This window comes from Acomys russatus, chromosome 27 (assembly GCF_903995435.1).
Source record: "Acomys russatus chromosome 27, mAcoRus1.1, whole genome shotgun sequence".
In the NCBI taxonomy this organism is placed as follows: domain Eukaryota; kingdom Metazoa; phylum Chordata; class Mammalia; order Rodentia; family Muridae; genus Acomys; species Acomys russatus.
Window position 1 is genome coordinate 14,387,944 of NC_067163.1, and position 70,840 is coordinate 14,458,783.

The 70,840-nt window shown below is 48.4% G+C and overlaps 1 protein-coding gene across 1 annotated transcript; it reads left to right on the plus strand.

Moving 5' to 3' along the window:
* The first annotated feature begins 19,504 nt into the window (after positions 1 to 19,504).
* On the plus strand, positions 19,505 to 57,584 carry Sfrp1 (secreted frizzled related protein 1). The gene is made up of 3 exons (XM_051169435.1): positions 19,505 to 20,186; positions 24,978 to 25,055; positions 56,927 to 57,584. Exons 1-3 carry the CDS (start codon positions 19,643 to 19,645, stop codon positions 57,247 to 57,249), a joined length of 945 nt encoding a protein of 314 aa, XP_051025392.1. The 5' UTR covers positions 19,505 to 19,642; the 3' UTR covers positions 57,250 to 57,584.
* Positions 57,585 to 70,840: the final 13,256 nt, after the last annotated feature.

Below are 70,840 nucleotides of genomic sequence, written 5' to 3' on the forward strand. Positions count from 1 at the left end.
GAAAGCAAATGCTAAGAGGGCCAGACAAGCCCAGGGCAGGGTGTGGAGGCATGGTAGCTTCCTACTGGAGGGTCGTGTCTCCAGTACCCTGGCCTTCTTACAGGGCATGAGCTTGGCCCACTATGCACTTAGTAGATGCCTACTGAATTCATTTTTGCTTTCTCATCAGTACATTTTGAGATAAGGACCCAAAGAAGAAATTGCGGAGACTCAGTACATTTGTGGGAATAGCTCTATTAGCTTGAACTTAGGTCTCCCCCTTCTGCTGGCAGCTCCCCAATATAGCAGACGATAAACCTAATTCTTTTACTTAGATGCTATGATAAGTTTTAATGTAGTTATAAAACCGGGTTGAGAATAGAAGCCTCCCTTTGGCGGGTTCTGGGAAGGGGTGTGTGTGTGTGTGTGTGTGTGTGTGTGTGTGTGTGTGTGTATGGTGTACATGCTTCTACTCCACCCAGCTCTCTTGCTCTCATGCAAGCAAACATAGAACATTTTCCTTAGAAGGTCAGTGGTGGCCCAGCCTCCTATTCACAGACTGGAGGAAGGGCATTAATCTTCTTGACAGGGCAGTGGTGGGGGAGGGAAATTTGGGCTGGAATCCCTTAAACTGGGAGCAGAAAGGGTCTTGTCTGATTTGGCTGTGCAAATAAGCCTTGGTTTATAAGTCCAGAGCATTAAAAAACAAGTCACCTGGGCTTAAAGAAAAGCAAGTAGCATAATAGCAAACAAATTTCGTATTTTATTCCTTTAGTGGGTGGACAGGGCACAGGTTGAAGGGATTCTGTGCCCACAAAGGAACTCTGAAGTTTTTTAAAAGACATCTATTTTCCTAGCAGGAAGCAGTGAGGAAGGATGAGTGGGGGGTGAAGGCAGCCTATGCTACGGCAAAGGCAGAGCAGTCCTGGCAAGCCCAAACTTGAGGACAGGAGCATGGATGTAGTGCATCCAAAGGCATTTGCAAACATAGGCTCTCTCTCTCTCTCTCTCTCTCTCTCTCTCTCTCTCTCTCTCTCTCTCTCTCTCTCTCTCTCTCTCTCTCTCTCTCCCTCTCTCCCTGCCATCTTCCCCCTCCCCCCATCTCACCCCCTCCCCCCTTCTCTCTCTCACACACACACACTTTACAAATTACAGACAGTCTGCCAGGGCTGCTGGTGGCTTGATGGCTAGTTTATTTGGGTGCTCCCAGCTATGCTAGCTTCTCTGTTCAGCTGGCTTTTGCAGTTCCACACTTAACCCAAAAGCCAGAGAGCCCCAAGGGTCCAGTCCTTTGAGACTCTCCCTGGCCCCTGGCTTGATAGCAGCAGGATGGAGAGTGAAAGCACAAAGGTGCAGCAGGTAGAAAATCAGCACAGAGTCAAGGAGTTGTCACACACAGTGCTGGGATCCCTCACTGTCCCCATGGGCTGCCATGCGTGCCTCAATTGCTCTCACTGGGGCACAGGGTGACCTTTTTATTATTTTTCCTCTCCTGGAATCTCTAATTAGTTCTCCTCTGGGGGTCAACCCCACAAACATAACACCTGTTTGTCTCTGGTTGTTCAAGGGCAGGCTACCCAGGCCCTTGAAAACTTAGGCTCTCCCTGGGGAATTGATAGGTCCTCACTGCCCACTCAGGTCTCAAGCTAAGTATCACCTTTTGGGGAAGACCTTTTCCCATCAAAGCCCTCCAGATGTAACCAGCCTAGTGCACTGCCTACTTTCTTACACATGTCTGCGTCTGTGTATCATGAGACATAGCAAATTGGTCTGCCTTGCTCAATGTATGTGGTGAATGAAGCAGCAAAGTGAACACTTGCCCCATGTTCTGACAGCCCTGGACGAAGAGCTGGGCACCTTGTCCTCCAGCGTGAGCTCCAGTGCATGCTTGCTAAGTGGTGTTGGCTAAGCAGCTCTCTGGGAGACGCTGCAGGCAGAGTGGTAGAGAGCAAGCCTGGACCAGCACAGAGAGGAATGGCAGATCCTGGACTGGGCTTTGCACTTATCACTTGTCTGGTACTCCAGTCCTTTTCTGTTGGCATAATGCAACCTCCTGCTCACTTGCAGCCTTTCCTAGTGTGTCACCCAGAAGTAGAGGTGAGAAGGTAAGTATTCCTCCGGGCAGTAAACTCTGGCTCAAGGAAGGCCGTTTTTAGAGGTCCCTGGTAGCTGGACACCATGAGGCTGTCCATGGATCCCTTAGAGCGGCATGGCTAATGAAGGACTGAGGATGGAACAAAGGGAAACTTTCCCAATTATTAATAAGGCCACAGCCCCATCCATCTTAATGAGACAGGGTGAAAAACCCCAGTGGCCAGGCCGCCAGGACACAATAGGATACAATGGAGACCTTGCTTTCCTTTTAAAAGCAAGGAATGAAAGACAGACAGAAGGGGGAAAAACCATGCAGATTGGGAAACAGTTCCAAGAGTCCACCTCTGTTGCCCCCTATAAAGAGTCGCCCCACTGTGTAGCCACAGCTGTATGCAAAGGGCAGAGGGCACTGTGGACCTCTGCTGGCGAGGACATGGAGGAGGGTCAGATGGCTAACAGCCCCCACAAGTAGCGAGGACTTTGGCATCCAGGCAAAGCCTGTTTCCCAGGCATGACTCAGCTCAGCATGCACGAAGGCTGATGTTCACAGCACCTGATACACTAAGTGGGTCACAAAAAGATGTGTCCATTTTTGGATGTTTGAGCTCCTCTACCCGGCTGCCACTACTATTATCATGTCTGTCAATGATTTTCTGATAAAGCTGGCCATTGTGGCATATAATTATAATTCCAGCACTTGGGAGTTCTAAGCCTTCCTTGGCTATACAGAAAGACAAAAAAAAAAAAAAAAAAAAAAAAAAAAAAAAAAAAAAAAAAAAAAAAAAAGAAGAAGAAGAAGAAGAAGAAGAAGAAGAAGGAAGGGAGATGGGAGGGAGAGAGGAAGGAAAGAAAAAAAGAAAGAGTTTTCTCTGCTTGTTAGATAGAGGGCTTTGGGCAAATTGCTTGATGTATATGTCCCGGCAATTTCTTCTAACTCACTGACCTTGACTTGCTGAGAACTCAGATTGGGCATAAACAGTTATGGAGGTATTTGACACAAGGAAGGCTCTAGAAAAATCTTGAGATAGAATCTGAAGCTCACTCAGGCTTGGGAACAGGTGGACTCTGACTTCCAGGCTCTGCACATCCTGGCTGAATCAACACCCAGCACCAGCAGAGTTAGATCCAGACACGATACTGAATATCCTTCTCAGAGAATACACGCCAGCCGGGAAGCTCCAGCCGGGGTTCCTTCATGCTTCAAGAACCAGCTGGAGTCTCTGCTTGCTATTCTGCTTTGAGGATTTTCTCCTCCTTATAGGAGAGGTGGAGGTGGAGGAAGGAGCTACCGTCTGTGGTCTGAGGTCTCTTAGTGAGCCTCAAGGAAGGCTACACAGCCATTGTGTCCGGCCCGCAGTCCACAGCCAGACTGCATGGGGAAAAGGAAGCTGGTCTCAGTCAGCCTGCAGAGTCCTTGAGGGTGCTCTGCCTGGAAGATGTTAGCAGCGTTTGCTGGGGGTGGGGCTAAGAAGCGGGAGGAACAGTTGGTGTAGGGAGCTAACACAGGAGATCTCAGATGTTCCTGGGGTGCCAGGGGCCGGGCAAATGTGCTTGCATAGAGAGCAAGGCTGGATGCTCACGTACGTGCGTGTGTGTGTGCGTGCAGGATACTGTCCAGAGAGGCCAATCTGGATCCCAGGGCCTATTGTGCTTCTTTCTGTTCAGGCTTTGGTAGCTTCGTGGGAAATCCTCATAAGCCTTTCTGGGTTCTGCCTCCTAGCTAGACGTGCCTCAAATATCTTAGTCACCAAACCCTCTTCTCAGTTCAAGTGACACCTAGATCTGTAGACTTCCCCAGAGGGAATGCCTTTTGACTCTGCAGAAAACCCAACTATTCTTTGCAACCCCCAAGGCAGGCTTTCCCCATCCTTTCCCTCCTGGGACAGAATCCAGGCCAAATGGGAAAGGTGTTTGGGTATGGCAAGTTCTTACAAGATGAATTCCTGTAGTATGGAAAAACACATCTGCCAGCGCACTCCTGGCATGGCAGGTATATGACCCCACCCACCCAGGGTCTCCCTCTTGGCATGGCCTCCCTATGGCTGGATACCTTTGGTAGGTAGCACATGTGTCATGCAAAGGAAGGACAGAAGAGCGGAAGGGCCTGAGGTAAGCATGAACTCTCCAGGGGGCAGTTCAGGTGCCTGCTTCCCTGGGCAGCTTACTCTGTGACCTCAAGCAAGCTGTACATGTGAGCCAGCTCTGGCACATCAGTGCGCCCTTGTCGGTATGTGGAGCGGGTGGAAGACATTCAGGAGCTCCTTATTTTTGAGATGGCATTAGATGGTTCGATGACTAGATGCCCACGGGGACTGCAGAAAGTCCAGGAGAACAGCCTGAGGTGGTGAAAGGCAAGCAAGAAGAGCGGATGTGCGAGCGGGAAGGTGAGCCAGAGAGTGTGAGAGAACATGCAACTTGTACCAACCTTGCACATAGTAGGAACCCATTAAATGTTTGTTGATTGATTGTTGGCCTAAGAGTCCTCTCTCCCTTCCTTGCTTCTGTGTGGTCTGGAAGGAAGATAAAGCATATGATCCCACAGGCACCATGGAGCGGACAATGGGGGCACTTATCCAGAAAACATGAATCCTCCATCTTTTGCAATAACCACCCAATATTGAAAAGAAAGTAGGAATTTAAGGAAACTGTGTAATGGAGACTAGGGGCCTCACGTTATTCTCGATGCCTGGGCCGAGGCTGTCCTGTCAATCCAGCTTCCTTTTCGAAAATTACTATTTATTCTTTTGTCTTGTCTACCAAAGTAGTCTACAGTCATTGCAGAAACTGTAGAAAATGAAGAACAGGTCTCAGTGCCCAGAGGAGGCGAGGGCTCTGGGGACCCTTCCTCAGCATCTCAGGTGACAGTTTTTATTTCTTCTTTTTTTTTTTTTTTCAGTTACCCCTCTTTTTTTCTCTCATCTTTATTTCTGAGAAAGTTCAAATCACATTATATGTATGTATGTATGTATGTATGTATGTATGTATGTATGTATGTATATATATATATATATATATATATATATATATATAGCCTGCTTTCTCCAAATTCTTGAAGTCATCCACTGACTCCTTTATTTGTTCTACAGTGTTATTTATTGCATCTCCTATGTGTGCTGTGGGGTATAGAAGTGGCAAACTGTAGCCTCTGGCCTTGGGAAGTATTCATTTTGTGTTGGCGGTGTTGGAAGGTGGACTGTGAATAAAAGAACCAAAACTGTGGTACCTAAGGAAATCAGAAAATGGAAAAAGAAAGCAAAGAGGCAAGGTGCGATGGAGAGGGGGAAAGAAAGGCCTCGCTGAGTTGGGATGTCCTAGTTGAAGTTGCGAGTGTTTGTTTTCAAGGATGCCCTGCTTTCAATGCCAAATCTGTAAGTGCTTGGGATGACTTTCCCAAGGCCACTAAGACAATAGAGAGAAACTCTTAAAAGTAGCAATATTGATTTATGTAATGTCTGAGGAAAAAAAATGCAGGGCTGGAAGTGATGGGATACTTGCTTAGCACCTGTGAATGTGGGAGACCCTGGGTTCCCCAGTGCTGGGAGGTAGAAGAAAAGAGAAGGAGGAGGAGGAAGAAGAGAGGAGGAGGAGGAGGAGGGAGAGAGAGAGGAAGGGAAGTTAGGTACTAAAAGCCTAGGACTGTGAGTCTTGTTTTTTTTTTTTTTTTTTTTTTTGTTGTTGTTGTTGGTTTTTTTTTTTTTTTTTTTTAAATAAGGTGTTAACTATATCCATGGCCTAAGAGAAAGGCAAGGGGCAGTGAGCACTGCTGGGAAGACAGACACTTCCCCTCCTCACAGCCACGCCTACCTGGTATCTGCCTGTCTTCAGTTTTAACCTGCGAGCTATAGGAATTAATGTTTAAGGTTCTACCAGGAGAGCTCTGTTTCTGGCATTGGTTTTCCTCTGTCCCACGGTCATCTTTGCCAGTGATTAGAATGACCACTAACACTCTCTTTGCTCCATTCAGTTCTCGGTTAGGATGTTCAAGGGAACATCACATGTCAAGGGGAGAGGGTGGGGCCTACCAACGCAAGTTCCCTTTCTCATGAAGAACCTGAGACCCAAGAGGGATGAAGACATTGCCAAGGGCCATGCGGTTCCCTACAGCTGGAAGCTGAACTCTTTACCCAGCCCAGTGCCCTTCCATGAGGCAGAAGGCTTAATAAAGTCCAGCATAGCCCAGCCCCAGTGCCAGATAGCTTGTGTAAAATACATGCTCTATTTCTGCCCATTTTCTGAGTGCCAGCCCCTTCCTGCCTCCTGACTCCCTATGTCTCCACCAATGGGAAGCCTAATGGCTAGTGTCCACCTCAAAATGTAGGGTCCAGGACAGAGCATATGCCATGGTGCCCAGCAGCCAAGACCCATGGGAGCACCGAGTGTGGACTTTCTTTGGCCAGCTCCAGTCTGCTCAGAATGGAAGAAAGCCAGGCATTTGGCAAAAATTAGCTCAGTTGTCACCTTTGTGCTTAAAGAGGCAAAGCTGAATAGTGGGGCCTAATGTATTCTATTATGCATACAGCTCTCACTGGGTGTTGGGGTGAGGATTGCAAGCCTCCAGCTCCCTCCCCCCATCTCCTGCTCTGCACATACACCCCTTCCAGCACTGGAAAGGAGCACCCAAGAGGAGCCCTGAAAAATGACTACGGGGAAGATATATATATACACACACAGATGGACAGAATCTTGGAGTGGGGAGGAAAAGAGGGGCTGAGAGGGACTGAAAGCCTAGCAAGAGAGCCAGGGATGCACTGGAGTGTTGGAGGAATGGGATAATAAGACGATGCTGGAGGTAGCTGGTGGCTTTTATGAAGTAGAACATGCGGCTCCTGCCCATGCCCTGGCCCCCCTCCCCCCGCGCCTTTATACCTTATTTCTTCAGGGTACAGCTGAGCCTACAACCCTCTTCTCTTCACTTGCTACCCATCAGACACATTGCTTTTCCAGGAGAGATGGTGTCCAGGAACTTGGTTGCCCATCTTTTTTTCTATGGTCACTCATGCCTAGACCAGGAGAAACATGAAGGGTAGAAGAGAAGAGTGGGGGGCTTTGGGGTGGACGCCTGGCCTTTAAGTGTAATAAGTGATCCTAGGAGAGCCGGTTACCTCTGCTGTTCATCTTTGCAAGCCTAGCCCCCGCCCCATCCCCCTGTGCAGAGGGTTTGGCTGGCCTGTGGGCTCCCTAATCTGTCCTAACAGGACCCTGGCTTGGAAGTGTGGCTTCCCTGGCTCCAGGCTAGGTGAGCTCACTCCTCAGTTTGCTCTCCTTTCTTGGACATGAGGGCTACCTGGCTTTTTCCTATTTCCATCTCGCTCCAGGGAACTTGCCCTTAGAGGTACCTGACTCGGTGCTATAGAGAGGCAGAATGAAAGCCTGCTTCTCCTCCTCCTCCTTCTAGAACAGTTTGGTGAGGAATGAACAAAATGATGGAAGTGTGTTTATGTGTATGCAATGTGAGAGACGGAAGGGTGGGTATCTAACATCTCCATCGCCGATCACAGGCGCATGGCTAGTGACCCCTCTTCTTCTACTAGACCTTTCTTTGCTTCTTTTTTCTTTCTTTCTTTCTTTCTTTCTTTCTTTCTTTCTTTCTTTCTTTCTTTCCTCCCACTCCCTTTGTTTTCTTGAGACAGGGTTTTTCTTTAAGCATTGGCAACCTTGGACACACTGTATAGACCAGGCTGTCTATAGCTCACAGAGATCCATCTGCCTCTGTCTCCCTGACTGCTGGGGTTATAGGCATGCACCACCATGCTGAGCTTAGTAGTCCTATTTCTTAAAGGTTCTATTCTTTCTCAGTAGAGGCTGGTGATCAAGTATTTAGCACATAGCCTTTGGGACATTTAAGACCTATACCATAGTACCGACTGTGTTATCTCCCTCGGCTCAGCCTCCCATGTCTACCCTCGCCATGTTGTCGATCTCTCTGTCGGATCTGTTTTGCTAGTTATCTTTATCTCCTCCTCACCTGGAGGCATCCTGGACTTAGGAATCAGGCTGCCTATCTCCAGGTTCTCTCTTCCGCACAGGATCCAGCTCAAGCCCATGTATGGACGGCCCACACATTCTTGCTGGCCATGGACTTCTGGAATCAGGGGAACAGAGCTTAGAGGGCCACAGCCACAAGCTGAGCTGCATCTGGGGAGAAGGGCAGTTAGACTCCCATGTGAAATTCCCATTAATTGTGAAGAGAAAATTTCCATGGGGGAGGGATGGAAATAAAGCCCAAAGATGGGAATTCTGACCATGGAGGATGTGGAACAGAGAACATGTACTCTTTCTCCTTCACGATGACATGATAATAGCAGTAATTGCAGTACTGCAAGATGCACAGGAGGATTATGCAGGGACCTAAGGAACAGCTGGATATATGTGTGTGTGTGTGTGTTATCGTATGTATGTATGTATGTATGTATGTATGTATGTATGTATGTATGTATGTAGGAATGAACCAAACTGCTGTAAACCCCTTTCACTCTAGAGGAGTCAATGCAGAGCTTGGAAAGCACTTGCCAAAGCTGAGTGACTCTGTTTGGGAAACTTATTTACATAGCTTTAGACTGTGTATTAAGCAACTCGGTAGTCTGGCTACTATTAAAATTAAAGAACAAAAGGGCTTGATGGTCAAACTATAGCTTTCTGGTGGGACCCTGTGGCTCTTCCTGTAACACTGCAATTGTTAGAAGGATTTAATAAAAGGCTGTTCTTGTGTCAAGACAGATACTGTGCGTGATAGGGATGAAAGCGCCAGTCGGTCGTAGACACCTTCACTGCCCTGGCTCCTCTTCCCAGTGTGATTTCATGCTATTCTCTGAATTCTCTGGGCTCACAGGGGGCTGATGGGCCCCTCTGTGCTCAGACTCATCTTTGGAAAAGTCGAGTTCCCTGGAGGGCTGCAGGATAGAAGGATGCGGTGTAGTGTGTGCTCACAGGCTGGCACATCCAGCGACACAATTAAACGGTCACAGCATGGGGTGGAAGCAGGAATACTCCACCAGGTGCAGGGGAAGGCTCCCAAGGTGGTGCGTCTCTGTCTTAAACACACACACAATCTACACGACTCGCCACACTGCACGCTGGGGCTAAGCAGACGGATCTGCATGAAGCTGCTGCTGCTGCTGGTCTGCGGATGGTGTTCTGAGCAAATGAATGCTAGGAAATAATAAAAATGGATCTTTCAGGTCTCTATGTTTTCTAACTGCCTCGAAAAGTCCTGAATTAATGACCTGTGACATTTAGTTTGCTTTCTGTTGCCTGAAGTAGGAAAGCCACCGGGTTTGGGTTAAGTGTTTATGGGACAATGTAGATCTCACCAAAAAGAATTCGGGGCGGGCAGCTCTACGTTCCTTCTGCCTTTCTGTCCTACCTTGTATTCTGGGGTTCACAGTCATACCCTTTTTCCTTCCAAGACAGGGTTCCTCTGTGTAGCCTTGGCTTTCCTAGACTCACTCTGTAGACCAGGCTGGCCTCACAGTGATCTGCCTGCCTCTGCCTCCCAAATGCTGGGATTAAAGGTGTGTGCCACCATGCCCGGCTTCACAGTCATGCTTTACCTCTACTACTGTATCTGATTTACGGTCCATACCCTCTAAGGCTGTCTGCTTTATAATCTTTCTCATTCACCAACTTCTATTGACTGGTCACTGATCAGAGTTGAGTCATAAGATTGATCTCAAGAGGGTGGCTCATTCAGGGGTCCGGTGGGATCACACACACACACACACACACACACACACACACACACACACACACACGGCTTCTGTTCTCAGGAACCTTTCTGTAAGATCTCCAGACTGGTAATAGAAACCAGACTAAGTGCTAAGTTAGCATTTAGCTAAATGCTGTGGAGGTTCTGGTTTTTGGGAGGGTGCCAGAGTCTTGGACCTGGTTGGGAGCATATTCCCGCCTATGGTGTAGCCTGAGCTCAGCCATGAGCCTGAGACCTCTGTGGAGCTGCCCCAGGACTGCCGCAGGTGCAGGGCGCCTTTTCTCTGTGTGCAGTCCTCTCGTCTAGTGCAGCACTAGGCTTAGATTACACTCACTATGACCCTCAGAAGATTTGTACAGCGCTCACAACCCCATAAACAGTTGCCTTACACCCGTCTCCCTCTCATGGACGTATCCTGAGCCTCCTCTTCAGCCTTTTTTTATCCAGGAGACTTCTACTGGGCCATCTCATGTTAGCAGTTTGTCTACGCCAGCTTCTTGGCGGCTGCCTGCGCTCTAACACAATGCTGGCTCTGCTCTTTGCGGTGGCCACCATAGATCCACACAGTGTCCTGCAGCATTCACTGTTCGCCTACTCTCCTCCTGGTCCAGACCCAGTAGCAAGGCGCCTCCTCACACACTCCCTGGCCTAGGACCTCTCCTCTTTCAGAGTCACCTCTCCCACTTAGACTCTTAAAAGATTGTGGTATATGAATTCATAGTAAATGTCACTAACTACCAAAAATGCTACAGTTCTCTCTCTCTCTCTCTGTCTCTGTCTCTCTCTCTCTCCCCAGGAACTTAGCAAAGGCAGTTAGATCTAGCTTAAAGTCCAAAGGTGTATTTTCCTGATTCTACCCTGTTCTACTTGAGAGTGATCTGGGGACTGGGCTGCTGGAAAGGTTCCCACCACTCGGAATCTCTGAGTTTTCTTCTGTTAGATAGAAATACTAAGTTCTGAGCAACTCAGAGGTTTTTGAGGAGGCCCGCATATAACACACATCCAAGGACTGTCAATAAGCATAAAAAGGCAGCCTGTTAGGAAAAAGGCCTCTCCTTAGCCCAGGTGAGTGATGTCTTTCAAAGAGGGAAGACTGAAGCATTGATCAGCCAGGTGGAGCTGGGATGTGGATATGGTGGTGGTGGGGCTCTCCTGAGGGGAGCCACTACTCTCCTTCTCAAGCACCCCATCTATATTACAGTGGGCCTCTGTTCAAGCCCTTCACCAGGGTGGCAGACATCTGCCAGCCTACAAGTAAGGGTAAGGTAAGTTAGCACATGGCCTGGAGCATGTGTGCTGGAGTTGGGCTGGCTGTCCCTGTGGTGCAGTGTGGGCAGATTTATGGGCCTCCTGCCACTTCACTTTCAGTCCCTGACACGCTCAGAAGGATGGTCAGCCTGCTTTCCTAAGGCTAGTGTCTCCTGCGCTGCGCTGCCCCTGAGCTGTGGAGGCGTAACCGGGACTAGGTGTCATACTGAGGAGCCTTCTTCTTCTTCTCCTCCTCCTCCTCTTCTTCTTCCTCTTCCTCCTCCTCTGCCTCCTTCTTCTTTGCATACATAACTGACATTTTATTAAGTTACTTCTACAAGAGACTATAACATCACATTGTTTTTCAGAACTCTGTTCAATCAAGAGGCCAAATGGATCCAAAGAAGATGAAAATTAAATACTTACATTAATCAAAATGCACTATGACTAAAGCTTACACAGTGATAGTAGCTAAGAAAGATTGCACCACAGCAAGTTATTTAATGTGAATATTAGCAGTTACACAGCAAGAAGCAAGTCTGTCTTACAGTGATCACTGAGTCCAAGGTATTTGGCCAGGAAGGGGTCAAGAAAGCTGAAGGTAATAAAACCAAATGAAAAGGAACAGGTGTGGGGAATCCAAGCTATATAGAGTTAAATAGATGGCAACTGATCAGGCTTCTTCCTCTTAAAAATTAATTGCTGCATTGAGCTCTCTGCCTCTGCCTTAGAGGGTGCTCAACTACTGAAACTCTGTTGAAGGCTGCTCAGGATTCTTGCTGTAGTGTAGCACAGACCTCTGAAAAGGTATCGCATATGGGCTAGCTTTGTTGCTAGTTATTCCGAATGAAGAAAACCCCAAAGAGTTCACATGCAATGGGGCCTGAGCTTTGTCAATCATATTCTAAGGACCTTGTGGAATACAAAGTCTATAGCTCTTTCAGCACCTGAGCTCTAGTTAAAGCTGCAAGGCTAGGGAGCCCCCTTCTATTGGCTCCTGTTCCCCGTTCCCAGATGGTACTGCCAGAAGCTCCCAGGACACCCTCCCCCACTTTTCCACGCACCTTCTGTGTACTAGGCCCTGTTGTGTATGAAGCCGCCTTGTGGTATGTGTGCCAAGGGCTTAGGCAGGATTCCCCCCCCAGAAACAGCTGTTATACTCATGACCACCCACCTACCATCTTCTACTGAGCAACCTCCTCCTTTGGGAAGACAGTGACAATGGTGGTAAAACTGTTGCACACAGGACAAGCTCTGGGATGGGAAGAGAGCCTGTACAGACTCTACCAGAATGTCTTTATAAGGCACCAACAACAAGTTGCCAGAAGATTTGGACTTGGGGATATTTTTCTTACCTGAAAACAGAGGCAACTATTTGAGCTACTCATATTTATGGATTGCCTTGCTTCTTAGAAATCTTAGTGTAAAATCAGTGCTCAAGGCAGTGCTCCCCCAAGCCTGTGCCCTCTACCATGCTTGTGTGTACTCAATCAGGTGGCAGGGCCTGAACATTCAGGGGTATATACCTGGTGCCATGCTAGGGGCTGGGATGCAGTGATGGCTGCCAAGGTATACCAAGGTCCTGCCCTCCATAAGCTCACAGACATGCAGCAAATCCTCAGAAGCCAGCAGTTATGTAATGTAGGCATGACAGCTGATGTGTGATGTGACTGGTGCCCTGGGTGTCCAGGAGAGAGGAGAACAGAGCAGAGGGGAGCAGAGCAGAGGAGAGCAGAGCAGAGGAGAGGGGAGGAGAGCAGAGGAGAGGAGAGGAAAGGGGGAGCAGAGCAGAGGAGAGGGGAGGAGAGCAGAGGAGAGGAGAGAAGAGGAGAGCAGAGCAAAAGAGAGGGGAGCAGAGCAGAGGAGGGGAGAGCAGAGCAGGGAGAGCAGAGGAGAGGAGAGCAGAGCAGAGGAAAGCAGAGGAGAGGAGAGCAGAGCAGAGGAGAGCAGAGCAGAGGAGGGGAGAGCAGAGGAGAGGAGAACAGAGCAGAGGAGAGGGAGCAGAGGAGAGCAGAGCAGAGGAGAGCAGAGGAGAGGAGAGGAGAGCAGAGGAGAAGAGAGCAGAGGAGAGCAGAGCAGAGGAGAGGAGAGCAGAGGAGAGGGGAGCAGAGCAGAGCAGAAGAGAATAGAGCAGAGGAGAGGAGAGGAGAGCAGAGGAGAGGGGAGCAGAGGAGAGCAGAGCAGAGAAAAGCGGAGCAGAAGAGAGGGGAGCAGAGGAGATGGGAAGGAAGGGGAAGGGAGGGCATAGAAGGGAGGAGAGGGGGGATAGGAATGAGGATGGAGAGGGGGAGAAAGAGAGAAAGAGGTTGATTTGATGAGGAGGAGGGAGGTGACAGAGAAGATCTGGCATAGCAGATTATAGTAAGCATCACTAGAAAGAAGAATAATGAGGCTGCCAGGCAAGCGACAGGACACATAGTAAAATCTGATTTTTAGATCAACAACAAATGAGTCTTGTTCTATTTTTCCAACACAGGGTTTTTCTGTGTAGCCTTGGCTGTCCTGGATTCACTTTGAGGACCAGGCTGGCCTGGAACTCACAGAAATCCATCTACCTCTGCCTCCCAGAGTGCTGGGATTATAGGCATGCCCCACCACGCCTAGTTAACAAATACATCTTTTTTATTTAATTAATTTACTCAGATTACATTTAAATTGTTATCCCATCCCTTGTATCCTCCCATTCCTCCCTCCCTCCCACTTTCACCCAATTCCCCTCCCCTATATCTGTGACTGAGGGGGACCTCCTGCCCCACTATATGGTCATAGGCTATCAAGTCTCATCTTGGTAGCCTGTCTATCCTTTCTGTGAATGCCACTAGGCCTCCCCACCAAGGGGAAGTGGTCAAATATGGGGCACCAGAGTTTGTGTCTGAGTCAGTTCCCACTCTCCACTCAAGTGTGGAGGATGTCCTGTCCATTGGCTAGATCTGAGTAGGGGTTCGATGTTTACTGCATGTATTGTCCGTGGTTGGTGCAGTAGTTTGAGCAGAACCCCTGGGCCCAGTTCCACTCACCCTGATGTTCTTCCTGTACGTTTCTAGGGCCCCCTGGATCCTTCTATTTCTCCATTCTCCCATGCTTCTCTCACCTAGAGTCCCAATAGGATGTCCTCACATCTATCCCAATCTCCTGGTAAGTGAAGACTTTCATGGGACACTAGCCCTCTTGGATCGGATAGAAACGATCATACAGAATGAGTTAACCCAGAAGCATAAAGACTCACAAATGCATCTTTTTAAGGGTAAAAGTGTGCCCCGGATATTGTACAAGGCTTGCTTATACTACAGATTTCCCATCAGTTATCTAGCCTTCAATTTGACCAGGTATCCTGTTTTTATCTGTAAGTCTGTGGACCATGGAGACAATGACACATGCAGACAACAGGCAGGGGTGGTGAGGAGGGGCGGAGAGTGGCAGGAGGTGAAGGCAGGGCAGCCTGTCTCAGGGTACATGTTGGTGTCCTAATGCAGCTGGACTCCATCCTGCAGACAGCCCAGGGGTCTCTGAGGGTTTAAAATCATAGAAATAGCTCTCTTTCTACTTTCTCTCTCTCTCTCTCTCTCTCTCTCTCTCTCTCTCTCTCTCTCTCTCTCTCTCTGTCTCTCTCTCTGTCTGTCTCTCTCTCTGTCTCTCTCTCTCTGTCTCTCTCTCTCTCTCTCTCTCTCTGGGGTACCCCTTCCCCCTTTTCTTCTCCCCCCATGTTCATTTCATAAACTCTTCTACAACATAAAAATAAATCATAGAAACAGTTGAATGTTTTCACTTCTATTATTACAAATGTGTGTCTAAATTGTGCTAGTTCACTGTGGTTCTTCCTGAAAGTACTTGAGCTCACAATTCAGATACTTATAAATGAATTACAATCTCCAGGAATGAATAAAAGTGTCCAAGTTCAGTTTGACAAAGACTCTCCTGGAGAGAGGCAGGGAGAGTGACTGCAGCCCCTCCCTCCAGGGAATGGCTGATGTTGTCTTCCCAAGACCAGCTTCTGGGGTGAAGGTAGAAAACAGTGCTGTGCAGCCTAAGGAGTGAAAGTCCCCTACAGGGCAGGAAGAACATTCTAGTGGACTGCGCCAATGGGGTGGCTGTGTCCCAAAGACACAAGAAGGCCTGATAGTGGCAGCTGAGGTTTCCAGGCACTGCAGCTAAGAACAGTGGCAAGGCATGAATACACGGGGATTGCTCTTGGCCTTGACCTCCCCTTCCCCTCCTATCCCCTCTCACTCCTACTGAAACCCTTCTTTGCAATAAGTGCCCTTCCTACCTTCATATCTCCATCTGTGTGGGACCCGTGGCATTCCATCAGGATGTCTTGCATGCACATCTATGGCAAGTCACTTACTGGAACACTTGCAAGTGGCTACAACACTTAAGGAAATGATACCGCTACTTTAGCAACCGTTAGCCACCAACAGAGCCTCTGAAAGGAGTGGGACCTCTTGGGCCCCTCCACCATTGAGATGAAATGTTGAGGGACCCAGTCTCGTACAGTCAACCACAGCTGCAGTGAGCTCATGAGTGCAATGGGTACGCCATGTCCGGAAGACGTCTTTTTTTGCTGCATGGGGTCTCTCCTTCCTTTGGCCTTTTATGTTCTTTCTGCTCCCTCTTCTGAGATGCTCCCTGAGAGCTGGAGGGGGACATGCAGCTGTCCCGTTCAAGGCCAAGCACAGTCGTGTGCTCTCCATGGCTGTGAATCTCTGCATTAACTGCCACCCAACGCATGAGCTTCTCTGATTACGATTAGTGCTGCACTAATCTAACACTAGAAACACGAGTACTCTGGAGACATTTTGACATTATGACCATTTAGCAAAATAACACTAGTGGGTTCCCTTTTAGGGCCTCTGACCTCTCCATCATGGGCTGGCTCGACTCTGATGTTTGAAGATTATTTCTAGACTTTCCTAAACCCAGTGATGGACAGGTTGGTTGGTAAAGGAGTCAGGAGATTCAAAGTTACTCACTGGAGGGTGGACTGAAGAAGAAGGAGGAGGAGGAGGAGGAAGAGGAGGAGGAGGAGGAAGAGGAGAAGGAGGAGGAGGCTGCCTAAGCAAAAACAACCCCACGCTTCGTGATGTCTCACCCTGAATGTGACTGGAAGTGTGTGTACCTCGTATCATCCCGGATACTGATAATTTAACTAAAAAGCTTTTTTTTTTTTTTGACAAGGTTACACTGTGCAGTCCTTGGTGGCCTCAAAACTCACAGAGATCTGCCCACTTTAGCCTTCCAAGTGCTGGCAGTAAAAGCACATGCCACTAGGCCAGGCTGAGAGTACACATCCTGTACTTTGTAAGTAGCAGGGCAGGTCACAGGCGGCGGCTGAGTAAGCGTGTGCTGCTCTGCCTTTTGGGCAAGCAGGCTACCCCCAGAGGGATGGGGTGCATTTCCTGGGAGCTGAAAGCATGTTAGGAACTTAACTGAAGCCTCATACCATGTCCCCACCCCGACCCTCAGTAGTACTTTCTGTCTTACACTACAGCCTCCACTGCCCGGCCGTAGGCAGGAGCCCCTCTGTCCTCGGCAGTTCTGCCAGCTGCTGAGTACCATGTTCATCTTCTCCCTGGAGTGGACCAAAACTCACTGGTGAAATGATAAGGCAACAGAAGAGGAGCCACACCCTAGGGAGGCTCCTCCTTTTCCAGTTTAAAGTTCTCTGTGTGGAAAAAGGCTACCAGCTAGGTAGCCTAGGAGGTTACTCAGTGAGCCTGATTTCCTGTCAGCTCTGATGTGAAGCAACAGGGGAGGGCTCGTTCCAATTTTCAGGTAAGGGCACCGAGCTGTGTGACAAAACAGAGTTTTCCCAAAGTGCCAAAAGCAAGGGGGAAGCAGCATTTTGTCTCTTAAACTATTAGGACTGGAAGAAGCCATGGGATTCTCCGGGTTTACAGTACTCGAACTCAAAACCCAGGGTTTCTGGGAGCTGCATTAAGACAATAGCATTTTAAACATCCTTAGTTATAGATTTTTTTCCCTCTTGTATACACACTATCAGAGAAAGGGAGATCATATTTTAAGGTGTAAGATCTGGTGATGTGAGAACTAGGAAGTAGGCCCAGCCCACCTTGGCTGACACTGTCCTGCAGTGTGGCCAACAGGGACATTTTTCATCTCCAGTGGGATGGACATCTATCAGTGGGATCAAGACTCGGGGTCATAGCTGGGCATGAAGGTGCACACCTTTAATCCCAGCACTAGGCAGGCAGAGGCAGGCAGATCTCCTCTGTGAGTTCGAGGCCAGCCTGGTCTACAAGAGAGTTCCAGGACAGCCAAGGCTATTGCACAGAGAAACCCTGTCTTGAAAAACAAAAGACCAAAGACAAAACCAAAACCAAAAAGGCTCAGGCTCCTCCCTTCCCAGCTGGACAGAATTCAGAACTATATCACTAGTGACACTCATCAACCATTCAGACAGTTGTGCCCATAGCATGGCCCCAGAGGGCAAAGCAGAGTGGCCAGCACTGGGGCATCTAAGTCAAGAAGGCTGACCAGATGTAGGCTAGTTCCTCCTGTGAATGGATTTGTGAGGACTCACGACTGGAGACTTCTACAGTCAGCAGATGCGGGCTCACTTGGACGCATTCCCAGCATGGTAGCAGAGGGTAGACCCAAGTCTTCCTGCAAAGTGGGAGAATCATACAGAGGTGAGGGAAGGGTGGCTGGGCTAAATCTTGATTCAGAAGGCAAAGGCTGTTTATCTACCAGCACCAATCTTTCCAATGAATAAGCGAACAGACATGTTAGCCCGGGGAAGAGGGTCTAGCCTGGGGTGAGAAGAAGGACCCTCTAGCAAGCAGGTCCAGCACTGACTGCTACTGAACTGAGACTCAGTTGCCTGGTCTCCTCAGCTCCTCAGGCAGGCAGGCATTGCAAGCATTGCCGGCTGTTTCTTGGTTAACCCCTAGCCATCCACAGCCTGGCTTTTCCCTTTAACCAAACCTGCCTGTTTGTCTTTGGGCATCTTTCATCAGTCTGGGAAGGGCAGACATGTTGACCACCTGCTGCAGCTCTTCCCCGCATGTGCACTGGAGTCACAGCGTCAGCGTGTGTATGATTGCTTTAAGACATATTCCATCATCTTTGCAAGCTCCGGGGCTTTTACTTGGATACAAGAAATCAGAGCTTTATAAACAAGCTGCCTGGGCCAGCAGCATTTCCAACTGTGTTCTGCCTTGCGACTAAGAGTGGCAGCCCATTTGCTGCCTGGTGTGGCACCACACTGCCCCTCCACCCATCCCGAAGGACACAGCATGTGGAGACCCAGAGAACTTCACGAACCCCTTGTGCCTTCTATTCATTCTTGGTTACACCCCTAGCTCTCTGATTTTTAAGGGGGGGGGGGGATTTGAAACACTCAAGTAATTCCTAGGAAGTGAGTAGTGGGGGTTGGAGGGAGGCTAGAGGACAGCTCAGCTATTCCTCCTGCTCCTTGGCTTTTCTGCCTTACAGGGGAGGTGAGGGTGGGGAGGAACGCCACACCTTTGGTTTTGACCTGAACTGCCTCTGATGGAGTTGGCATTCACCTAGTCATGCCAATAAGTGCTCGCGTTTTTAATGCTTTGGCTTTCTAAACCACAAGCATGTCAGTGTGTATACGTTTGCGCACAGATGTGCTGTCTGCTGAGCTAGGACTTGAATGGAGTCTTAAAAAAAAAAAAAAAAAACAAAACCGGTTAAAAATGTAAACTGTCCTCGGAAGCTAACACCTACCTGAACAGTATTTTCCTCTACAACGAGCCCCCTTCCCTTTCTGCCTCCAGGCACCTGGAAAGATGTATATTGAACGCAGCCACACAGCACCTTCGCTTAGTCTTTGCAAAAGCCCAGACTTAACTGGGAATTTAAAAGGTCTTCTAAGTTCAGCTTGCCCATGCAAGCAGCTGAGAAGCAGCCTGCCTCTGTACATAAAAATAAACCGCGGAGCGAAGAACTGCTGGTCTGTTGAGTTGTTGCTTGGAACTAAGAAAACGTGTAGAAAAAAAAATCTTCACAATCGCATCCATTGTAAGTCTTATGAAGATTCCTTTTTTTTTTTTTTTTAAATCGACTCGTGTTAATTACAGCGTCCAACATTGTCTTTATCCATCCCACACTTCTAAGTACTCCCTTCTCTTTGCATATATGCCTTCTTCGAAGTACTTGCTTAGTTTTTGGTTTTGCTTTTTAAGGGGTGTTGACCTGCGTCTAGTTTAGTAAACCGATCCCTCTGGCCGGCGCGGCGATTGGTTAACTGCGCGGCTGACTGACGCGGTATGGAGAGCGGCTCCCGGCAGCGCAGAGCTGATTGGCTGCGCGCGGGAGATCCAGGGCTCGGCCACCCGCACACCGCACACTCGGGCTGCAGCGTCGCAAGTAGGTGCAGCAGCCCGCAGCCCGCCGCGCCTCCGCGAGCCGGGACGGCACTCAGCCCCGCGCACTCCCTGCCCCGCGCCAGCCCCGCTGCGGCCTGCAGCAGCCGAGGACCCCATCGGCCTCAGAGCCGGGGAGCAGCGCGCCGCCGCGAGCCGGACGGGGCCCGGCACTGCGCCTTTGTCCCCGGAGGCTCAGGGAAGTTTGCAGCGGGACGCGCGCGTGAAGACGGCGAGGGCAGCCCCGACGTCGCCGAGCAGCATGGGCAGCGGGCGCAGCGCGCGGGGCCGCGGCGGGGCCGCCTCGGGCGTGCTGCTGGCTTTTGCCGCCGCGCTGCTGGCCGCGGGTTCGGCCAGCGAGTACGACTACGTGAGCTTCCAGTCGGACATCGGCTCGTACCAGAGTGGGCGCTTCTACACCAAGCCTCCGCAGTGCGTGGACATCCCAGTGGACCTGCGGCTGTGCCACAACGTGGGCTACAAGAAGATGGTGCTGCCCAACCTGCTGGAGCACGAGACCATGGCAGAGGTGAAGCAGCAGGCCAGCAGCTGGGTGCCGCTGCTCAACAAGAACTGCCACATGGGCACCCAGGTCTTCCTCTGCTCGCTCTTCGCGCCCGTCTGTCTGGACCGGCCCATCTACCCGTGTCGCTGGCTCTGCGAGGCCGTGCGCGACTCGTGCGAGCCGGTCATGCAGTTCTTCGGCTTCTACTGGCCCGAGATGCTCAAGTGTGACAAGTTCCCCGAGGGCGATGTTTGCATCGCCATGACCCCGCCCAATGCCACCGAAGCCTCGAAGCCCCAAGGTAAGGGTGTGCCTTCCCAAGCCGACGAACCCTGGCGCCCGAGCCGCACTGGCCCGGGCTGCAGAGGGGGAAAGTCGGGGAGCCTCGCACCGCAGCCCTCAAGGTGTGCAGACCCGATTCTGAGAGCTTCTAGGAGGCCCAGGCGTTGCTTGGCTCTTCTCCCGCCCCAGGTGCCCCTAGTTTGTTGTGAGAGCCTCGGCCTGAGGGAGACCTGGAGCTGCTCTTCCTAAGCCGCTCTGGCGTTTTCTCTACCTGAAACAAAGCTAAACCTTGGTTTTAAATAAAAGGAGGTCGTCCATCCCTTCAGAGAGATCGCGGGGTCCCCATCCAAAATTGTTAACAGAGACTGCTCCCTAGGAAAACAACTCACTCAAACTGCAGAAAAACTCAGACTGCGGCGTTTGTTTATTTTCATAAGTTTGTTAAGTATTTTTTTTCTAGAAACAAAACAAACAACAAGAAACCCCTCTCCGCTTAGCTTATCTTTCAGTCGTGTGGCCGAACTGGCTGAGGGAAAGAAGTTTAGAAAGCGCCGCTTTATGTTTCTTCGTTTCTTCAGGCAACAACCTTCAATTTAGCAAATCTAGGGGATGCAAAAATCCCTTGTCCATCATCCTTGCATCCCCCCCCCGCCCCCACCCCCCGCGTCTCTCATTCACACAAATCCTTAGGTAATTAGAAAGATAAAAATGTAATTAGCTCATTGTTTATCTCCTCCTGGGGGGGGGGTGAGGACCTGCAAATTGGGCGCTGCAAAGTCTGAACCCTGCGGGGTGGGGGGGGTGCGGGGTAGGGGGGGACTAGAATTCCGTTTTTAAAGGGAAATTTTTATGTAAGAAGGGAAAAAGATAATCTGGAGACTCAAAACCAACCAAACAAACAAACCCCAAACAAACAGAAACAGGACCCAGACCTGCACCACTGCCCTGAGGTTCTTGGGACTGGGTTCATGCCTGCGCGATGAGGCTCAGAATAGCAGATATTCTTGTCCAGTGGCCCGTGTCACAGAAGCAGACACCCCGCCCCGCCCCGGCCCCCCCCCACTCCCCACCCCCCACCCCCAGCCATTCTGAAGAGGACACTTCAGCTTATCTTGGAGTGTTGAGTGTCTTGGCTTTCTGAGGCAGGGTCTTAGTCTCTTGGAGTACAGCCCAGGCTGGTCTTGAACACAAATTCCTCCAGTTTCAGTCTCCTCCGTTCTGGGATTACAGGCGTGCACTCCGTGCAAAGGCTTCTTGTTTAGTGCCCCGTTGAGCAGGGTGAGGGCTGGAGTAGGCGTGAATGAGGGAAGTTTGACCGCTCTTATTCATTCTAGGGAGGAAGGTAGGTCCAAAGTGATTGCCCTTGCCTGGCATGGGCCCCATCCTGGAAGGTAACTGGTAGCCCTGGGCACCCTGGTCCTCAGGGCTGGTATGTGCAGCCATTTGAGGTGGCTTCCTGCCGGGGGGGGGGGGGGCATTGAACATTTATTTCCCTAGGCCACAGCACTGCGTCTTCTGTCCCCTTGAGCCTCCACCGAGGCCCTGCAGACCACAGTTTCCTTCCTAGCTCCTGACTGCCAGGAGAGCCTGTGGCCAGCTTTGCTTCAATTCTGTCCATTCCCCATGGCTGCTGATTGATTGTCCTTTTTTGCAGGACTCAGGGGGCTGGGGGGGCGGGAGCATAAACGTGGAAACCTGTGAGAAACAGCTTTGTGTAAAGTGGCTGATGTTTGGGGGCAAGAGAAGAGGACCAGATTGGGGTGGTGCTGTTTCTGAGGGGAGAGCGCACCCCTCAACCAGTACCTCCAAGAGACCTGCAGGGCAACATCACACTCACCCTTACCTACTTCTGGATGCCTTTGCATAAGTCCAGGCCTCTGCTTCTTCCATGCCCAGTGCTCAGGTGGAGTGATGCAGTGATTCTTTGCTGAGTAAAGAATAGTGTGTGTGTGTGTGTGTGTGTGTGTGTGTGTGTGTGTGTGTGTGTGTGTTGTCGTCTCTGGCTGGGCCTGCTTTTCTCTTAAGTGATTTTTTACTTTGTGAAAGGCACCAGTGTCTCCCCAGAGTGGCATACCCTCATTATGAGGGTATCCTGCATGCTGTGCGCCCCCTTTTCCCCCAGAGGGTCATCTGACTGCCAGCTGAGTGTTAAGCTGTATATGTATAGGAGAAAGTTAAGATGGATTACACTACTGGTCCTTGGGACCTTAGGCTCTGGAACAAGACCTGGGATTTTGGGATGATAGTAAGTTCCATACAGGTACCCTACTCTGTTCCTCATCTATCCCGCATTACATCTGAGAATATGCTTTGAAAGATAAGCCTGATCATGAGGAATGAGAGAAACACACACACACACACACACACACACACACACACACACACACACAGTCTCTCTCTCTCTCTCTCTCAGTGGCTGCTCACGCCACCTTGGCTTCTTTCTGTCACAGGAGAGGCAATTGTGCTGTCCATCCCAGGAAGCTGACTTCCAACTCTTGGACATACGTTAGACTAACTTAATAAATTGTCATTCTCCTCGCCCGCCAGGTTTGACTGAGTTGTGTGAGCGAGCACATCTCGGTCGGTTGTGTGGGTTAAATCAGCCAAGCTGTTTGTCACAGGCTGGAGAGGCCATGGAGCCCTCACTTCTCCCAGTCTCCCCTCAGTGAGCTAAACGCCCAGAGAAAAATCAATCTTTCTGCCTCTGCCTCTCCCTTCCCCCATCTCTCTCCCCACTCCTCTCTCTCACCCACCTCTCCCTGTGCACACTGATTTCACAAAGTCATCTTAATCCCGATCCCAGGGTTGGCTTTTCCCCTCTGCTCCCTCATGAACCTTAACAGAGTACAAAACCTTTTAGTCTTTGATTCATTTGCCGCACACTTTACAGCCAGGATTTGGTTAACCTGTTCAGTGGAAGGCTCCGTGGTTCATTCCTCCTGTGAGGCAGCCTTGCAGGGCCCTAGAGACACACGAGGGGCAGAGACTAATATTGCATTACACATTCTTCGCTCTCTGGTGAAGGCTGCTCAGCTCCTGGCTGGAAGTACTGAGAGGAGGGAGAGCTAGCTGAGTTGAACACACAGCAGTGATGCGCCCCTCACCCTGCACCCTCCCCACCAGAAGCCACTGAGAGGGCTTGCAGGGCATGCTGAGTCCACAGATGGAAACGTCCTTCCTGTTGGGGTGCAGAGCCTCGGAATGCCAGTGGAATTTGGGGGTGCACCAAGGAGACCTGTAAGACTTGTTCTTTATTTTCACTACTGGTTTGATGAACATTTTATACCTTCAACTTTCCAAAGTGATAACTTCTACTTTAAAAAAAAAAAAAAAAAAAAGCAACCATGAACCAGAGAGGAAACCCAAACATACAGTTCATTTTCCTATTATAGGTTACATGGTTGTGTTCTTCCTAAAGGAAGTTATTCTGTCCATAACTTCCTTTCCTTTTTCTTTCTTACTTTACATGCAAGCAAACACTATGAGGGAGACTTCTGAGGAAAAGGTTTTTTGTTTGTTTGTTTGTTTTTGCTCAGAAACATTACTCCCAGAACCCACTCCCAAGATCTGAGAGCTCTGAGCAACATCTGACCCAAAGAGTCTTGCTAGCCTCTGCTTGCACTGTGGTTCCCTCTGCCCTTAAAAAGTGAAAGGTGGCTGCCAGGGTGTGGTGTGTGTGAGAGAAACTGGTGGACACAGGCTGGGCATGTGTCCTCTGCCTTGGAGGGGCAGCTGGTCCTGCGGGTGCCCATTGCACAGCCTGAGCCCTGAGGGAGGGAGAGGAGATGGCGATGGTGAAGTCACAGGAGACAAAAAAGGGAAGCCAGCGAGACAAGGCACTCAGCACACCTAACTCTGTCTCAGGGTGACTTCCTCTCCGCCCCAGTCAGCCTCTGGCCTCTAGCATCCAGGGTGCCGGGAGTGGACTGTACTTAGGTTTTCTAGGTCATTGGTAAACTGTAAGTTGTGTAATGAGGAGGAGGAATTATAGGCAGATGGCTGTCTACTTCAACTCTTGGAGGAGTTTCCTGTAAACACATTCTCTCTGTCCTTCCAAGGGGGTCTCTGAAGCCACCTCTCACAGCCTGCCTCCCAGTGGCTTGTCACACACACACACACACACACACACACACACACACACACACACACACACACGCACGCACTCTCACACCCCTCTTCAAAGCACTTCATGAAAGATCATCCAGAGGGTTTCCTCCCCGGCCCCCCCCCCCCCACCAGCTCTGTCTTCCATTTGGTGGCTCTTGCTGGTTCCTCCCCTCCCCCACTACATAGCCTGCTTTTGGAGTCCCTATGGCACTTCATGGCCCTGGGCTTGAGACCTGATCAAATTGACGGGCTGTCTGTCTTGTTCAGAGTTTGCAAATATGAAGGGGGCGGGAGTGAAAGGGAGCTGGATAAAGGGGAAGAGGAGGAACTAGATTTAAATAGTCCATGAGAAGATCTGTTGATCTGCAGCCTTTCTTTCTTTTTTTTTTTTTTAACCCCTTCAGGTGTTCACAGCAGCCTGGATCTGCTTCTGCCCACCTCAGATAGCAGTAGATGAAATAATCATCACACTCAACATATCTAGGCCAGAATGTTTGATGGAAACTGCTTGTGTGTTTGAGCTCACGAAAGAGCCCAGCATTGCTATTCACAGGAAACCCAGCCTCTCTGGAGTCTCACAGGAAAGCCTCTCAGGCGCCCCAGAAGACCTCTACTCGGAGTTCCTGTTAGCCTGGGCCTCTTGTCCAGGGGTCCCCGTCACCATGACTTATGGCTTCTGTTTCTGTTCGCGTTCCTTTGCTAGGTACGACAGTGTGTCCTCCGTGTGACAACGAGCTGAAATCCGAGGCCATCATTGAGCATCTCTGTGCAAGCGAGTTTGGTAAGCCTCCGGGGGGGCTTTGGGATCCCTGCCTTTCCTTGTCTCATGTCTGTCCCTCCCCTCCCACCTCCCCCACCCCTGGGGACAAGGAGCTCATGGGGGGTGTCATGTTTGATCGTCACATCTTCTGCCTCCATGCTCATTTTCATTCTCAGGCAAAAAAGGAAGTCTATCTAGGTGGAGTGGAGCATGGACCATCTGTTATTAAAGTTAGATTGTTTATGCCTCTATGTTTTGGGTTTTGGGGGAACCTTCACTAGTGGCCAGAGGGAGGCAGACTTGGGGACAGGGATGAAGCCAGGGGCTGAGGTGCTGGATGGCAAAGTTCTCCCCAACTGCTGCAGTAGCAGCCCTGGCTTGGCTCTTTCTGGTTTGATTATTATATCTGCCCCTAGGTGTCAGCACAACTCTACCCTGGACTGAAATGGCCCAGGGTGGGTGGGGTGCCTTCCCAGGAGGGGGAGATTCCTATGCCTTGGGGAGTCACCTGAGGCCCTAGTCAGGGTGTAACAGGCAGAGAACACTGCTGTTGCCACAGGAACGTGATTTCTGTCTGTACTTCCTAAGTTACTCTGGGTTGAAAAAGAATTCTGAGTCAGCACCTGCAGCTGCCAGTGAGGGGGGCCTAGACTGGGTTGGGGAGCAAATCCAGGCCCTTCTAGTATGGCCTTTTTGGCCAATGGGGAAAACCAGTGACCTCTGAACCTCTGAGAACATAAATACGAACTGTGTCCTTCTGGAGCCCTCTCCCTACCTCTCGTGGGTCTCCATTGCTGGATGTAGTACAGCAGCCAGGGCTGGAACCATTTTGCTGTAGGACAGATTCGGGCTGATGCTTGAAGTCCAAGGGAGGAGTCCGTACAGCTTTTACCGGAGAAAGCATAAAGGTAGGTAATGTGAGTCTTCGAGTCTCTTCAGAGCCACCTCCTCTGCATTTTCATTATCCTGACATGACAAAGTCCAGGGTGACTCTTGATGCCATGAAGTGCTGTGCTCCGGTGAGCTACCCACCTGTGGGAACCTGCTCGAGCCCCAAGGAGCTGACACATCTTCAGGGTGTCTGCAGATGAAGCCGAATCATCCAAACACCACAGCAACCTTAATGAAACTAGATGTTTATTTGTTTATTTATTTTTTAAAAGTATGTGTGCATGCTCATGCATGTGGAGGCCAGAGAGCAACGTGCAGGAGTTGATTGTCTCTTTCCGTCATGTGGGTCCTGAGGATAAACTTGGGTTGTCAGCCATGATGACAAGCACCATCACGCGCTAAGCTGATTGCCCACCCATTCTTAAGAAGGCTCTATTTCCTTCTGATGGTTTTCATTCTGTTATCAAGTGTTTGTATTTGTCTCCTTTGTTACCAAGAGGACAATAGTATCTGTAAGAAAAACAACTGGTCTCTGCTACATTTTGCTGGTTGTGTGAGTCACAGCTTCTTTTTCTTATGGTCTTTAAAATTTTTTTTAATAGACGTTTTTATAAGCAGTCTTGGATGTAGCCCAGGCTAGCCTTTCACTGGCTATGTAGCACAGGCTAGCTTCAGATGCTCCATCTTTTTGCATCTACTTTTCCAGTTGTTGAGAATATAAGTTCAGGTCACCATACCATACACCTTCTACAATTTTATTTTGAGTCATTTAAAATGTTATCAAGATGTTGGGTATGGTGGTGTATGCCTATAGTCCAAGCACTTAGGGGTGGAGGCAGGGGGAATCTTGAGTTTGAGACCAGTCTGGGCTACATAGCCAGGTCCTGTATCAACAAACAAACAATATGTTATAGACGTGCAGTGGTACACGTGAAATTTGATTACTCTTCCACTCCCGTCTTGATGTTAACTCTCTTTTCCTGCCTCAGGGGTGCCCTAAACTGGGCTCATCCTGGTGGGTCTCCTTTATACAATGTGTGGGTACATGGCTCCCTATTGCTACAGCAGTATTTGATCAGCAAAGACACACTGGGTCCCTCCCAAAGATAAACCAGGAACTAAAGAAAACAAGAGGGTAACAGAATCTCAGAGGATCCCTGACAGGGAAGCCTTTTACTACATGGTGAGGGGCTGGAGGAGTGAGCTGAGATGTGGCTGAGATCCCAAAGGCTCCCCCTTGGAGGGCTAAAGAGGAGGCTGTTGTTCCCCAGGTCACCCCGTCACCGTAGAGATTATAGAGATGGCAAATCACACTGTTCACTTTTCCTAGTTTCCCTGACATGGTGTGAGTTTGGGGAACCATCCCAGATGGAACCCAGAAAATAGCGCTTTGCTGGATGCCACATGTTTATGGAATTTTCTCAGGGGTCAGGGTAAAGGGATAGAAATCCCTAGAATTGAAGGTATGAGGGTGATTGCCTTTCTATTAAGGAAGCTCCCAGCTCAGGGTGTGTGTGTGTGAGTCTTTATCTGCATGCTTCTTTTCATTCAACATTTACTGAGTACAAAAAATTACGTTGGTCCAAATATATATACCTGGAATAATTAAAATTTAACTTTAGATTTTAAAATCCTGACCAGACACTGGCTTTCCAGAGAGTGGTGGGTTTCATTTGGGTTATAGGAATTGAAAGAGCCTCAAATCAGCGCAGTCTTGTGGAGAAAAGGGTACATAGGTCCAGGATCTTTGCGTGGCGCTTACCAACCCCAAATCATTAATTCTCTTCCCTTTCTCTCAGTTCCTTCCCCAAATTCTGTCCCTGAGGGTTTTGTGGCAGCTACAGTAGATGTATTTTGAAATCAAGGGCTAAAGAGGCAAGCAAGCCTCCAAAAGAACCTGATATGCTATGGTTGGCTTTCTAACGAAGGCAGAAGTCCACTGGATGTGCTATGCCTCGTCTCTGTTGGGCGTTTCCTCACTGCAGAAGGTCCCTGCTGGGGCAGCAAGCTCCCAGGCCACTGCTACTTAATGGAGTGCCTCTTATAAATAACCAGTAGGGCTGGTGGACCGGAGGCATGGGCTGTTTAAGACTGCCTTCCTGTAACCCTAAGAGTATTTTCTTCTGGGGTTCATGAGGTCTTCCAAGACCTTATGGTTCCTTTTACCAAATGCTCACAATAATGTGCAGGGAGTTGCTTTTCTCTCTTGGAGTATGTGGACTCAGTGGGGGTGGGGTGGGCTTCCTGCACTCCTGTCAGATGTATAGGACCATGACTGTGGTTTGTAGGTGCCCGAATGTGCCCGGTGAGGATTGGCGCGGCAGGCTTTCTGAGGGACAGGGGAGAGTTTCTTGGCTTTTTGTCTGTAAAGGTTTTAGAAAGAGTGATAAATATGGTCTCTTTCTCCTTCTCCCTGTCTCTCTATGGGGACTGAGCTTAGCCCTGCTCTTCCCAGTGCCCTGCAGAATGCAGCCTTGCTGAGAAACTTGTCGCCTTACTCGGTCCATCCCGAGGAAGAGAGGCAGTCAGCCACACTGATAGGATTCGCTTAGAAGACAAAGGCCTTTGACAATGCAAGCTAACACACGGCAAAGAGTGTTTGACTCCCCACTGCAGGGATCAAGCTTTGTATTAAGTGGCCCCGGTGTCTCCAGTGGGAAGACATCAGTTGCTGCAGAGCACTGTGTGAGGAGTGTGCTCCTCAGGGGTGAGCACACATGCTCAATGGCTCTCCTCTCCCTTTGCTCTTCTGTCAGCTTAGCCAGCACTCCCACAGCCAGCATGGAGCCAGCCACGCCGAGCCTGCTACCTTTCCCCTGAAAGACGTGTTTCCAACCCCATGATAATTCGGCCTCGCTGTAGTCTCTACTCTTGCACTCTACGTTCTTAGAGCACAGTACGTTTTTCCTCCCCCCCCCCTCCCAGCAGGCAAAAGCAACAGTAGAAAGTCTGTGTGCTGGTGCTCAGGAATGCCACCAGATCCGCCAGGATCAAGCAGCAGATGTAGGGAATCCATGGTTAGCTGATGCAAAGCCTTCAGACTCAAAAATGGCGGTCGCCCTGCCTGCTACATGGCAGTTAGGACTCACAGTTCTGCTCTAGTTTCCCAGCACCTCCCACTGCAGGAGGACAGGGTGTGTGCTCAGTTCTTAAAGAAGCCAGTTCTTAAAGAAGCTTCCACACTGGCAGCCTTAGTGTTAATGGCTTGCTCCCATAGCCCTCGCGACCTCACTCTCTCTCTCTCTCTCTCTCTCTCTCTCTCTCAGTATGTCTCTCGCTGTTAATTGGATTCATAGTTGCCTGGGGTTGCTTTACTTTTGGGGCCCACCAGTTCTCATCCAGCCACGTGTTTTCTTCTCATGGAAAAAGGTTTCTTTGCTGCTGAAGTTTTCCTTTCGCTCTGAGAGAATATCTTCCCTTTGTTTGTTTCCTATGTTTCCTCAAAGTGAAAAGATTGTACTTGGCTCTAAGGAACATTAGTCGGAGAGGAACAGGAATCAGCTCAGAGTGGACGCGGGGAGTGTTTCCTAGAAGGGTTCCCTGTGGCCCCTGCTTTTGCGTGAGTCTATTCTCGCTCTGCCTCAGGACTCTGTCAAGGCATGCCGGCTGAGCTGAGCGGCTGTTGGGCCGAGCGCCACTGAAAGGCGGTTTGCGCTCTTGCAAAAAGTCAGCTCAGACTTTCCAAACTAAACTTCCGGTTTCCTCTTGGAAATGGGGAACCAGCTGGCAGCGCGGCAGTTGTAGCTCGGTAGCTGCTTGAGAGCAGGCTCTGTGTCTGGGGCCATATTTACCTTCCGTGTGATTAATAGATGGCTCTCCCTTCCTGTACCACTGACAAAGAAAGCATAACTTTATTGCTAAAATGTGAAGAAAACCCCTAGTCTTAGACCAACAACAAAAAAAGGCCCATTTATATTCGAACTAGTCCCTGGACAACGTCTCATACATAGCAGGCACAAAGTGAAGGAGAATATCCCTTCCAAGTGGATATGTGCAATTTGTTATTAAATTTGAGGGAAGCAACATGCTTAGTTTGGAGAGACCTGGTCCAGCTCACTCAAAGTAAAATCCAATAGACACGGCTGAGGGGTGTTAGGAGACAGCAGTCAACTGACAGCACCTAGCGTCTCATCCATGCTCTCTGAGCTTAGAACAGTTCTGTCAAGTGTTCCAAGTGCAGGGAATTGTGAGATCAGCCCTTAGGTGGCGTAAGATGCCTCGTAGCCTGTGTCTCATCTTAACCCGGCTTCCTGTGCATGAGTTAGGAACCTATGGAGGACCATGCTAAGCTCAAAACTGGAAAGCCTTCCAGGGCCCTATAGCTAATATAATGCCTGCATCATGATCACTAATCAGAGAGTGCCAGTAAAGGCTTGAGACCTAAGGGGTTTGGCCCAAGGAAGCAGGGTCTGAGAGGAGGACAGCAGGAACAGGGAGGAAAAGGTATAAAGAACCGATGTTCCCCTCCAGTGAGTGTGGTGAACCCTCCCCCTGTTGCTGACTTTTGGCTGGCAGGAAGATGTTAAGTTAGGCAAATGTCGCTGAGCATCATGCCTGCACCTTCAAAATAATGAACCGCGGGATGGGGCAGAATGCATCTTTTGACTATCTCTTTGCTGTATGTGTGCCTTGCCATGCTGAGCAGGCCTCTCAAACTCCCCATGCCTCAGTTTCCCCTAGCAAGATGGTACCTGTTATCTGGGTGCAGATTTGGTGAGAAGTAGAGAAGATGAAATAGTAACCTACCAGCCTAAATCAGGAATGCTCATTTTATTGTCTTTCTTTCTTTCTTTCTTTCTTTCTTTCTTTCTTTCTTTCTTTCTTTCAACAGACATGTTTTGAGTAGAACTTACATCACTTTCCCCCAAGGAAGTAAGAAATGATTTTTAGAATCCTTTTCACTTCTGCCGTGTTTTTTTTTTTTTTTTTTTTTAAACCAAACCCAATTCTCTCTTCAACCTTTTACCCTCTTCATGCTGGGATGTATGGCTGCATTTGTTTGTCTTACAGATTTAGGTATGTGCTCAGATGATTTAGGACTGGCTGATGCCTGTCCTGTAGTTAAGTCTCCTTCTGACTGGGTTATTCCTTGGGACCAGCACTTGCTGTGCGGTGTCCTCTAGAAGCCTTGGAAGTACCCTCCACTCTGACTGCTGAGATTCCCCTGGCCGGGCCAGTCCAACCCCTTGCCTAACTTCCTCCTTCCATTGTGATAACTACCTAACAGAAACCTCACCTGGTTCAGTCATTTCTGAAAGTTCAGGCAGTGGGGTTAATTTAAGTACCTTCACCCTGTGGTGAGGATGTCGCCAGGTCTGCCTCTGGAATTACCTGCACTGAAACGTAAAGCAAACAATAATCGCTGCCCTTTCCACTCGGCCCCTGGCAAACACCATTCTCCATTCCCTCTTGATGAAGAAGGTGGCTATTCAAGGGACCTCCCAGGAGGGGACCCAACAGTGCTGGTGCCTTTGCCCTACCTTATGAGGCTTGGTGTTCTCTGTCCTTTTGGTATATGACGGTTATAACCGTCGTGGATGAGGTTGCCAAAGAAGATTTGCCCTCAACTGTCACTCTTTTGAAGCCTTCCTAGTGGGTGGGTGGTGGGCGAGGGCAGATGAGACACGCTGGAATGTGGGGCTGGTGACAGCCCAAGCATGCTTACTTACCTGCACTAATTTGTCTCAGCAGAGATATGTCGAGGTGGGTGGAACCTCAAGACCGGCCAGTCCATGCCTTCTCTTTATAGCCCAATAAAGCAAGAGAAAGAAGTTAGGTCACGACTTCCCGACCTGGAGTGGATCACCGAGAGCTTTCCTTTGCTAGTCCCTGCTTGGCAGCAGGCTAGACCATACCTTTGGTCTTCCCTTCTCCTTCTTGTGTGCCCATTACCCTCCTGTCCTGCCCAGTAGGTGGAGGAGCTCCTAGGCAGGGGGTGGGAGTGCCCTTTGCTCTCAGAATGTGGAACTGAAATGCCCTGTGCCTTATGCATAGAAGGTGCTCGCTTCACCCACCATTGTTGGACTTCTTCTCGGTGGAGAGGCTGAGCTGACAGAACCAGATAGACTTGGACTAAATCCAAACCCTTTAAGCTGGGCTACCACAAGAAAGTCTCTCAGCCTCCCTGGGCCTGCTTCTCAAATGGTAATTCCAACATTATATTTTTCAGAGAACTGAATTAATCAAGTAGATTAATTAATTCCATTTCCTGGACTAAGGAAGCTTATTTAACCCATAGTAAGGTTCGCTTACTGCGAAGAACCATTTTAGGGTGGAACTCAGTCTAGCAAGGAGAATTCTGTCACTTGTAAAACTGTCTTATTGGGCAAAAAGAGAAAAATAAAATAAAATAAAATAAATAATAATAATAAAAGAAGTAGGATAGAATATTTCTGATTAGCAGAAGGTTTTTATGAGGTAGTTTGGAAAAACTTGAATGTTTGTGTTGCTTCAAGGTTGTGCAGTTAACGAAACCAAATGCAAGCATGCAGCTGCCCCTCCCCCAAGCCTCAGGCCCTATCTGTTGTAGAAGTGAAGGAGACCGGACTTGCATTAGGTGACACTTTTCAGTCATGCAGCTGGAAGCCGCCAGACAATTATAACCCAATCTACACCAGTCCCAGGACACGCCCACTGACGTTCTCTTTTGTGTCAGCATGCTTTTGAGAAATCTTATCCGTAATATATTCTGCTCATAATTTATTGGGGTCTGTTTCAGAGAGATTTGAGAGCCCCCTTTGTGTCGGTGCACCTCCCTCTCCCTCCCCTTTTTTTCTCAAGCAGTATTCCAGGCCGGAGTTTCTTTTCAAATGGCTTCCTTGTGACACTCAGCCCCACAAATGGGCTATATTCAGAAGAAAGGGGCCTTGGGATATTGGGAGGTTTCATCCAGTTTTGCAGAAATGAGCCAAAAGCTTCAATCTGTATTTTTTTTTTTTAAAGGAGAACAAATGGCCAAAGAAATGTCAGACCCTTGCCCTGCCCCAACCTGCTTAGAGCAGCCAATTAAACACGCATTAGCTTTGCAAGGCTTCTCAAAGGCCGTAGATTAGGCTTGAGATCTTTGTTTGGTCTTTCAGGAACACTGTCACACGGATGATTTATCAAAGAAAGTTGTTTCTCTGGCAGTAAAATAAACTCTGGGCCTGTTCAGACTAAGATTTCCCGTGAATTTCTACCAAGGTAAACAGTGGTAACTGGCAGGTTGCGCATTCTGTGTGAAAGCCAGACACATACGATAAATATTTGAACTATGGCTTTGCCATGTAAGAGGCCCTGCCTGTTACTAGTGCTGTCAGTCCAGCTGGCCTGAGAGGATCTGGCACTGTGGTTTACTTGCTGCCTGTGGAAGCTGCCTCAGCCGCATGGGTTTTCCTGGTCTGAGTGCCACTTAGTGCTGGCACTTGGGGACTTCCCGGTTCTGGGAGGGGCAGGCCTCAGGATGGCCTCCTTTGAGGGAAGTGAACCAGAGGCAGGGCAGCTTAGGTTTCTTTGAGAATAGGCATTTGTTGAGTCAAACAAGTAGGGGGCTGGTTATATTGAATGCTTTGGGGGCTGGGGCCTGTGCATGGGGAGAAGTGTTGAAAACACTTACTGCCTTCTGCTGAGTTTGGATTCCAGTGGGGAAGGTAGCGGGAGAGCCCAGTGCAGACACTGAGGTTTCTGCCTTTGCTCCCTGCAGGTTTTAAGGGGTCTGCTTGGGGATACAGAGGTACAGAAGCAGGTGCCCAAGATACATTGAGGTGACAGAGTGAGTGAACGAGTGATTGTAGTGATGGGGAAAAAAATGAAGAAAAGCCTAGAAGTTCTTTCCAAGGAAGATGTCATCTTAACTGCTTATTGCAGTTGTGTTAGCTGTTTTGCTGTGATTAAATGCCTGACAGAAACAATGTAAGGGAGGGAAAAGAAGGGTCTGTTTTGCCTAGTGGTATCAGGGGCTTTTAGTCTGTGAGTACCTGGGTCCATGTGCGTGGGCAGAGCATTGTGGTGGGAATGTGAGGCAAAAGAAGATGGTACTCCATGGCAGACAGACAGGAACCGAAGAATAAAAGAAGAAGGACCTATGACCAAAGTACCCCCAAGGACCTGCACCTGTGACTTATTTTTCTTGCTAGGTCCTTCCTCCGGGAATTCCTATGACCTCCCAAGTAGCATCACTAGCAAGGACCTGGCTTTCATACCTAGGTCTGCAGGAGCTATGTGGTGTCCAAATGGTAGCAGTAGGTTTCTGAGGGGCCCTGAGATGATGGTAGCTGCTGGTTCTGTGACAGTCTAAGCTGCTGGAGCCTTAGGATCAATCACACGGGGCTCCTAGTAAGGGCCAATTTGGGAAGTGGGGGGGGGGCACGGTACCTCCTGTAACTCCTTCTTCGAGAGGCTTGAGAAGAGTTGACATCGGTGCCTGTTTGATGAGGACGTTGGGGGGCAAGGTCTAGGCTCAGATGCACAGCATGCATGCTTACACGGAGACAGTATGGCGCCGGTCCCTGGGGGGGCCCATAGCAAGGCTACAGACCCTGTGAGACAAGCCTGTTCTAACAGTCCTTAGGTCTGACTCTCAGGTAGGAGGTGTTTCCATTTAAGTGAATAAAGGATCATTTTCTTCGGGATAGGAATTAAGGGAAATTATTTACAAATTCTGAAAGGGTGTTGTGAGCGGGAAAGGGGTGCCAAAGAGTACTTTGGTCATGGTGAAAAATGAGGAGCCAGTTTTCCTAAGCTGCATTCTTTCTCACTCAGGCAGGATTAGGGGATTTCTCTTGCTAACCCCAGTCTTTCCACCTTGGGACTGTCTCAGGGGGGTCTTTCTTTTTGTATGCACTTTGGAATCCATTCATACAGTCTTCTCCATTGTATATCCATTCAGTTTGGGGACGTGACTTGTCAGCGAAGGAAACCTCAGTGTCTGGGGCCTCGGGATGAGAGTGGCCTGGGTAAAATGTACTCCAGCTCCACAAACTTCCAGGCAGCGAGTTCCATCCCTCTCAGTCTCACCAGCCTGTCTGTCACGTGTGCCCCCCCCTCCCCCCGGACTCACAGACTACGTGCCCACTTCCTTTGGTCTGGGTTCCACACTAAGGCTTCGTTTCTAGCCTCAACACCTTGGAGACTCTGGCCAGTGAGACCAGCCAGGCCACCAGGAGCTCTGCACTCTGGTCACTTCTGATACACAGTTTCATCTTTCAGGCCTGAGGGTTTTCTACAGGGCAAAGTTGAAATCACATAGAGAATATAGAGAATTTGAAGAATGTCTGCCATTTTTTTTTTTTTCTTAAAGTCTAGCAGTGAACTTAGCTCCCTCAATTAGAGCTAAGTCTAATGGAAGCTTGGAGACTCCGGGACTGATAGAGACAAGGACTTTGCCCTTGGGATTTGCCTCTGGCTCAAAGGGTGGTGTGGTTCCCACAACACTGGGTATTCTTTTAGGAAATAGCAGCTGGAATGCGAGCCACATGGAGTCACCGATTTGATTGTAGTCATGGCCCAAGGGGACATACCACCCAGGTGAGGCTTGGACATGGGAGGGAAGGGGGAACATCAAACAGGTCCTTGCTAGGCTCTGGGCAAGGTCCTGAGGTGTAATAGGACAAGACTGAAACTCTGCAGGTAGCCTCTCACATCCCATCCACCCACTGAGCTTCCATTTAAGGAAGCATCTCTGACTGAAGAGAGTTCTGCCCCCCCCCCACCGCCGTACCCCTGCACCAAGTACAGAGGTGCAAGGAGGCTCTTTCGGGTGCCAAGTGTTGGCTAGCAGGTTGCCTTTCTATCACAAGTTCTTCAGATTGCAGGTGTCCGTTAAAATGTTGGCAAAGGGCGTGCGTTTCTTCTGCAAATCTAACCATCCGTAGAGGGAGTCCACTCCCTGTGGACTGAATTCATTTGCCAGTTGCTGGACCTGCACAAGAGTCTCCTCTGAAGAGGTTTCCACATATACTGAGTTTGGAATCATCCTCTAAAGAGCTCTGGGTGTGCAAATGGAAGTGTTTGTGTTGCTTCCCCTGGAGGACGTGGGAAGAGCAGCCAGGTAGGGTAGCTAGAAAGCCAGTCTTGCTGATTGAAAAGGCACAAGACTCTGAAAGCAGCCCCAGCCAAATTCTTGCTGAGGGAGGTGGAGTCTCTGTTGACCAAAAGCTAGCTCTCGACTTTGTAAATGAGTGCGGATTGGAGAGATTTCAGCGAGATAGTTCTCTCAGGTTACATGTCCTCTGTGCAAGGATTGAGAAGCCCCAGGGAGACCTGTCTTGACTAGAGGAAGGGCACTGGGCAGATAGGTACTGGTGAGACTAGGAAGTGAGGTAGAATCTTGCAAGGTGTGGGCTCACGCCAGGACTGGGACACCTCTCTGTTTGCCCCTGAGGCCAGCTTGGGGCAATACTTGTTCCTCTGCAATCTCATTATCCAGAGGTCAGAGGGCACAGAGGACAATGCCTCCTTAAATGCTAGCATTCTAACAGCAGCCAAGAGTTTGGGCCATGCTTTAGAGGAAGGAGGAAGCAATCTTGCAAGGAAGAGGCTCGTGTCAGGACTGGGACACCTCTCTCTCTGCCCCTGGGGCCAGCTAGAGGTTTTGACTCCCTCCCTTCAGGGTCCCTCACCTCTGTTCTGCTTCCCAGGCCATAGCGCCTGTACCACTGTGACTCCTTATGCTAGTTCTGTTTGGGGGAAGAAAGCACCTTGATGGAGACTTCATGGGGTCTGTGGGATTGAATTGATGGTGTATTGTAAAACAGGACTTGCCCTGGTTAGTCACAGGATGTGTTTGTTCAGTGTGACTGAGATGCAATTCCTGCCCCCTCTGCAGCCTCCTTACCCAGAGATCTGAGGGCATAGAGGACAATGCCTTCTTAAATGCTAGTGTTTCTAGCAGCAGCCAAGAGTTGGGGCCATGTCGTCGAGGAGGGAGGAAGCAATCTTGCAAGGAAGGCGAAGAACCGCAGAGTGGCGTGCAGGGCAGTGTTAGAACCACAGGCTCAGGGATGAATCACCTGCTGCAGTTGGGTCCAGGGAAACCACTGTAGCTATTCTGGGCAGACAAGAGCCTAAAATCAGTTTATACATGAGCCACCACAGAGCTGGGCCTTACCAACAGCAGGTGTCATTAGAAGCTGTCAAAGGGCTGTGTCCTTTCTCTCCTGAGCGCACGAGTTGCTCTTGTAGGGCAGCAGAGTTTCTGGAGTTACTATGGCAGCCTGGACTGGAAATTACCTTGGTCATAGCTGTAATAAAGAGTGAGAATGGGATGCATGTATGGTGTGTGTGTGTGTGTGTGTGTGTGTGTGTGTGTGTGTGTGTGTGTGTGTGTGCGCACGCGCATGCGTGCACACGCTTGCGTTCTAGGCACACGAGTGTTTCTGCTGGGTATGTGTCAATGCACCTGCAGCATTTATGTTGAGAGAGGCTCTGTGCTTATGGCTCTTGTGTGATTGTGAGTGTGGGCACAGCAAAGCTGTGTGGCTAAGTAATGGCAGTCTGCCTCTTGTAGCCTGCCTGGCTCTGTCCTGTGCATGGAGTCCACTCCTGAGACCCAGGCCTTTCTTGTTCCCTCACTGCTTTGAAGGGGAGCTGTGGAGAGCATGCTTTCCTCCTCTTGGCAGGGCTGGGGTGGGGAGTAAGGGGGTTGGGAGGGCTCGGGGGACTGTGGTTAGTGGATCTTCTGAGGGACTTCTCTACCATGGTGCCTTTGTGTAAGCCAGACTTACTCATGTGCCAGGACATCGTGTGCAGGATAATTTAGTGCTTGCTGATTCTGTGGGCAAGGTCCCTTTGAGCAGATTCCAGCCGTTGACAGGGATGGTCATGCAGAGTGTGTTGGAAAACGTTTGTAGGGCTAGAAGTCGATAAGCCTGAATTCAATGTCTGGCTAGTCCCCTTGCTTAACAAGGTTCGTGCAGGCTGTGCTTGCTCTGTCCGTGCCTCAGTTTACTCAACTGTCCAAAATCCCAATTAAGCATTTCAGTGTTAAAAGATAAAATAAGATGTGACAGAAAAACAACATAAATTTTGGGGTCATCAGAGCTATTTCTAGATTGGTATTGAGTAACCATGACTTGAGCTAGCCAGTTAAAAGATCTCCACTTATTTCCTTAAGCAAATTGAAGCATCTCATAATTTTCATTTTGGAAATTATGCAGATTCTGTTCTGCCAAAACTCTGACATTTTTTTTTTTTTTTTTTTTTTTGTTATATATAGTAGCTTGGTTGATACCTCCCTGTCCCCTAGGCGTATCCCCTGAGAACACTGGCTTTGTGCTAGGCTTGTAAGGGAGAGAGGCCAGTGTCAGAGCTTGGAACAGAGGCCGAATAAGGCAGAAGCCTGGCTGGCTAGCATTGGAGTGGGGAGGGTTGGACCATAGCAAGGGCAGAGCATTTGGAGACCAGCATCATCTAGCATCACATGGGTGGCTGGCTGCTGGCGTCCTCGGACCGTTCTTTGAGCCATCCCCATGTATGGGTCCCCTCCTGCTCTTTGCTGTTTGTTATCAGACACCCAGCCATCTATGTCACCTGCATATGAAAATGCTCTGAAAGCATAGACTAAATTGTTCCTCTCCCCCACTTCTTCCTCTTCTTCTCTTCCTCCTATCCCCCACCACCTCCTCCTTTGCTTGCTTTCTTTTTCTTTCTTTCTTTCTTTCTTTCTTTCTTTCTTTCTTTCTTTCTCTCTTTCTTTCTTTCTTTCGTGACCAGATCTCATGTGTCCCAGACTGGGCTGCCTCAAATTTGCTGTGTAGCCGAGGATGTCCTTAAACTGTTGATCCTCTTTCCTTGACCTCTCCTGTGCTGGGATCACAGGCACGTAAGCACCCTGTCCACTCTATGCAGTGCTGGGGAGTGAACTCCTTGCCTGCTAACCAGGTCCTCTGCTGATGTTACCGGGTTAGTTACACTTCCCCAACCATTTGTGTGTGTGTGTGTGTGTGTGTGTGTGTGTGTGTGTGTGTGTGTGCTTTTTGAGACAGCAGTGTGCTGTGTAACTCTGGCTTGTCTGAGGCAGTCTCCATAAACCAAGCTGGCTTCAAACCTGTAGTACCCCTTCTGGGTCTGCATCCTAGAGCTGGGGTTACAGGGAAGCACCACTGGGCATGACTCAGGATAAGTATCAGGGTACCAACTAACAAGCAGTTGCTGTATAAAACTCAGAACTGAGTATTTCTGCTTCACAGTTTAACACACACACACACACACACACACACACACACACACACACACACACACACGGCTTTGCCCAAGGCCACCTCCTCTGAGCCATAGTTTTCTCATTTGCATTGCAGGACTAGTCATCCATCCCTTGTTGAGATAGTGCTTGTAGCTCGGGGTATTGCTTTAGTATCCTGGAAACTACAAAGCAGGTGTCGTGGGATAGCTCTTTGTAGTAACTGCCCCAGGAGGGTTCCTTCTCAGTTTGGGAGCTGGTGGCATGCCATGCAGTGCCACCTTCCCCTAAAGCACTCATGATGTAAGCTAGACCTTCCTTTAAAAAGAAAAAAAAAATGAGTGTATTTTATAGATGTGTCAAATCTAAACCAGGGTACTCAGGCTAATGTTTTCCTTAGAGAAATCCTAAAAGGAATTTTCAAGGTTATTAAAACACAACCTAGCCTGCTCCTAAACATCTCTGGGCTCACAAAGAGGGCTATTAGCCTATGATCCTGAGTGCTGAAGCAATGGGTAGATAGAAATGCTCAGAAACTCAGGTTTGAGACTCTGTGCTAACCATTGGCTCTAAAGAAGTCTTCAGACACACAAACAGATTGGACATGTCTGGGGACCATCTGTAACAAGTGGCTTTGCTTGGTTTGGTTGGGTTGTTTTAATACTCTGATCTAATGTGGCCCTAGTGTTCAGCATACCTGTGGTTCATGGAAGCTGATGAGGATGTTTTGTCGAGGAGGTTCTGTGAGAAGCAATCTGCTGTGCTGGGTTAACTGTGCCTTTTCCTAAGGCCCTAGAAATTATCTTCCCCAAATCTTTCCTTAAAATGGACTAGTGTGTCTGCTCCTGACGGTTATAAGCTTGATGAGGACCTATGGCTGCCTCACCCCACATGAGGAAGACTTACTCTGTGGAAGAATACGTCTCATTGCTGAAAGCAAACTTGGCACAGGTTGCTGTGTTAAGGAGTGTGCACCTGACTACTGGAAGCATCCAGAGGCAGCATCCCTCTAGTCTGTGACCCCTAGGACCTGACTTGGCAGAAATCTGAAGGTACTAACCACATGGTCCTTTCCAGCCCTTCAAATTCCAGGATAGTAATTCTGGGACCACCTGCTGTGTGTCTTCCAGCAGGTGGAGGATGGAGGGTGGCAGCCTAGGTGAGCCTGCTTCGATTTTCCTGGAGACTGAAGATGATTTTCTTTATTATTGCTATAATAAAGCACCATGATGAAGGCAACTTATAGAAGGAAGGCTTTGTTTGGAGCTTAAGGTTCCGGAGGGTTAGAGAAGCAGGAACAAGTAGCAGGTGGCTGGAGCAGTAGCTGAGAACAGTAAACACAGAAAGGAAGTTCAAAATGAAGCCCTGCCCCCAGTGACATACTTTCTCTACCAAGGCCACACCCCCTAATCACCTCCAAACCGGCACCAGCTGGGGACCAAGTACTGCAATGCTCAGGACTTAGAAGGGGCGTCTCATTCAAACGACCACAATGATTTTACTAACGAGTTGAGTAGATCCTACCAACAGTCGAGAATTCTGCCCCAAACCACATTTCTCTCTAGTCCCTGCCCTTGCTGATAGACCTGAGGTGATGTTAGCTGGGCAAAAGGGGCAGCTGCAAGCATCCCAAGTCCTGAGTCTTGCAGATGGAGACCAGATAGTTCAGGCTGTCCGTAGCCAGACCGTGAAAGAGTTGTCCAGTTGCCAGCAAGGAGGTTCCCGCAGGCATGCAGTGAAGCTCAGGCCTTGGGGAGCCTCTCCCCTCCTGCAGCCCACCTCCTTGTAAGCCAGAGTATCTGGTCTTGTCTCCCTCTCCCAAGGCCCCTCTTGGTATCAGTTTTCCCTGGTAATTTTTTAAAAGCCTTGATTTGTGTGTGTGTGTGTGTGTGTGTGTGTGTGTGTGTGTGTGTGTGTGTGTGTGTGTGTCTTTGTTTTTATGGTTGCACTGCTGTGTATGTGGTGGGGAAGCGGGTAGGGGAGCTATGCATGAGGCTGCCCTTCATTGAGCAAAGAGTAGAATCAATATATTGTTTTGCTTTTTGCCTTGACTGACAGCTATTTGCCTAGAGCCTTCTTTTCTTACAGACTTAATGTATCTCCTGGCACATTTTCTTGTTTGCAGTGATTGCTCCACAGCAAGAGTAGGCGAGTGGGGGTTGGGGAAGCTTTTCCCTCCATGGACCCATCAAGGTCCCCCTTTTCCCATGCTCTTTGATGGTCATGTGATGTGGAGACACTGCTCTAGACTCTCCCATGCCACCTAGATTCCTTAAAATACGGAAGCCAGGCCAGGGCTCACAAGGTCTTTCAGCTTAGAAGGTCACGAGGACCCAAACCCAAAATCTCCATCAAGGACACCAGCCTCAGGTCATCTGCAGTTAGTCCTGGCTGTCCTAGGTCCCTATTTTGCCTAGCCAAAAGACAAGGCCAGGACACACCTGGATAAGCCACAAGAGAGCCCAGGGACGTAACTGTGTCAGACAGGAAGGACGATGGGATATGGGCCTTGCTGTTATCTATTTGCTCAGTGGCCCTGGAATGGGAGGAGACAGGTCTGCCAGGGTCTTCCCACACTCAGAGAGTAGAGGGCTTGCAGAGGGGCCCCTGGCCTGGGTTTTCCTCTGTGATGCAGCCATACCACTTTCAGGAAATGACTTGATATTGAATTTAGGTTTACTTCTTTAGCGGAGACTGGGTGTTAGTTTCAGGGTTGGCATTTTGTTTTGGTGCTAGATCTCCAATAGAGGGCTGTTCGTATGTGGGGAGGTAGCTTGGACTTACGGGGCTAGAACCTGTGGGGCTTCTAAGCCTGGAAAAATAGAAGGGGAATAAGACGGAAGTGCATGGAGACTGAGGGGAGTTGGACAGTGGTAGCCATAGCAACGGCATCTAAGCAGTGCTGGCCCAATGAGGTCTGGTGACATGACCTCTTATGTCTCATTTTGCTCTAAGGGCTTGTGCCTGTGTCTCGTCTTCCTCCTAAAACACATGTGAGGGTTGGAGGGGCAGTTCTGTAGAGTCCATCCCTAACGTGTGTAAAGTCCTAGGTTCCACTCCCAGCACAATGAGCAGAAAGAACACTCCCAAAACACACTCACATGCCATGAAGTAGCATCTTTTCCTTCAAGGGAAATTACAGAAGGCCAGTCAATGTGTGCCGCTAGCTAGGTAGAAGAGGACCCCAGGCCAGCGATAAAGCCATGGTTACTTTGCGACATCTATGGGATACATGGAAGAAGAGAGACTGGTCAGTGAGAAATTCTGCTTCCTTCATGGGCTTGGACCTCAGGGCTTGTGCCAGAGGTCCCTGCCTTACCCACAATGTGGATAAGACACCCAGCCACATCAGGGACATGCTCCCCTGTGTTCACATGAGCCATCCAGCTGCTTGCCAAGGGGTCTTGGGCCTGCAGGGTGGCGATGGCTCCCTGTGGGCCTGTACTCTGCAGTTGACCTTGGCTCCTGGGATTGGTTGCCCACTTGGCTGTCACTCTGCCTATCTGTGTCCCTTGCTAGCTTAGCTAGCAGTCGCAGCCACACTGCCAGGCTGAAGGTCCTTATTCATACTTGGCTGTCACAGATGCCGCGCCTAGAGCCTGGGTGCGATTGCTATGGTAGGACGTCGGCAAGTTGCGTTGTCTTGTGGTGTTTCCGCCTCTGGGAACACAGCGTTTTCTCCCATGGAGTGGCCTTGTCTGCATTAGAGCTTATCTGAGATGGACCTGGAGCCACAGCTCCCTCTTCCCATCAGCCCCTGTTTCCAAGTCTAGGCTAATAAGCCAGAGGTGTACTTAGTCTTAGATTTTTCCAGTGGCTTCTGTCTTTGTCTAGATGTGCATGCGTGTGTGTGTGTGTGTGTGTGTGTGTGTGTGTGTGTGTGTGTGTGCCATTTCTTGGTAGCCTAAGGAGTTGGTTTGCTTCATTACTCACACTCTGAGTTGCAAACATAGGGATGGGGTCTGATGCGCAGTTGCTCATTCTGTACTCTGGCTCTGCTGAGACAGACATATAGTGTTGGATTCAGGGGAGCTGTTATTCTAAGCAAAGGAACAAACTCTCTTTAGTCAGCACCATGGGCTGCTTGAACTACTGTACAGGGACAAGGACACTGGAGGGAATAATTTTGATTTTCACTTCTACAGAGATGAGTGTTGGGGCTTGGGAGACGGCCCTGTGAATAAAGTGGTTGCTGTGTATGCACGAGGTCAGCATTCAGATCCCCAGAACTCATGCACATCTGGGTGATCATAGCAGCCCACCTGTAATCTTAGCATGTCGATGCGGAGCTGAGAAACCCTGGGAGCAAACCGTCTAGCTAGCTTAGCCGAACCAGCTGAACCCGCGAGCTCTAGATTCAGTGAGGGGCCTCGCCTTAATATACAAGGTCAAGAGTGATTGCCAATGGTATTCCCCACTACACATCAACCTCGGGCCTTTGCAGACCCGCACACACTTGCACATACACATTCCTACACATACATGTGCTCACACACGTGAATACTTGTATCACAGGCATACTGTACACATACACACCTGAGAGGCTTTTGTCAGCTCGTCTCCTGTTTATGTTGTGTCATGCTTAGTGAATTGGACATCTTTCAGTACATCTTGGGCATAGCTACAAAAACAGTATGCATGCCAGCTACATGTAAGCTACAAAGATGATACGTATGTTTTTCCAAGTATGGTTTCTCTGGGTTTCCCACACAACCTTCAGGTCTATTTAATGTAGGGGACTTAAGAGTCATAGGAAAAGGCCTGGTACCACTCATGCCCACTGCATAGGCATCTCCCCAGGCATAGGAAGGATCACGTGACGTCCTCTCAGCATCTCTCTAGGCAGCTCCTAAGGGAACTTAACTTTTAGTCATAGCCAAAGGAAGATATCCCGAAGCTCAATAGATACAGCGTGGAAATCTCTGTGGCCAAAAGGGAGGAAGATTGTGTCACGAAAAGCAAGAACTCCTGCTAAGCAGCGCTCCCTCTTGGCTACCTACTTCCCCTGGGTTCTTAGAACTTCCCTTCTGCTGTTTGTTCTGACAGGAAAGAGATTGAGGTTAGGACTGCAGGGCAGGGACCAGGATCCTCAGCTCCAGGCTGACATCTGTTGCTACTCCGAGTGAAGGGCAGCTTAGAAACAGCTGAAACATCACAGGGAACTCTTGGGAATAGAGATGAGGCCAGCCCCGAGATAGGCCTGGTGCCAACTCTGATTTGCATACCAATCTTCTTGCCTTCAACATAACCCATATCGGGTCAAGACCAATTTTGCCTCAGAGAGACCAGCATTCCTGTTGGCTGTGCACTGTCATCTTCCTGGGTCTGTGTGCATCCCTCTTGAACCCACATGTGCACTCTCCACTTCTTACCAAGCTCCTCCCCGTAGATGTTGTAGAGCTGTGGTCTCATGGATGGGGAAGGTGTGTTTTGAGGGCCTGGGCTCAGATCGGCCCTAAGCACTGGCTGAAGGCCAGAGCAAGGCAGTCGGCCAGGGTGTCCCTGCTGCTAGCACAAACCCTTAGGAGGTAGGCTACAGAATAGCAATGAGTATGGAGCTTAACGTGTTCCTGAGGAGATGGGCGTGGGTCTGGGGACAGAATTAATGATGGCTCGAATGGGGAGGATTGGGGACATCATCTTTGTTCTTGGTCTTCTCAGCACAAGTTTGTGTTGAACAGGAGGAATGTTATCCTCTAAACCCTTTGAGATATATAATGCCTTTGGAAGGAAAAGGGGCCAGGGAGACTCGGGAGGTCTGTCCTGACTCCAGGCCTGGGAAGCAGCATTCTACCATAGACACGAAAGACATCCGGGACCCAGGGATCCTGGATATACAGCGTCTTTTGTGAGCTTGACTTCCTGGATTCAAATTCCAGCTCTATTATTGTCTAGTTGGAACCTGGACACGTAAGTTGACTTCTGTTGTGTGTCATCTGGAAACCTCGCCAAAGCTGAGTGTCTCCTTCAGGAAGTTCCGGGCTTGCGGAGTACATGAAGAAGGGCAGAGCAATGTGTTTGTGTAAAGAATCAGTCTCACAAATGAGACTGAGAGCCTCAGAGCAGTGACTGTGTTTTCATTCGCTCCTGTGCTCAAAGATGTGTGTAACTGACTGCTCTGGTGGCTGAGGCATGGCAGTAGTCTGCCGACATCCTCATGGGCCGTCCTCATGCAGAGCAGCGTCTGTTCAAGGTTCAGACCTTGAAGGCACCGGAAGGCAGGGTTGGAGCTGCCTGGCGGAGAGTCTCCCGCAGCTGAATGGCGCTTTGACTTCAATAGGGAAAGCCTGCGTGTTGCCTCTAAATGAGTCCATATGAAACTAATAGAGGCAAGAAAGCAGAAGTGTGTCTGTGGCCATCGTTGCTCAGCGGCACTGGATTCATGGCTCCTTCAGAGATCAGCAGCATAGCACCTGTCCTGGGCCTCCGTCTTGCCATCTTTTTAAAGGGATAGCATGAAGGCCTGCTAGTCACCATGGTTGGAGTGGGTCCTGTGGGCCCTCCTCTCGGGTTCTCTTTGAATTTGGACTAAGGTCCTACTCTTGGGCTGTTGTTTGTCCATGTAAGGCTGGGTCGGGGGTGAATGTAGGCAAAGTTCCAGGGCGATATGAGCAGTGAGGTATTTACTCTTGTGTGGCCAGGGATTCAGAACCAGATTTCCCAAGACAGTGGAGGGAAGCTGAAAGATCGAGATCGAGATCGTAGGCCTGGAACACCGAACTGTTTCTCACTCCTTCCTTCTGCAGGTGTCTATCGAGAGTGAGCCAGAGAAGTGAGGTGCTATACCTGTGTTCATACGGAAAGCCGCTGGTGGGGTTTGTGGAGATCTAACTCTGGGCATGGACCCATTTTCTTCCAGAATGTGCTGCCTCTTGCTAGAAAGACTTTTGTTTTCTGTCTTTGAAAGTGTAATGGCTGAGGGGACTGTAAGTGCAGCTAGGTCCAAACAGTCTTTGCTTGCAAACCCCTTGAGTGTTTCTCAAGCTGGTCCCCGGGCCCAGTAGCATCAGCACTCTTCTAGGACTTGCCCAGGAGTGTGAATTACTGGGTCCTAACCCATTGCTACCAAATCAGAAACTGTGGGAGGAGGGGGGGGGGAAGGGAGGGGGAGTGGGGGGTGTCTCAGGAGCCTCCACCCTGACTTGCCTTCTGAGGGCTTCCAGTGCTCAGGGTTGAGACCTGTGTTTGCTGTCATCGTTGAGAGCTCGTGGCTTAGTCGGCCCATGAGCCCTGAATCCTATTTCTCATCTTTATCCTTTTCCTTCCGAGAGACCATGAGGCACTGCAACTTAGCCATGTGTGAGAACACCAGGAGGTGGAATGGAAAGTGCTGGAAGTTCAGTGACCTCACGGTGGGGACAGCTGTTGACTTTGGCAGGAGTGCCTGGATTGGAGCTAAGGTTCAGTCAGCTCTCGCAATGGACTTTAAGTGAAACCTCTCAGCCTCCTGAGGGCTAGGGAGATGGGGGCGAGGTTCTAGTGACTTCGGGAGGAGACAGCTCCCAAATTCTTGGTTCTCCTTAGGGGTTCACATTCGTGGTGCCAGAGGCACGTTTCTGAGATTAAAACAAAACAAAACAAAAACAAAAACAAAAAAAAGCCCACACCATCCACGACTTTGTTCTCCAGGTGAGAGTTCACTTTGCTGTAGCAGCCTAAGTTAGTGGGCGAGTGGTGCAGCCCATGAAGTCACAGGGCCAGCAGCAATGGGAGTCCGGATGGCTAACTCTGAAACTGCTGGTGTGTGTGTGTGTGTGTGTGTGTGTGTGTGTGTCAGGGGTGGTATGCGGGGAGGTGGTGGGGGGTGGAGCAAACTTCTATTCAATTACCAGTCCCATAAATTCTAGATTATCTGGGATCCAGAAAACAAGACAACTTCAATTAAATAATTGGCTCCAAACCTGTTGCTCTCTGTAGCTGGACAGGGCCTTTGGTCTTATTTATTTACTATTTATGTATTTACTTGTGTCCTGTATGTCCTGTAGTATTCCAGGAGATGCCTGGAAGTATGCAGTGTGTGGTTTGTCGTCAGGGGATGGTTGGAGTCGGGGTCTTGTGCTTGTGCTTGAGTTGTGCCATCTCTTTCCTTTGTTAAACAGATTAATGACATTAAACCCTGGCTCCTGGTGGGAACAGTGACCACTGTCAAGCTGTCCTTGGATGGCCTTCGTTAGCAGGACACATTTGGGCCTCAGTGTCTCAAAGTCAGCGCCCCCCCTCTACCCCCCCATCCATCCCCCCCCCATGTTGACTGGGCCCTCTGCGCATCCTAGAAGCGGGCTACAACACTCTTACCCCCCTTCCTTGCCCAAGCAGTTACCAAATCACATTTGCACATTTGAGTCCGGAGAAGGTGCTTCGTGCCTCAGGCCTCGGGAGGTTTATAAACTGGAATGAGGAAAGCTGGCCCTCCCGTTTTCATAGCTGAGTGGAGCTGTGCTATGGGAACACAGACGGTCTTTTACGTGGGGGATCCACGTGGCAGGAGCTGTGTAACCTGGCAGTACGGCTGCTGCAGGGGGATGCCCATCTGTACCCATCTTCCTAAAGCATTGGTTAGCTGACTCGGGCAAATGAAAGGCCGTGGTGCAATGAGGGTGTCGGCTTTTGGAACCAGCTTACCCCCTGCTCCCCAAGTCATCTTATTTGGAAATGTCAAACCTCTCTCAGACCTCTCTGAAGGAGAAAGTCATACAGGATAAAGCGGGTCTTGTGGGAATCAGGCTGTGGACTCTGGCGCCTGGCGCTGATAGACTGCTCTCTGTGCTGTGAGAAAGAGTGTGTGCAGCCATTGGGCCAGTGGTCTCCATCCAACCATTCTTGCTCCAGAAGCCGCTGCAGCTCTGGGCAGAGCCAGGAGCAGGCAGAAGTCACAGCTGCGAGGGTTTCCAGCTCTAAGACTGAAGAGCAGCAGTTAAACTAGGTCTAACATCCTTTCCACCTCAAAGAAAATCAAGCTCATCCTGACCCAGTAGATTTCTCTTCAGGAAGATGATGAGAGCTGACAAAATGTGTGGGGTCTTCTTCATGACAGCAAGTCAGTGCCTGCCCCACCCCACCCCACCCCCACCCCCCCAAAAAAAAGAGAAAGAAAGAAAATAAACATTGGAAAGCAAAGTTTTTATCCAAGGAGCCCCCTATTAAAATGAAGTTGCTTCATTTAAGTTGGAAATGTATAATCAATCGATTTCCTTTACAAATCTCACACTTTGTGACTTTTCCGCGTTCTACGCGAGACCACAATCTTTCTAAAATTTACACATTTTGCACCTCAAAATATGGTTTAAAAATCAAATAGGAACGAACAGAAAGGTTTCTTTTTCCCCTTTAATTTAAAGAAACAACAAACCCAAACTGCAGCTCTCTCTTCCATGCGCTCCCATCCCAATGTCACAAACCAGAAGTGATCGGTCTCCCTCGGTGCAGCTTCTGGAGCACCTTAGCAGCAGGTGAGGGAGCTGCAGGGTTGGTTTCCTTGTCTCCTTGCTCAGAGTACTTGTTGGTGTCTCTGCAATTAAAGATGAAGACAGCCTGCCTTACATGACCTCTGTAACGCAGCACTTAGTGTGTGTGCAGTGTAATTTCTTGGCATTATGTAGACATTATTTGCAACCTAGCAAAGAACTGTGCCACCACTGTGTCTCCTTTCATTTGCTTCCTTCCCCCCCCCCCCCCATTTTCCTTTGAGATAGTAATTGCCTCGTTTTGTTTTCTTGGTTCCTTATTTCCGGTTAGCTATACGTCAGTCTGTCTCCTGAGCCTGCAAGGACTGAAACCATGCTGTGGTGCCAAATGTTTTAAGCCTTCTTTTGGGTTTCTTGATGTTAACACTTCATTTTCCTGAATCTTGTACTTCTTTCCATTAACTGCTGCATTAAAAAAAAAAAAAAAGATTCCTCATGAAAGACATATAGGAATTAGTATTTAACCCTTTAATGTCTAAGGCAGTCTATATCCTGTTGACAAGTGCTGACTGGTGGCTTGGCTTGGCATCCCATTTGGGGATTTTGAATGCTTTCCTTCATTGTCTTACGGCTCCTGGGGTTGCTATTGTAAAGTCCAGTACCATCCTGGCACCGGATCCTCGGCTTAGGTGGATATGCCTTTCTGTGTTTTTAAAAATGTCTTTTCATTCCTTATGTTTTAAGTGTCATGATTCTTTGAGCTGGGAACTGTGTAACCTGAGAGTTTATGGTCTTCATCTCTGAAAAGCTGGCCTGTGTTACTTCCTTGATCCAGCCCCTCTCCGCCCCACACACCATTTTGTTATGCTGTCTGTAACTCCCTTTATTTGGACATAGAGACTTTTGGGCTGATAGTCAATTTTTATCTTTCTTCCTGTACCTGCCCCCTCTCTCTATCACTTTGTTTATGATCTCAGGAAATGTCTTTAAACTGTTTTAAAACAGATGGATTGAACACAGTCCTATTCTCTAAACTTTCCCTTTAATAGTTTTCCATTCTTGTTATGCAGTATGGTAATTTGCCTAATATTATCATGTTTTAAAGATTACTTATGTGTTTCTGTATTGCTATTTTCTCTGAAATTCTTTTTATTTATTTATTTATTTATTTATTTATTTGTATTTTGGTCTCTCTCATTCACATTTAGACTTACCTTAAAATCCTGTCAATCCTTCCCTGGACATTTGAATTTGAGAGGCATGGAGTTGGAAGCTCTTTGTATTTCAAATCTGTTCTTCCTTGGGTCTCATTTGAGAGTTTTAAGGAGGGAAAACAAAAGAAAACATGGTCTTTTCTTTTGAGAAACTAGATTTTTCAGATAGGGAGAGAGAGAGAGAGAGAGAGAGAGAGAGAGAGAGAGAGAGAGAGAGAGGGGGAGGGAGGAGGGAACATTCAACCCTTTGACTTAAGAAATAGAAATCAGTGTTCTTTGAAGCATTTCATTACATTTTATTTATGTGTGTATTTATTTGTATGAATACAGTGGAGGTCAGGAGACAACTCGTGGGAGTTCTTTCTTTTTGCCATATGGGTTCTAGGTACTGAACTCAAGTTATTAAGCATCAAGCACATTTACCTGCTGAGCCATCTCACCAGCCCAGAAGTTCTATGGTCCAAGATCTGAGGGTCCCACTTTCTACCACACAGTTTCTCATCTATGATGTGACATCTCCAGGACATTACTCCCTCCCTCTATCTGATGCAAGCCTGCCGTCTAGAACCAACATCTTGGCTGTTGCTGCGGGTAAGGGTGAGGTCAGTCACTTAAATTCATAGCTGCATCCTGTGGCCCAGGCCATTAGCACCTGTAGGCCTGGCTATGGGGGCCAGCTTCTCCTCATCAGCACGAGGCACCTCTCTCTGTAAACAGTAGGTTTCCGCTTGTCTTCTTTGTCAAGCCAACTCTGACCTCCTATTTGCTTTCTGTGACCCAGAATGCTCTTGATGTGTTCTTATTGTCTTTACCATTTTCTTGCATGTGTTTGGTTTATTTTTACATTTTAAAGAGTGATTTCTTTTATTTTATGCGTATGGGAATAAATACATATGTGCATCGTGCCCACATTGTGCCTGGTGCCCACAGAGAAGGGGATGTTGGATTCCCTTAGAATTACAGTTAATGTATCATTGTGAGCCACCATGTGGGTGCTGGGAATAAAAGCCAGGTCCTGTGCAAGAACAGTAAGTCCTCTTAACCACCGAGCATCTATCTCTTCAGCCCCTGCAGTTTCGTTTTGTTGTTTTAACTAATTTTCAGTTGACTTCAGGAAGAAGCAGCCCACTTGCCTGTGCTCTATCTCGCATGTTTAGCTTAGTGGGCCTCAGCCTGTGGTGCTCTTCTCAGACAGTCCAGGAATTCAGAGCCTGTCTGCAGGGAGCACTTTGGCCTCTCCTTCCCTTTAGCTGCCGGCTCTCTGGAATATCCACCATTGGCTCAGATCCTGGCCCCCCTCACAGATCATCGCTGACCTGTATGCCCAGGCAATCCAGTTTTAGACACATTCTTCAGCGTTTGGGATGGGGAGGTGTCTCGTCCATCGCAAACAGCTGCCTTGGTTGTTCTGTTTATTTTTAATCTTTGCGTCTGACACTTTCCGTTAGGGTTATCCCATTTCTTCTGTCCTCCTAGTTCCTTCTTTTCCTTTCTTGTCCCTGTTAGTTGAGCTTCAAGTGTGTTTTCTGAGCCAGCCACACCCCTATCTTTCCTGGGTTATTCTTTGCTCTCTTAGATTCCTAGGGTAATTCAAGATTACTGGCTCTTTAACTGCATGGTCCTGGGCTGGTAGCTGCCTTGCATCCAGTGGCTGTGCCTGGTCAAGGCCGGAAGACGGAGGCCTTTAGTAGACTCGGCATGTCAAGGGGGGAAGAGATGATTTGGAAGGAAGTGCAGGCTCGGGATGAGCATTGGGACTTTTCTGATTCTCATTTTTGGTCTCAGAAATATGGCCGAGCCTTGTGGGGAGGCTGTCAAGGAAGTATAATTTGTGTGCAGAAAATATGGTTTGAGTGACTGAAAGTGGAATGAAGTTTTCATGGTCTACTGAAATGTACTCAGATGGGCTCAAACCGAAGAGATGGTTTGTTTTAAGATTTCTGAGAAAGACTCAAACAGTACAAATTGCAACCTCAAGTTTGGAGTTTTTCAAAGTTTCTGAGTGTCTGAATTATTGGCTGGCAGTAATGCATAGATAAGAGTAATACTTTACCCTTGGGGCATGTTAAATTGTTGCTGAGAAAGAAAAAAAGAATCATCTGCCGCCCCTTTTCCCCTTCTTTTGTTTTAAGGTGGCTTCAATCTGGAGTTGGAGGGTCAGTTTTCAATGCACTGTTTGTCTAACAGGGCAGGTGAGCGGAGTGAATGCTGGGGGTGACTTGAGCTGTGCCAGCAACTAGATTGTGCCTTGCATCTTACAGAAGGGAAACTGAGACCCAAGACACTCGCAGCCAGCTTTTAAGTCCATGCAGCACTGTGCCCGGTAGCTGCTACCTCAGTAGCTGTCTCCTGGGTCTTTGATACCCACCACCATTTGCATGGCAAACTCATCCATGGGGCAACTTCCTAAAGCTTTGGCAGTAAACACGGTGGCTTTAGAGAGAGCAGTGGTGACCTATTCCTGGCTCTTCTGGGCCCTTACCAACTTCTGCCTTGGTGCCATGGGTATGGCATGGTGGTGGTGGTCCACTACCAGGCACCCAGCGATGTGAAGAAATCAACTTTGGACAGGTAACTGCTTATCCAGCACTGCTGGTAATCTGCATGCTTAAAGCAAACCCTGGGAAGGTGGAAAGATGTTAGCAATTCTGGCCATATGTGCCTTCTTCCCTACTTTCTCCACCTTGAAAAAGAAAGCGAGCCAAATAGCCAAGAACTGGAGAGCCTAATGCATACCATATTTCCATCATCAATTCCCCCCTCCCTCCACTGCTCCCCCACCTATGTAAACTAAATTCCTTTACATGGTCATGACAAAGGAACTTTTTTTTTTTTTTTGAGTTGTGATTAAAAGCAGCACAATCAAGAAATAGTTTCCACTGAAGCAATAGCGTCTTGAGCTTAATAATGGATGGGGGGTGGTGAGGAGAGAGAGAGAGAGAGGTCTGTGGGCTTGGCTGCGGGTTCTAATCCTGATTGCCCCTCTTACAAATTGCAGCCTTGTGCTGTCGTTGTGTAGCCCGGGTTTTTCTTGATTGTAATAAAAACACTCAGCATGCCTGCTTAACTGCCATTGTGAGTTGTAAACAAGAACTAGTAGATTAGTGGCACACTGGCCTCCTAACGCTGCGGCCCTTTAATGCAGTTCCGCATGTTGTGGTGACCTCCAGCCATAACGTTGTTTTGTTGCTTCTTCATAACTATAGTTTTGCTAGTTGTGAACTGTGATGTAAATATTCAATATACAGGATGTCTGATATGGGGGGAGGGTGTGTCGCAACCCACAGGTTGAGAACTGCTGTAGGAGATGGAGCACCTGGGCTGTGCTTGTCTCGAGAGCACAGTGCGTGGTGGGTATTCAGCAAATGGTGATGATACATTCCACTGCAGAAAGGAAGGTCCCCTGTTGTTTGCTGGCATGTGCCTTCTTCTCTCCTGGCGATACACGTGGTACCCAATCATTTCTGAAGTGTAGTTTGATTCCGCCCATTGGACTTGGGAATCGTCTGACTCTCTAGGCTGGTGATGCCGTGTGAAGGGATGGAGTTGTAGCCTTGCTGCTGGGCGATCCTTTGCAGCCTTGCTTTTATTAAAGCAAGTAGTGGGTTAGCTTCCTGTTACTCCATAAAATACCAACTTATAGAATCAACTTATACAGGAACGGCCCTAGCCGAACAGTTTTGAAGGCTAGTGCATGATCAGTTGGCCTGTTGCTTTATGCGAGGCAGCACATTACCAGCTAGAATGCATCTTGGACTAAAGCCACTCACTTCATGGCCAAAAAGCCACAAAGACTAGAGGAAGGCCTATGGAGGGGTCCTGTGGTCCTTCTCAAAAGGCACACATCTCACCTGCCCTGTGGACATTCCACTACTTTCTAATAGCCTCACTAACACCTAAGCATTTTAACTCATAGGTCTTGAAAGGGCACTAAGAAGGAAACAATAGGAATTTTCTTTTGTTTTGTTTTCCCATTCCCATTGGCTCTATTTGGCAGAGGGGAGCAGAGATGAGATTGGTTTGGCTATGGCCTGGGTGGTGAGTCTGTTCTGGCTGGTTTCCTCACCCAGCCTCACTGAGAACTTCTCTTATTCAGCAAGTTTTGCCCTGGGACAAGCGAACTCCCAGGTTCAAGGTCTGTAAGCCAACAGTGGGAGTTGAGGTAAGTGTGGGCTAGTTTGGGCCTGTCTGAGGTAAGGCAGGCCTTGGAGGGGTAGTCTCTGCTGGGTGTTCACCACACACCCGCTTGCACTTGCTCAGTTCATCATGGGTGTGAGACCCAAGCAAATCAGAAGCAGCAGGCAATAGCCCACTGGGGTGGAGGTGTTGATCCTTTGAACTCACTGGGGAGCTGTGGCTTACCTTGTGTTTTGAGTGCTTAGGAACTCCAGAAGAGCTAGGGATGTCTGCTCACAAGGGTCTACTTGTGAACTTTTGGCCAGCCTTGGCTTGAGGCATTTCTCAGGCTAGGGGTATTATAAGACCTAAGTAGGCCTCAAGATCTGGATGTCCTTTCATCAGAAAAAAGAAGGCAGTGGGGGAGTGCTTTAAATTCATAAACTTGGACATGTCCATGAAAGATTTACTCTCAAGACTCTACCCTTCCTTTTTACTTGTGAGGCAGCCAGCGGGGGTCACCTCACAGCCGACAGAACAACCAGTAGGAAATTCTCTACTAGCTTGGTCTTTTTCGGCAAGAGAGATCTTGTGCCATTTCATGTAAAAAGCCATCCTGAAATGGAAGTGGGATTAAGAACCCCACTGAGCCCTTTAATTTTCTTGATCCAATTAATGAACACTCTAAGTTTTGGGTTCATTCTAATGACTTTTGAAGCCCCAGAGGCAGCAAGCACAGCCCTGTGGTTGGAGGTGTACAGTTAGTCATGGTAGTGTAGTTTGGTTATAGCCCCTTGAGGCCTATGTGCTACAGGTTCGGTCCCCAGCCTGCAGCATTCTGGGAGCTGGTGGGACATTCAGAAGGTGGGACTTGGTAGACATGTTAGTTTTGGCGTGTCTTAAGGGTAGCCAGAGACTTGGACCATAATTCTTTTCTTTGGTTTTGCTTGCTTAGCTGCCTTTTCCTGCCATGAGCCCATGGGACAATAGTGATGTATTGAAAACTGGAGCTCAACCAAAATGGACCTTTTCTCCTTATCGGTTGATTTAGCTCATGTATTTGATTGATGCACAAAAGCTGGAATTTAAAATGAACAAATGAGTAAGCCAGTTGACTGGCCTGATGACAGTTTTTTCATTTCTTAGATGGGGAAAAATAACTGTCCTTTCTTCATGGAGTTACTAGAAACCATCCATTGGAGAAATAAGAGCAAAATACCCATTACGATTACAGGCCGATCTCACACTTTCAGAACCATTAGCTACTGAGCAAGGTTCCAAAACGAGGCTTTCTTCATGGAATGCAATGGACGTCTTGAGCTATTAAAAATGGTGTTGGGGGGTGGGGAGGGGAGAGCTGGGCATGGTGGTGCACACCTGTAATCCCAGCACTCAGGGAGGCAAAGGCAGGTAGATCTCTACGTTCGAGGCCAGCCTGGTCTACAGAGTGAGTTCCAGAACAGCCAAGGCTACAAAGAGAAACCCTGTCTCAAAAACAAAACCCTGGAACACAAAACAAAAACAAACAAACAACAACAACAACAAAAAACCAAAACAAAACAAAACAGAGGTGGTGGTGGTGGGGAGGCTTGGTAACTTTTAACTCAGAAAAAGTCAGAGGCTGTTCTGATAGATTATCTGGTGCTTGATAGCTGGATCCTAGTTTCTAGCATCTGGTGTGTGCTAGTTCTAAAGGAGCACGTGATCTGTGCTTGGGGAGCATCTTTAATCACTGGACCCTGTACAGGAACTGAGCATACATTCAAAATGCTATTGAGTTCTGAGGGAGGTCCAGTGGGGAAGTGCTGGCCCAGCATGCAGCGGGGCCCTGTATTTTGTACACCATATGAAAAGACCAAAGTAACACAGAATCCATGAACACAAAGCAAAGAGAACGGAGGCCTTTTCTCTCTCCTGGTTCTGAGAACACAAACAGCTCTTGTTTCAAGGTAGATGTGAGAGGTGGTCCTCACCTGATGTGCTCTCGAGGACTGCCTCTGAGTGGCCAGGGAGTCAAAGCAGAGTTTAATTCTGCTCAGGTCATTTCAGTAGACAAGACCTCAGTGGTACCCGCATGTGGCTTATTGACCAGTGGGCAGTACCCACTATCGTACTTTCCTGACTGTACCGCCAGAGGAATCCTGACTTTGCCCATGCTAAAGTTGGAAGCTGGTGTTGCGTGCACCCTGGTGAACAGTTTGAAGTGCTCTCTGAATTTCCCTTATTGAATATGCACACAGATTCTGTCTGCCATGTTTTAGATGTTATAAGAATAAAACCACACCAGGTGGTGGTGATGCATGTGTTTAGTCCCAGCACTCCGGAGGCAGAGAAAGGCAGGTGAATCTCTGTGAGTTCGAGGCCGGCCTGGTCTACAAAGCAAGTCCAGGCAGCCAAGGCCACAAAGAGAAATCCTGTCTTGAAAAAAAATTAAAAATTGAATAATAAAATCCATTAGCTTTCTTTTTAAAAAGTTGGATTTTTTTCTTTAAATGTTTGGCACAATAACATTAGATTATATAGATTAAGTTGACCTCTGTGACCTCTTCTCTGGCATACAGAATGGGCTTCATTATGATATTTTCATGCATGTGCGTAGTTGTGGTTTGTTCATATCCCTCACCATTACTTTCTATCATTCTTCCCTTCCCTGACTATTCCTCCTTTGCTCCCACCTCAAGCTTCCTTCTGTCTCTCTCTCTGTCTCTCTGTCTCTGTCTCTCTCATGCACGCACACACAGGCGTGCACACACTCATGCATGCACACACATGCATGCACACACATGCATACACACACATGCACACACACATGCACTCGTGCGCGTGCACACACATATGCACACACATGTATATTCTGCACACGACAGAAAACAATTCTGAATTGTTCTGCTTAACACAATGAAACCTAAAATCGATTTGCGAGCCTCCTGTTGCTTGCACCTCGGCACGCTGGGTGACGGAGACACTGGCTGTCCCTGTTGCCCTTTTATGAGGAATGGGACGGGGGGGGGGGGGGGGGCGGGTGTGCGTTGTTTCAAGTAAAAAGCTTTGTTCTAAAGTTTTCTCTTCCTTGCCCTCCCTATTTCTCTTTCCCTCCCTTCCTCATCGTAGCACTGAGGATGAAAATCAAAGAAGTGAAGAAGGAAAATGGCGACAAGAAGATTGTCCCCAAGAAGAAGAAACCCCTGAAGCTGGGGCCCATCAAGAAGAAAGAGCTGAAGCGGCTGGTGCTGTTCTTGAAGAACGGCGCCGACTGTCCCTGCCACCAGCTGGACAACCTCAGCCACCACTTTCTCATCATGGGCCGCAAGGTGAAGAGCCAGTACCTGCTGACAGCCATTCACAAATGGGACAAGAAAAACAAGGAGTTCAAAAACTTCATGAAGAAGATGAAGAACCACGAGTGCCCCACCTTCCAGTCTGTGTTTAAGTGATGCTGGCGTGGACCGCGGAGGGGGCGTGGCCCGGGCCGGGGGTGGGGCTGAGCGCATGACCCTGGCTCTTGAGGTTCACGTGCTGCTCTCGCCCAGTACAGTTGTGGCTTTTGCATCCGCAGCTGGCCGTGTTCCCACAGCGAACTCACTCCTTTCTCTTTACATAGCCACGTCCAGCTGAGGCCCCCGGGGGCCCTTTAGATTAGGAAGGCTTTTTAAGGGCTGCAGCAGGGCCAGCAGTCACTGTGCAAAAAGAAGGGGGCAGAATTCTTTCACGGAGTCTCAGGCACAAAAACAAAAAACAAAACAAAAAGAAAAAAAAAAAAAAAAAAGGAAAGAAAAAAATGTCAGTTTGGGGAGGAAAAAAAAAAAAAAAAAAAAAAAAAAGATTGTAAAGAAGTGCATGAGGGGCACCTGCCTCAACTCGTACGTTTTTCTGGATGTCATTACGGATTGCTTGCGGAGTCTCTGGGCAATCAGCCTTTACAGGTAGAAGATTTTGACTATTGCCAAGCCAGGTTGCTTTTAGAGTGGTAGTAATCCCCCCTTTTTTCTGCTTTAGATAGAAATAAACACACACACACACACACATACACACACACACACACACACACACACACACACACACACACACACACAATTCTGAAAGTAGCCAGGATATCCCAGTATGGAATGAGATAGACGAAGGGCCTGGGTGGGAGATCTCTGCCTGTTTACCGTCAGTTTTGAACCAGCCACCTTTGCTGGGGGGAACTGTTGGTCTCAGATGAACACTTCTATCAGTGCATTTGGATACAAAGGTTACAGGGCTCTCTTTTTGTATGAGGAGGAACATGTGGGCACGAAGAGACGCGAGACACTTCAGGCAGAGAGGCCAGTGGTTACTAATTCAAAAATACAGTGAAAGAGAAACACGAATGTAGAGAGCATCAAGCAGGTCACAAGTCAGGGAGGACGGGGAGCCTGCCTGAAGGGCCTCATGTTGTACTTTTCATCTGTCACATTTCAAAAGAACAACAGCAACATAATTAGTGACAAAACCCCACACATCTTTCAAGGCTTGGATAAAGTGAGCATTTCAAAGATAACCAAGACTAACTTCTCTGACTGCCTAAGCTTGCCCTCTTAATGACGAGGCTGTCTGCGCATGTGCTGTGGAGGAGGTGGGTGTGGCAACATGGCCGCGCTCAGCTGTCAGTATACGCACACTGCCTTTCCGCAAGGAGACCCTTTTCCTTAAACCTGATCGCCTATAGTTCAAACAAATTCAAAATCGCTGCCTGTCTGACCCCTCCGCCTTTATTCTTGTACTTCCCCGACTCACTTTCTTTTTTTTCTTTTCTTTTTTTTTTTTTTGAGGGTAAGTGCCCCATCCAAGGAGATTGTTTCAAATGCTGAGAATCGGTAGTTTCCCCAAGTGCCCAAAGGTATTCCTCAAAGTTGATATGCTTAATAAGTGATGTAAATAAGCCAGTTCTTTTAGGCAGCCTTACTCTTATTGTCGGAGTAATTCTTTTAAAAAGGAATGTTAAATTCTTCCGCCAAAGTCTGATTTTTCATTCCCCACCACATCGCAAGGATCACAGTGGCTGTCCCTCTGGCATACTCAATCCAGAGGCGTCATTGGTTGTGAGGAGTCATCTAGTGGCCTTGGATCGACACAGAAGCAGAGGAAAATTCTGGTAACTTCCGAAAGACTCCAGCCTGGGGGGGAAAAAAAAATCCCCATGTCAACCTAGTTACCAAACTGAGTGGGGTGGCAACCTAATTAACTTCGTGTTTAGTAATCCTATTATCTTAACACATTTAAATTTTCTTTCAACCTTAATCATAAAGTTATTTGGGAACTTAAATGATTTGCCTATAATTCTGGATGGTTTTAAAATGTGTATGTACATTAGTAATTAGAAATAGTCTTCTTTCTCATTGCCCAACTGAAAGGCAAAAGTATTTCATGAGTGTGTAGATCTGAGCCTCAAGCCACTAGTTCAGAGCTTGCTGAGGGAGAGTCTGCACATTTTTGCAAAGTGTTTTCTGCAGCACAGCCCTCTTCAAGTGGCAGAGGACTTCCTCCATGAATTTTTCTGAGGGTGTTAGCAGTTTCACAGAAAGAAGGCCAGGGCCTGTGTTGGGCAGCTCTGTACTAGGAATCCCAAGGTAGGAGGCAAAGCTCTCAGAAAGGATTCACAGGAAGTTGGTCATGTAAACTGCAGCGGCTGTCTGTCTCCTCCCCCCTCCCCTCTTCAGAATCCCTGGCTTTAGAGTTCCACTGTGGACCTGTGAGGATTTTAGACACATACACACACAGGCCGGGTTTTGTCTATACTGCATCAGCAGTTCAGGACAGAAAGGGAGGCTATCTATGGATCCAAAGCCCCATGATCAGCGGCCTTTGTTCTTTTCAACAAAAGGCATAACAAACCAATGTGCAGACTCTTTGGCCTCCGATGGAGGAGGAGGTCCATGTGCGTTCTGACCGTTGTTACCAGTCAAAGGGTCAGATTTGTAAAGCTTTAAAATAATCCTTCTGGAGAGTCGGATGAGGCCAAAACCCAGCAATCTTTTGGAATCTATCAGGAGTTCTCTTAAGTCGGCAGACTTAGAGGCAGAGCTGTTAGGAATAGTTTACTTTTCAAACATTCTGCATTGCCACTCAGCACTCATGGTTGGTGGGTTAGCGCTATGCTCTCCCTGGGGCGGTCTGAACAGAGCTCCAGGCTTCGTGTGAATGTGTAAATTACAACAATCTCATTTCCCAAAGCTAGGACCTGTTTTTCTTGTTAGGCTCTGTGCAGCTAGACGCTCTGTTGTACCTTCGTGAGCTGGAGCACTTTCAAGACGTGCTTCAGAAACAAACCTGAGGCCACATCTCCACAACGGCACGCTGGCTGCTCTGACCTGGCCTCGCAGGTCCCGAGCATGAGGATGGAATTCCTGTTGGACTCCACTTTTAAAGTCTCTAAAACTTTTATAAAGAGCTTTGAATACTGTGAAGATGTTTTACATTCCATTTCATTTGGGTTTTTTTTTTTTTTTAACTCCATTTGACCAGATGTTTTGATGTTATCACTTATGTTAATAGTAATTCCCATATGTGTTTTGTTTTCATGCTTTTCCTGCCATGTATTCACTTGACTAAAATCATTCAATCAATAACTGTGAGTTGTGATGGACCCAGCACTCTGTCATCCCCTCTCCACGCTCTGCACATTGTCTTAGGCTGTCTCGATGGTGTTTTCTGGTCCTAGTTCATTACCTTTAAGCGGTAGCTGGGTGGGGTGGGGTGGGTGGGAGACATCTGGGAAGGACTATGGCCGTTCCCTGCCCTCCTTCTGCACTAGCCATCTCTGTTAAAGAGCCTGATGGCTGGCTGGCTGTGTGCATTTGTGCTCCGGGTTTCAGATGTCCCTTCCCCCACACTGGTCTATCTTAGTATTCACAGTCAGATTACTGGCTAGAACTTAAAGAGGGTTTGTACTTGGTGTTGTGTCCCATTTGGGACTTTGCAGATGAAGAGTGGCGTGGACTTCCCAGAAGACTTTGGGTCACTGGCACAGTCCCCGAATCCCAGCTGTGTAGGCTGAATAATCTGCTGGGCCTTTGTACCCAGAGTGACACACTTTGCTGAGCCCAGGCTGTTTATTTTGGGGTTGGGCTTCTTGCCCAAGGAATTCTTCCACTGTAGCGATAGCTTCGTTGGATGATACACCCTGATTAAAAAGCACCTCTACACTAGAACAACTAGTAGTTTTTCTCCAAATGTGCTCAAGGCATCACAACTTCACCCAGGCAGAACAACACTATTTTTAAGACAAGAAACTGGATTTTCACATACGCCTCTACTCTGGTGAAATAGTGAAATGCAATCACTGGCGAGTAGGGGATTGGCCCTTCCTTGTAGTTCTCCTGTGGTTTAAGAAGAGATTTTCATTTAGGCTTGGCACCACTCCTACAGAAGCCATATTGCCGTGACCCATAACCATCTCATGATGTTTCAAGTGGTCTTCTTTCTAACAAATTAGCACAATGATGATGACATGTGTGCAGAAGTCTACTTTTTACTTTTGGGAGGCAATGGGGAATTCAGTGTCCCCCAGGACCGTGAGTGTGGGGGCCGGCTTAGGCATGTTGGGTAATCTAAGAACTATGGTCTTGCTTGACCTCATTCTGCATAGCAAACAACTCTCTTCGAGGAGCTATCCAGACCTCCTATCAAAGGACAGCAAGAGATGGCTCCCGGTTAGGCTGGCTTGCTTCATTGTCTTCCCACACGGGATCTAGCCACACCAGCTAAGCTACACTAGCTCCTGAGGAAGAGTGACTGGGGCCAGTCATCTGATGAAAATCACAGGAGAGAAGGGAACATTTTTCACCATTACTGTGTGTGGTGGTCATGGGAAGTGGCATGCCCATATCCTGTTCCTGGCTTTCAACCCCAGAAATCTTGATTAGGAAGGGTAGTCATGGGGTCTCATATGTTAGTTTGCCTTCTCTTCACTGTGACAGATGCCCATGACATACAATAAACATAGAAGAGTCTTAATAAGAAGAGGCCAGGGCAAGATGTGGCTCCCAAGGACACTACCCCAGTGACCTAACTTCCTCCAACTGGATCTCACCTCTTGCAGTTCACTTTCTAACAGTTCACTCACAAATTTAATTCGTCAATGGGTTGAACTATCTATTGGGTCAAAGTCTTCATGATCTTGTTATTTCTCCTGGACATATTACAGTTGAATCAAGTTGACAACCTAGATAGCACTAGATTTAGAACTTGCAAGTGGGATGCTAACCGTTTCAAGAGCCTGGTTTATTGTATTTTTGTAAAACATTTTGATAGCACAAACATGGCTTCCACACATATTGCTGCAGGACCTCCTGAAGTACTGTGGCTTAAGTTACTATTAGTTAATAAAAGTGGTTCTGAGGGAGGGGTTGAGGCTTTATATTTTCCATTACAGTGGGGTATATCTGGCTCTTCAAAGAGTGCTTCTGAGATTTCCTGAGCACGAGCCATATAGGACAAGTCCAGATTGATCTGAGATGGAACACCTCTATGTCTCTGAGGATGTCACACCTTTAAGGGCAGTGGGATCTGAGGTCTGCAGAGAGCTCTTTGTGCAAGGGTACCCTCAGTGGCTCCATAGCATCCTTGCTCGTGTTGGGACAACCCTGTCTCGGGAAGGATACGGAAGCCATCTGCCTCACAACTCAAGATATGAGCAGTGCTTTGAATTGAGAGCAAAAGCAACTGGATTAAGAGCTGATTATAAACCCAGATTAGCTGGGGTTTGTCTTCATTCATTACATTTTTAAATAAATTGCTTGCAATGCTGAGATCCAAACCCAAGGCCTTGCATATATGAGGCAAGCGGCTCTCCACTTTCGAATTACACTCTCAGCCCTAGACTGCCATCCCTTTGGGGGTAGACTCTCTGTTCTACTTCCTAGGCCCCTCAAAGATCCCGTCTTTTGTTGCCCCCTTGGTACTCTACTAGCATTTCAAGCTGTGTCCCTTAACAGTACTGATTCTCACTGCACACTGCAGTGGCTGTCGGAGAGAACCAACTGAAGGTGTTATCTAGACAGCCTGAAGGAATACAGGAAGTTGCCAACAGAGGTGGGACTTTCCCCCTTCCATTTGTTCACATCTGGGCAGTTTCAAATTCTTGTTGTGGGGGAAGCCAGGATGGGAAGAGCGACTGAAGCCCTTGCAGGGGAAAATCCCACCTCTGACAAACTGAGGACAGTCTGCCAAGCAGGGCTGATTTACTAGGGGTGGGGGTGGGGGGGCCAGGCATTAGCCTTTCTGTCAGCAAAGGCCAAGGAAGGCTGCTCTTTGTAGGTTTGGAGAAGACCGGTGTATCAGCGCGGGCTCTGCATAGGAGCAGAAAGCTCCCGTGCCTTCATACATCTGTGCGGTATTTAGATAAGAAGGGGGCTGCACTTTATCATGGAGAGAGTTGTTTGCTTAAACAGAAGGAGGGAGCGTTGCATGTGTGTGTTTAAGGAGAGAAAGGAGGTGGTAAGAAGGAGAAAGGAGCCAGGAGTTTTAAGCAGCACCCCCACCATCACCACCCCCACCATCACCACCCCCACCATCACCACCCCCACCATCACCACCCCCACCATCACCACCCCCACCATCACCACGTGGTTTTAATTAGGATGACCTTCCCATCACCTGAGTACCAAAATGAGCCAGTCTGGGTGTTGGGAAAGGATGCGAATTCACATGGCCTGGTCCTGGGGGTGGGGGTGGGAGGGTGTCAAGGGAGCTCTAGGGAAAGAAAGTTGCTGCCTCTCTCTCTCTGCAAATGCCTGAGTCAGGGCTTTCAGTGTCTGTTCCTTCAGGAAGCCTGTGTATCTAGTGCCAGCGGTACCCAAGGCCAGAGCTTCTCTGAGAACCCCTGGGTTGTCAGGACGTACAGAAACCAATCCAGACGTAAAGCTGCATGTTCTGTTTTCTTCTTCCCAGAGACAGGAAGAATAGGAGCCCTCACAGAGACATTTGTACACCTTTGTCCTGTCTCGGCTGCCCTTTTGGATGATGTGCACTAAGGTCCAGTGTTGTCACTACTCAGACTTGGGGAAGGATGGTGAGAAAGGGGGAAGACGGTTTAAGGGCCTTGGTTTCCATTTTGCTGCTCCAGTCTCTGAAGACGCCCTGCAGATATGGGTAGTTCTGTCTCCTTACCTGGATCACAAGGTCATCCTCCGAATGAATGAAGAGAGACCTACCAAATGCCCAACCCCCAAGGGGCTAGTTCATGATGTCACATGAGATTCCTCAGGGGTAAGGACATTTCCCACAAGGCTGAGCACCTGAGGCTACTGGGAACCTAGCTTAGCAACTACTATTCCAAGATACTCAACGGCTACAGCTGCTACAAATCAGCCTTTCACTTGGGCCGGGCTCCTGAGGAGAAAGAGTAGGAAAAGGTGGCGCACTGTTGGCTAGAGGGGAAAAAACATAAAGCACCACTCAAGAAATTGCAGCTCAGGTCAGCACAAAGCCTCCTTAGTCCTGTCTCCGACTTGGCCACCTCTGTAGACCGAGAGCTTTGCTGCTACCTCCTCTCTGCTGTGCCAGAGGTAGTTATTAATGAGTAGGAGGCTGGCAACTGGTGAGGACGAGGTTCCCTGCGGGAGACTAAAGAAGGGCAGCTTGGATGTTCCCCAGGACACTTGCGTTGGTTCCCATAGCTAATTGGAGGGAAGGAATTCGTCTTCCAGGCAAGGAAGTAGCATTAGTTTGGCTGGGCCGTGACTCCATGAGGGAAAAGGGTAGCTGGTGTGCTGCAGGCCGCCTGGCTCCTGCAGGAACTTTGATTCCTAGACCTTCCTCACTGTGACTCCTTCTTCATCCTGAGCTGGAGGGCAGAGGTCTCCCCTGGCCCCCCCCCCAGACCCCCCCTCAGGACATTTCTCTCTCTCTCAACCTGCACTTTTTGTGGTCCTCAAGCCAATGGATCCAGGGAAGGTAAGCTCGATTCCTTGTCCGACGTCCTCCCTGCCTGGCAGATGGAAAGAGTTTTTGCAAGAGAAGGTAGATTCAGCCGCACGGGTTGGGGTCAGCTTCTAAAATAACGTCAAGAAACACACTCAGACAGTCACGCGTGGGCTTAGAGACAGGGTCACTGCTCTGTCCCCAGAACCTCCCGCCTTCCTTCTTCCCCGCACCCCACCCACCCCGCCCCGACACACCTGCCCACAAAGAAAAGTCTGCTCCCGCTTTTTATTCTCTGCTACCCTGAAGTGACCACCCGTGGGCTCGACTCTGAGTAGTCCGGCTCTCCTGTAGTTGTCTGTTTCCTACTGAAATTCCACATCGGACCCTTATACTGTGCTCGCTTTTGCTTGGCCCTGCTCTGCCCGGCTGTGGCCATTGGTATTCTGGCTGTGGGTTGGTTGATCTGGGCTGCTGGGGTTTATCACGTGCACGCCTCTCCTGCAGAATTGCAGGCTTACCGGCTGCTAGGGAAGCCGTTCTGGTGGCTGAGCCAAACATCAGGACAGGGGAGGCTTGACAAGGGTCTGGCCTGCTTCCTGATTTCGGATTAGGCCAAATTTGGAGTGTGTTGTACACCCCCCACCCTCAAGTATTTGAGAGGAAATGTGACCCTTGTGTTTCTGATTCATGAGCTTTTAACTCATTAAAATGCTGATTTACAGACGGTGGCGATGTCCAAACTAATCTCTGGGGCCTCTTTTTCAAGCCAGTTTTTTTTTCCCTTTTCTTTCTTTTTTTTCTTTCTTTCTTTCTTTCTCCCCCCCTGCCCCCCCCCCACCCCGTAGTGACTTTCTGTTGGGAAGGGTAGGTGGGAAGAAGAAATCAAGATTTTGTTTCCCAACCAGGGCGGTTGCATTCCATCAGTACTGGAACTTGGGCCTGGCAGGCAGGGACGGGAACTTCGACCTTGGGATTGATTGGGTTCTCTGCTGGAGGAGACCTAATCAGAACCACCTGGTGTTCTTCAAGGCCCAGTCATTGTCCGTGCTGTAGGAAGCATTTGAACTTGACCTATGCTGAACATGAGCCAGGCTACATGAAAAAGGAAGACCCGTATCTACTTTCGGGAATAATGTAAGGTCTTGGGAGCACGAGGATTCTTCAATAAGCATGCCAAGCCCGCCTTGGCTGCCCTGCAGCTAAAGATCCCATCAGCATCTCCCTGAGAGAGAGAGCACCAGTTTCCTCCTGGGAACTTAGGGTGCGTTTGCTTGCACAGTGCATATGAAACTTGTTTGTAATGGGACAAAGAACGGTGGTAGATCATAAACCCAACAGATGACCGCTAAATTTTTTAGGGAGCTTGGGATTTTTGCCCCATTTCTTATTTCTATTTTTAAGGAGGAGAATGTTTAAAAAAAAAACCCTAAACTAGAGTAAGAAGAATGGGTCACGGGTCTGTTGTTATTATGAGTGGATGGTATTATCAGGGTGTGTGTGTGTGTGTGTGTGTGTGTGTGTGTGTGTGATCAGGATATATGGGAATGTGGGGGTGGGGTGGGAGGTATCCAGGTACATGTGTCATCAAAACATGTGTGAATGTGGGTGGGTGGATAAGTGGTAGTATCAGGTGTGTGTGTGTGTGTGTGTGTGTTAGTATCAGGGTGTTTGTGTGTGGCATCAGAGCATGTGTTGGTATCAGGGTGTTTGTTTGTGTGTCTTCATTATGTTTCAATTGCTATGATAAGACATTGTGATCAAAAGCAACCTGGGAAAGAAAAGGTTTACTCCACCTTACAGCTTGTAAGTCACCACTGAGGGACAACAGGCCAGGAACTTGGAGGCAAGAATAGGAGCAGAGAGCATGGAGGAGCATGGTTTACTGACTTGTTCTCTCCTGCCTTACTTAGCGTGTTGTTTTAAGTACCCAGGACCAACAGCTCATGGGTGGCACCACAGATAATGGACTGAGCTCTCCCGCATCGATCACTGTTTCTATTGTTGTTGTTATTTTCACTACAGATTTTCCTACAGGTGAATCTGACGGAGGCATTTTCTCTATTGAGAATCCTTTCCAGATGACTCTAGCTTGGCATAAAACCAGCCAGCATGGTGTGTGTGTGTGTGTGTGTGTGTGAGCTGTTGATGAATACCTGTGTTAGTGTGTATAGGCATTGCTATATAAATTCCTTGCTTTATGTTGGCATCTGTGCAAAGTGGATGACTTGGTTCTTACCTCCTAGACACCTCTTCTGGGAGTACTTGTCTTATGTGGGGTATGAAGTTATGTGGTATTAAGTCTACCATGTATTGATCACCCTTGTCTCTGCATGTCTCATAATTACTTTGCCTTGTTTGTAGACACCCCCAGTCAAAATACAGTAATAATGTCCCCATCACTGCTATTGCTGTTCACCTGCTACCTGACATATATGAAGGAAAGGGTTGAAGCCAGTGGATCTTAGAGTGTTTTTGAACCATGACATTGGTAAGGCCTCAGGGGAAGGAAAATTTTTACAAAAGGGTGGAGAACTTGGACAGCATCCAATCGCTTTTCTGTGCCTGCCTGGGAGCTCTTCCTCACATCCTAGTGTCTGAAGTCATCCGCTGATGTCATCTTCCATTAAGCTAGATCTGTTTTTTCCATTACAAAAGGAAAATGGTAGACAAGTACCTCTGAAGATTAGTCTGTTTCACAGGCGATGTCCATCAGCTGCTGATTTGCCAATGAAATTAGAGGAAAGTTGTTTTCTCAGCATTTCTTTAGCAGGAGTCTCAGTGGACGACACTGGACCAGAATTCGGCTTATAAAACCGAGTCAGGACTCTGGATGCAGTTGTTTCTTAGAAGGTGCTCGCACCTGCTTGTCTGTAAAAAGACCAAATGTCTACACTTAGCTCCCTCCCTCAGCCCAGTTATTCATTTGTTAGGAAGATCTTTTCTTATTGCAGGAGTCAAAATTTGAGTTGTCTGGCAAAGCTGGGAGGCTTTCTTCTTGATAAGCAGCTTATTGATTAATTGCAGATATTTTATGTGATATGAATTTTCCAAGGTTTCTCAGTATATGACCTGAAAAACTACAATACCCAGAAGGTGGGAAACAAACAAACCAAGACAATCACCCTGAAAATGAGGTCAAACAAGACAGCAATAACATAAACAAAAATATAGAAAGAACTCCCCCCACCTTTTTTTTCCACAGAGATGCAAAGAAAGGGTTAGCTTTCTTCCTGTTAGCTTCATGTGCTGATTCTGCCAGGGCAAATAACTCAATAGAGGGCTAACTCCTAGCTTGCTGGGGTGTCCTCGGTGTCCTCAGTGGGGACAACTGAGAAACTGAGGCACACCTAGCATGATAGCCATGACAGGACTTTATCTCCTTTTTCTCTCAGGAACAACGTTCAGAAAGTCACAGAATTGGCTTGAAGTATTATTTCTTTTAAGTGACAGAAGAAGATACAAAATTAAATTACAGCAAAAAAAAAAAAAAAAATCAAACTTCTGTGAATCTAAGGGGGAAGTTTCTAGAAAAAAAGAAAGAAAGAAAAAGAGGCACCCCACGGAATGGGAGAGAGAATTGGAAGCCATATATGCCTGGTAAGAAGTTATTGTTCAAACTGTATAAAGAATTTCAACAACTTAGCAACAGAAATAATTGAATAACTTGATTAGAAAATGGGCAAAGGACTTGAATAGGCATTCCTCCAAAAATGACATACAAATGGACATGCAGAAAGCTGCCCTGCATCAGGAGTCACTAGGGAAGTGTAAATCCAGACTGAGGAGCTGGAGAGGAGACTGAGGAGAGTAGCTAAGGACACTGATTGCTTTTTCAGAGGACCTGGGTTTGATTCCTTCCCCTGAGGCCTTACCACTGCTATAGTTAAAAAATACTCTAAGATCCACCTTGTTGAACACCCTTGGGCAGTAAAGAGGCCCAGAGTTGATTTTTGACTCCTCCAAAGAGAAAAGATCACCCTAAAAAGTGAAGTCAAGTAATGACCATCTCTAAGGTCCTATGGAGTTTGATGTCCTCTCCTGGTCTCTTCAGGTACCTGGCATTCATGTGGTATGCAGATATACATAGATAAAATACCCGTAGAATTAAACAAACAAACAAACAAATACATTTTTAAAGAAAAAAAATTGAGTTTCTCATGAAGGGTAATTTGAGGATCCACAGTCACCCCAGAAAGATTTCACTCTTTGTTGTTGCCCCCACCCCACCCTTGCCCCAGTGACATGATCAAGTGACACATCTTTTGCTGAGGACTGTGTTCCACCTAATCTTGTCTTCATGCCCCTGTCACATTTCTTTGGTGGTGCAAGGACACAGATCGTATATGGTGCCTATGGGAATAGATTCTTGTAGAGGGAAAGTTTTGTGTATTATATGGATGCATTGCCTGTCAATTTAAAAAAAAAAAAAAAAAAAAAACCTTGGCCTATAGGAAAGGGTAGAATAGAAAGCGGGACATTCAGCAGGCACAAAGGATTCTGAGATAGACGCAGGCAAGGGGGTTTGGGGGAAGGATTCTCCTGGACCACAACACCTTGTTGAACACCCTTGGGTAGTAGAGAGATCCAGAGCTGTATCTGGGCACCAGCCTTGAGATAAAGCCATAGGTGGACTTAGGAGAGGCCAAGCAGCAGCCTGCTCTTGTAACCATGGTGGGTCCCATCTCTTTCTGGAACAACTATTCACACATGCGTACTGTGCAACTGGCTTATTGAATGAACTGGGCTGAAATAGTGGGAGGATGTTGTGTTTTCCATAGCTTTATGGTCCCTTCCAGTCAGTAGACACTCTCTCATGTTTGTGGACCAAATACTTCAGCTAATCTTTTGAAAAGATTAAAAACAAACAAACACAAACAAACAAACAAAACCAGCTCTCACTCAAGGCAAATTTCCCCTCCCCAGCCCATGGGCAAGAGCAAGTGAACATTCCTGCAGCTTCTTTCACTTGCTCTCCCACTTGCCGGTAGGGGTAGGATTGAGCAGATGATGGGAAGGTTTGTGGGGGGTATCTGAAAGTCTCCCCCTTAACTGTATCTGTCTTAAATTCATCCTGATGGACACCCACAGATGAGCTAGAACTCATTGCTTCTTGTCTGTGTGACTTGTGTGAATTCTGAACACCCCTCCCCTGCTGGGGCAGATTTCTCATACTCCAGGGGACATGGAGGCACCCCTTTCGTTTTTGCTCCAGAGATTTCTACCCATGTCTGTCTTTTAGAGTCACTGTCCTGTAAGGGGTGTCTAAGAGTGTGGCTTTTCAGGTTGGTTTAGTCTAGCTGCTGTTTCTGGTCCCATGGCCACTCCAGAGACCTCCCAGAGCAGCCGTCCTCCTTGGGCCTTCTAAGTAACTGTCTACACTCTGGCCTCTGGTTGTCCTGCTTGGAGGGGCTCATCTTCCAGCTGTGGAACGTCTTTTAGGATCCACTAGGAAGTCTCTTCCTTGCTTCTGCCCTGGTCCCAGGGCCCCTTTTCCTTGATGAATCAAGGAAGAAAGACATGTATACAGACTTCTAACTCCCAACCTCTTTCTAAGAAGGATTTCCTCACAGCCCTCTCTATTCAGCTTTCTTTTTCACCTCTTTTAAGCAACAACAACAAAAAATGACCAGTCCTGACAGGAGATAGAAAACACATGTTATCTTAATAGAGACAATCTAAGTAATTGTGAACACTACAAGCCTCCAAGAACCATGTGGGGGAACTGAGAAGACGCAACAGGCTGCCTAAGTCTGATTGACTAGGAATTATAGCAAGTGGGTGCTCTCTCAAAGAGCAGAGGAAAGCTAGGATTAGGAAACCTTGGACTCTTGCCCAGCAAGTGCTAACAGTGTCTGTGATTGCTCTTCTGCCACAAATAACCAAAATAAGGAGAAAACATGTGCAGTAAGTATTGTCAGACATGTGGTACCAGAAGCCCAAGAAAGAAGAAAAGACTGCCTGGTTGCTCTGGCTGATGGCAAGGTATGAATTTCAAAATCATGGACAAGCAGAGTGAATGGAGGCAGGCAGACCCCAGATGGCCCCAGGGGTTCAGGAGAAGTGACTGGGATTCTGGAGGCTGATGCAGCTGGGATTTTTTTTTTTTTTTTTTAAGCAAGGATTGGACATGAACTACAC

Excerpts from the sequence above, each read along its gene's own strand:
- Sfrp1 (XM_051169435.1), top strand. The coding sequence starts at position 19,643 with ATGGGCAGCGGGCGCAGCGCGCGGGGCCGCGGCGGGGCCGCCTCGGGC. Across the intron at positions 20,187-24,977 it reads CGAAGCCTCGAAGCCCCAAG|GTACGACAGTGTGTCCTCCG; the intron begins GTAAGGGTGTGC and ends TTCCTTTGCTAG. Across the intron at positions 25,056-56,926 it reads TCTCTGTGCAAGCGAGTTTG|CACTGAGGATGAAAATCAAA; the intron begins GTAAGCCTCCGG and ends TCCTCATCGTAG.